We start from the raw sequence: 72,089 nt of genomic DNA on the forward strand, positions 1-72,089 counted from the left end.
GAGAGAGACAGAGAGAAAGGTCTTCCTTTTGCCATTGGTTCACCCTCCAATGGCCACCTCGGCCGGCGTGCTGTGACTGGCGCATTGCGCTGATCTGAAGCCAGGGGCCAGGTGCTTCTGGTCTCCCATGCGGGTGCAGGGCCCAAGGACTTGGGCCATCCTCCACTGCACTCCTGGGCCATAGCAGAGAGCTGGCCTGGAAGAGGGGCAACCAGGACAGAATCCGGTGCTCCGACCGGGACTAGAACCCGGGGTCCCGGTGCCGCAGGCCGAGGATTAGCTATTGAGCTGCGGCGCTGGAGGCCAGCATCATCTTAATTCCAAAACCTGAAAAAGATACAACAGAGACAGAAAACTATAGACCAATATCCATGATGAATACATATGCAAAAACCCTAGCTAATTGAGCCCAACAGCACATCAGAAAGATCATACACCCATACCAAGTGGGATTTATCCCAGGTATGCAGGGATGGTTCAACATATACAAATAAATACATGTGATACATCACATTAACAAACAAGAACCTAAACCACATGATTCTCTCAATAGATGCAGAGAAAGCATTTGATAAAATATAACATCCTTTCATGATAAAATACTTCACCAAATTGAGTGTAGAAGGAATCATGATAAAAATCTTAAACAAATTGTTTAAAAGAAGAACATACCTGAACATTATCAAGGCAATATAAAACAAACCCACAGCCAGTATCAGCGAAATCGACATTTTGGGAATTGACTATTGTTTGTAGCCCTTATCTATATCCTCAGGAACAATGGTTTTTCTTTTCTTTTTTTTTTAATGATTTTATTTATTTATTTGAGAGGTGAAGTTACAGACAGAGGGAGAGACAGAGAGAAAGGTCTTCTGTCTTCTGGTTTACTCCCCAAATGGCCTCAATGGCCAGAGCTGCACCAATCTGAAGCCAGGAGCCAGGAGCTTCTTCTGGTCTCCCACATGGTTGCAAGAGCCCAAAGACTTGGGCCATATTTTACTGCTTTTCCATGCCATAGCAGAGAGCTGGATTGGAAGAGGAGTAGCTGGGACGAGAACCAGCACCCATATGGGATGCCAGTACCGCAGGCGGAGGATTAACCTATTGTGTCACAACACCAGCCCCTTGTTTTTCTATTTGCTATTCAAAATGTGAATTTCACTTATATACATTATACTTTTTTGTAATCTGTATATTAGTTACCACAGTTAGGGAAAACATATGATATTTGTATTTTTTGGACTGCTTTATTTCGCTAAGCATAATGGTCTCCATTTGCATCCATTTTATCGTAAAACACAGGATTTCATTCTGTTTTATGACTGAGTAGTATTGCATAATATATATATATATATATATATATGTCACAATTTATTTATTCAGTCATCAGTTCATGGACTTCTGGATTGAGTCTATATCTCAGCTACTTTGAATTGAGCTGCATTAAACACGGGAGTATAGATAACTCTTTCATATGCTGGTTCATTTTCCTTTGGGTAAATTCCTAGGAGTGGAATGACTGGGTCATATGGTAGGTCTATATTCAGATTTCTGAGATATCTCCATACTGTTTTCCACAGTGGCTGCACCTGTTTATATTCCTACCAACAGTGGATTAGGGTACCTTTTTTCCCCACATCATTGCCAGCATTTATTGTTTGTTGATTTCTGTATGAAAGCCATTCTGATTTGGTTGAGGTGTAGCCTCATTGTGGTTTTGAGTTCCATTTCCCTGATGGCTACTGGTTTTGAGCATTTCTTTCATGAGTCTGTTGGCTATTTAAATTTTCTCTTTTGAAAAATGTCTGTCCAAGTCCTATTCCCACTTTTTAAAAATTTTATTTAAGGTATACAAATTTTATGTATTTCCCATATAGATTCAGAGACATAGTGAGACTTCCAATCCTACCCTCACACCTGCCTTTCTATGCTCCAACCCTTCTTCCTCCCTCAAAATTCCCATTTTTAATTTTCACCAAGATCTATTTTCAGTTAACTTTATACTCATAAGATTAACCCTACACTAAGTTAATCATTCAAGAAATAGTATGCAAAGAAAACTTGGTTATTTGTTTTGTTGTGGCTGAATTTCTTGAACTCTTTTTAAAAAGATTTTATTTATTTGAGAGAGAGAGAGTTACAGACAGAGAGGGGGAGACAAAGAGAAGGTCTTCTTTCTATTGATTCACTCCACAAATGGCTGCAAAAGCTGGCACTTTGCCAATCTTAAGCCAGGAGCTTCTTCCAGGTCTACCATGTGGGTGCAGGGGCCCAAGCACTTACAGCATCTTGTACTGCTTTCCTAGACCATAGAATAGAGCTAGATCAGGAAAGAAGTAGCTGGGACTAGAACCAGCAGTCTTATGGGGTCCTGGTGCATAGGTGGAAGCTTAGCCTACTACGCCATAGTACTAGTCCCATTTCTTGAGCTCTTTATAGATTGTAGATATTAATCATTTATCAGCTGCATAGTTTGCAAATATTTTCTCCCATTCTGTCCTTGCCTCTTTACTTTTTGAGTTTTTCCTTTGTAGTGCAGAAACTTCTTAGCTTGATGTAATCTCATTTGTCAATTTTGCCTTTATTGCCTATTTTTCTGGGGTCTTTTCCAAGGAGTATTTTTCTATACAAAACAAATTAAAATTTTTTTGTTTCCTTAAACAATTAGAGGCTGTGTAAAGTAGGGATTAATAGAGAGACTTCTAGATTTAGATTTTCCAGTTGCTCCTTCACTAGTCTAACTTACCTTACTAACCATTTTTTTATTAAATTTTATTTAATGAATATAAATTTCCAAAGTATAGCTTATGGGTTACAATGGCTTCCCCCCTCCCATAACTTCCCTCCCGCCCGCAACCCTCCCCTTTCCCACTCCCTTTCCCCTTCCATTCATGTAAAGATTCATTTTCAATTCTCTTTATATACAGAAGATCAGTTTAGTATATATTAGGTAAAGATTTCAACATTTTGCCCATATAGCAACATAAAGTGAAAAAACTACCATTGGATTACTAATTATAGCATTAAATAGCAATGTACAGCACATTAAAGACAGAGATCCTACATAATTTTTTTTCAAATTAATTAATTTTCTATGCCATTTCCTTTTTAACACCAGGTTGTTTTTTTTTTTTCATTTCCAATTCTCTTTATATACAGAAGATCACTTCAGTATATAATTAGTAAAGACCTCATCAGTTTGTGCCCACACAGAAACGCAAAGTATAAAAATACTGTTTCAGTACTAGTTATAGCATCACTTCGCTTTAGACGACACATTAGGGACAGATCCCACATGGGGTGTAAGTACACAGTGACTCCTGTTGCTGATTTAACAATTTGACACTCCTGTTCATGGCGTCAGTAATCTCCCTAGGCTCTAGTCATGAGTTGCCAGAGCTATGGAAGCCTTTAGAGTTCGCTGACTTTGATCTTATTCCGATAGGGTCATAGTCAAAGTGGAAGTTCTCTCCTCCCTTCAGAGAAGGGTACCTCCTTCTTTGATGGCCCCGTTCTTTCCACTGGGATCTCACTCACAGAGATCATTCATTTAGATCTTTTTTTTTTTCCATGATATCTTGGCTTTCCATGCCTGCTATACTCTCATGGGCTCTTCTGCCAGATCCGAATGAGGGCTAACCATTTTTACAGTGTTATACGTATTAAATGAATATACACTTATAAAGAAATTGAAATATTTTACACATATTAGGCATTATATATGTAAATAGTATTTTTCAAAATTTAATGGCATTTTACATTTCTACACCATCTTTGAAAAGTTTTTATCATAACTCCTCCAAGATCTTATTAAACCCTCAGACAAGTCCAATAATTCCAATTTATGAAGATACTTAATCTCACTTTCTATTCTTCTCCATGAATACTACCTGGTGTTCTGTCATTTAAACTAGAGACCCCACAATGACCTAAAATGCAATTTAAACTCAATTTAGAGATTTTGTTAAATTAGATAAAAAATATTCATGCTATGTAACACCAAAAATCTTCAATGAAATATTTAAACTGTCATTTTCAGTGAGATTATGACCTTGCAAAACATTTGCTATTTATTAAATATATTCTTTGGATTGTAATTATTTCAACTCTACCCTTAATCAAGAACAGCACTGATGAATTAAGAAATATAAATAATGTTTTCCAAAGATAGGAGAGGAAATATCTTCTATCTTTATTTTTTAGTCTATAAAACTGTGATATCAAATATTGACAACTGAGAAGAATGTTATAATCCAATATCATTTATCAAGAGACATGAAAATTATGAATAAAAAATAAGTTATTAGATCCAGCACTAGATAAGAAGCAATCACCTGTGTTTAGGAAGAATGCTTTATTCCCAGAATGTAAACTGATTTCATATTGTATAAAAATATGTAATTTCTGTAGGGATAGATACCTGGAGTAAACACACAGTCATTTCATTAGATGCAAAAAGCACTTGATAAGACTAACATCCATTCATGATGAAAGCTCTTAAAAATTAGAAATGTATAGGGTATTCATTAATATTATAAAGCGGTTCATTAAACAACACAAATCCTAAATTCTTTTTTTAAAAGATTTATTTATTTGAAAGGCAGGTTTACAGAGAGGCAGAGGCAGAGGCAGAGGCAGAGAGAGAGAGAGAGAGGTTCTTCCACCCACTGGCTCACTCTTCAAATGGTCATGATAGCTGGAGCTGTGCTGATCCAAAGCCAGGAGCCAGGATGTTCTTCCAGGCCTCCCACGTGGGCACATGGGCACAAGGACTTGGACCATCTTCTACTGCTTCTCAGGCCATAGAAGAGAGTTAGACTGAAAGCAGAGCAACTGGAACTCGAACCAGCACCCATATGGGGTGCTGGCACTGCAAGCAATGGCTTTACCTGCTACACCACAATACCAGCCCCAACATCCTAAATTATTATCAGGTACAAAATAAAGACTTCTACTACATCTGCCCCCACTTAATTCTAGGTCAAACATTAAGGTTAAAAAAAGGTATAAGAGTTAGAAAGGTAGGTACCAAACTATCAATTTTGCGCAGAATGCCCTTAATGTAAGTGTACTATTTTATGGATATTGAGAAATATACAATTCATCTAAAACAACATCAAGACATTTCCAGAATAACTGAAAGTCTGCTGTGCCTTTTTCGGGTTAATTTCATCACCTCTCCACTATCAGTAATAACTTTTTCTGATTTCTATCACTATCGATGAGATTGCATATTCTGAAATTTTACATAAATAAAATAATGTCTTGTGTATTATTTTGGTTCAATTTATTTTAATTAACATAATATTTTAGAGATCCATCCATGTTACATGTCAGTTATGCATTCTTTTTTAATGCTGAAGCTTTTTCTAGAAATACACCACCATTTGTTTACTCAATTTTCTGTTGCATCAACAATGCAGTGGTCAGATCACCACCAGCATTGTCAGTGGTGGTACAAAAGATATCACAAAGTTTACTCATAACAGTTGTGTAAAGGTCCCAAACCAAGAGAGGCCAGGTAGTGACCTGCCTCTTAACTATCCCAGTACAGGGTGTTTCAGTTATTGCAATGACTAGCAAGGTCAGCATGCATCCAAGAACTTTTGACCTTCAGAGGAATGTGGAGATGGTTAATAGAACAAAGAATCCCTTGAAGAAATAGATACACAGACAACAACGGAAATTCTTAAATTATGTAATCAAAAGAAGACTAGAATGTATGAACGAGTACCTGAAGACATCCACTCTTAATTTTAAAATATCACCATCCTTTGCCAATTTTAAGGCCAGAACTAGGTTATTAATTTTTTTATTATTAAACTTTTATTTAATGAATATAAATTTCCAAAGTACAGCTTATGGGTTACAATGGCTTCCCCCCTCCCAAAACTTCCCTCCCACCCACAACCCTCCCCTTTCCCGCTCCCTCTCCCCTTCCAATCACATCAAGATTCATTTTCAATTCTCTTTATATACAGAAGATCAGTTTAGTATATATTAGGTATTAAGTTATTAATTTTTAATTTTTATTCTTAACAGAACAGATTTCGTGTATTTCATAGGTACATTTCTGTGAAGATAACCATCCTCCCCTCCCACTTTCTCCCTCCCTCAATCCCCTTCCTTCCTTCCTTTATTTCTTTAAATTTCTCAAAAAACATAATTTCAATTTGCCTTATAATCACAGGCTTAATATATCGCTAGCCATAATATTCAACACGTAAAAACAAGGAAGACCATGGGTTCCATAGGGGTATACACAAGGGCTAAACAATAGTTATGAGGTATCTGTCTCATTCTTATACATTTTTGTATTTTATATTAACTACTACATATCAGAGAAAATGTAACCAATTTATTAAAGATTGGGTGGTCCCTAGGAAAAAGGGCCTTGTAACACCATGGCGAGTTTATAATAAGGTGATCCCCATTTTTCCCAATATAATTATATTTATTTCTGTTTTTCTTCCACACAATGAACTTCATAAGGTACCTGAAAATATGTTACAGTTTAGGAATCTCTCCCTTGGCTCCACCAACAATTATATTTTCAAAACTCCCATGAGTCTAGGAAGACTCACTGCCTTCCATACATGTTTTCCCCATTTTCTCTGTAGTCATATATGGACATGGTACCTTATAAATAGCTCAGAGTCTCTCACCCAGTCCTTCTTAGCAAATATGCAAATCAATCTGACAATACCTTTGATCTTCATTTGCAACTCTTTTTATAACTATATGTCTATCTATGAAGTATGTTGTGCAGTTTCATTAAATGTCTAATGCTAGTGTATTAGCTTTGTTAAGCTAGTTTATTAATCCTATCAAAATACCTCAAATATGATGAGATATTGTCATATCTCATATCTGTCATATGTGAACCAGAATTATTTCTTCTTAGGAATTGTACCATTATATATCATTGGTATGTATATCTTAACTTCTCCCTTTATCTATGCAAACTAATTTATAATGATCTCATAGATATTAAACATTAAAGGACTGTATAGGCTATCAAAATTCTGCCAGGAAAAAGCAGCAAGAGATGATAGGTCAGGCTTCTAGAGGTTAGCAATATTTCACCACTGTTCAGAAATGGATCTTGCAACAAAAGTGAATGCTGAAAGTTACTGTGTACTACCATTTAAGTGGCAATTCAGCTCCTGAGAACATGGGCTTGCAATATATTAGCTGTAATGTTATAATAAACGAATGAAGTGAAGACCAAGGATATTAATCAATATCTGTACATTTCCTTTCCTTTTTTTGAAAGAAAACTTTTATTTAATAAATATAAATTTTGAAAGTACAACATTGGATTATAGCAGTTTTCTCCCCATGACCTCCCTCCAACCCACAAACCATCCCGTCTTTTCCTCCCATTCCCATCCCATTCTTCATTAAGATTCATTTTAATTATCTTTATATACATAAGATCAACTTAGTATATACGAAGTAAAGATTTCAACAAACTGCACCCACACAGACACACAAAGTAAAGGGTACTGTTTGAATACTAGTTTTACCGTTAATTCACATAGTACAACACATTAAGGACAGAGATCTTACATGGGGAATAAGTGTCCAGTGACTCCTGCTGTTGATTTAACAAAACAATTGTCACACTTACTTATGATGTCAGTAATCTCCCTAGGCTCTAGTCATGAGCTGCCAAGGCTACGGAAGCCTCTTGAGTTCATACACTCCGACCTTATTTAGAGAAAGCCATAATCAAAGTGGAAGTTCTCTCCTGCCTTCAGAGAAAGGTACCTCCTTCTTTGATGGCCCATTTTTCCAGTGGGATCTCATTCACAGAGATCTCTCATTTAGGTCATTTTTGCCACAGTATCTTGGCTTTCCATGCCTGAGAAACTCTCGTGGGCTTTTTAGCTGGATCTGAATGTCTTAAGGGCTGATTCTGAGGCCAGAGTGCTGTTTAGGAAATCTGCCATTCTATGAGTCTGCTGTGTATCCTGATTCCCATGTTGGGTCATTCTATCCTTTTTAATTCTATCAATTGTTATTAGTGGACACTGATCTTATTTATGTGATCCCTTTAACACTTAATCCTATCTTTATGATCAATTATGAACTTAAACTGATCACTTTAACTAGTAAGATGGCATGGGTATATGCCAACTTAATGGGATTTTGAGTCCCATGGCATGTTTCTAGCTCTATCATTAGGGGTAGGTCCGAATGAGTGTGTGCCTAACTTGTACATTTCCTTTTCATATTATTACTAGAAGCAGTGTGAAACCCTGCATATCTCATTAGGTGTCTGAGTTTTTCCATTCAAGCTTTTCCTATTTCACCAACCTGTTTGTTCTCAATCATTGAAATAGTATTTTCTAGTGTTTAATTCATAAAATTCTGATACTTATTAATTAATTAAAATTTACATTGTGTTTAAAACATATGCAATTGCAGTTTTAATTCTGTACCTACACAGCTGGTAAGATTTGGCTCCCTTCATGCACTGGAATTACAGTAGTAATGGCTGTTTCCAAGTCGGTCTATGATTTGATGCATGAACCATCTCTTTTATTTAAAATTTTAAAAAAATGAATTGCACTTAAGATTTTATTTAAGAGAGAGAAAGAGAGAGAGAGAGAGAAAGAGAGAGAGAGAAACAGCCACATTCATTGGTTAACTCTCCAAATGATCCGAATGGCTGGGGCTTGCCAGGCTGAAGATGGGAGCTGGGGACACAATCCAGGCATCCCGTGTGTTTAACAGAGACCTAATTAGTTGAGTCATCACTTGTTGCCTACTAGGGTGTATATTAACGGGATGCCAGATTTGAAGCAGAGTCACCGAGGCTTGAACCTATATCATCTATTATGGGATATGGCTTTCTGACTTACACTTTTATTTCTTTTTTTTTCATTTATTAAAAATAGAGAGAAATGGAGAGAAATACAGAGGGATATCTTTCATTTGCTGATTCATTTCCCCAAATACTTGGGAGTGCTCAGCTTGGGCAAATGATACCATAGCAAGCAGAACTAGATTTTATGGAAAGGTAGGGAAGGAGTTGTTCTGCTTTGTGGATTGAGCACCACTCTTGTGAATCTATAATATCTGTATGAGGATACTTCAAAATCTTTATGGAAAACTGGAATTAAAAGATAAATTTATTTTGATACAAGAATTTTTGTCACCATATCATTTTGGTTTCATAAAAATCATGTAAGTTTCAGAATGATCTTGTAAATCCTATATTACAATTGGAATATAGTGAATTTAAGACAAATTTCTATGTGTATACAGCTAGTGAATATGCAATCTCAACATTCTTGTTCTATAAAGGGCCAAGCTCATCCCATGATTCTTCTTTATTATAAACAATGCATGGCTGTGTGAGATCCCAGGACACTTGGAGATAAAGAAAGCTCTGCAAGGGAGGAAGATGTGAAAAGAGGGATGGGTGGAGTAACTGAAATCATAACATCATTAATTCATGTACTATAGTAAGAACAAAAACTTGAAGATTTTCTAGACTGAATGCAAGTTTTACTTGTGTGCCTTTGTTAGCCATATAACCACAGAAAAGCCAATCATAGAGCTAAACTCCCACGAACAAGTCTTATAATGAGTGTGTCACATTTTGTGGTCTGAAAATCAAGTGGCTATAGCATAGAAAGAAAGTAAAAACAGAATAATACATGGGATGCAGAGACCCTGCCCACTTCAGAAGACAGGCTAAGTACTGTTTTAACAATTGAAGAATTTGTTTGGGTTTAACTAACATTGAAATCAAGATTATTCAAATAGAATATCTTGATGTGAGTACTACACATATCACTGTTACAAATGTGAGGATCAAATGATATTTATATCAGGTTATGATGGTTACTGGAGATTTGAATAATCACAGAAATGGGGGCCTGCATTATGCAGCTGGTAAGTCACAGCTCGCAATGCAGGCATCTCATATTGAGCCATCTGTTCAGTCCTGGCTGCTCCACTTCTGATCCAGCTCCCTGCTAATGCACCTGGAAAAGCGAGGGAAGGTGGTTCAAGTCTTTAGTTGCCTGCCACCCATGTGGGAGCTCTGGATGGCATTCCAGGCTCCTGGCTTGGCCTGGCCCAGCCCAGCCCTGGCCACTAGAACCAAGTCATCTGGGGAGCGAACCAGCAGTTGAAAGGCTCTTTCTCTGTCTCTCCCTGTATCTCTTTACTCTGCATTTCAGATGAAAAAGTGAATCTTTAAAAATAGGAGCAAAAACAAATCACAAAAATGAGTGCAAACTACAACAGGCAAATTTTGAACATCAGAAATGAAGGCATGGTGGCAAAACTGAGTATTTTGAAGATGTGTTTATCTATTTGAAAAGCAGAGATAGAAAGAAGGAGGGCGAGAGAGATCTTCCCTCCACTGGTTCACTCCTCAAATGGCTGCAACAGCTGGGACTTGGTCAGTCCAAAAACAGCAGCCAGGAGCTTTTTCCAGGTTTTCTAGATGGATGCAGAGGCAAATTATTTGGGCCATCTTCTGCTGCTTTCCCAGGCACACTTGCTGGATCAGAAGTGCAGCAGCTGGGACTTGAACTGGCATCCACATGGGATGCTGGCACTGCAGGTGGAAGATTTTAATTGATGCTGCCCACCAAGTATACTTTCTGTCTTTAGAAGTTAGAGTGTCTATGAATAACTTAATGATAAAAGTCCCTCATTATTTATGAATAGAGACTCTGATCAAGGTGTTTGTATTTGATCACACTCTGCACCCTTTGCTCAATGAAGCAGGATTTAGGACGGATGACATATAATAGTCAATGTGGAACTGTGGGGCAAGAGCTGGTGGCTTAACAGATCTTTATTCTTGAGTATGTGCTTGAAGTTAAGGGTAAAATCCATGGCCCAAACTCAAGTTGGAAGTATTGACAGGGAGAGGAAGCAAAAGATTTTATCAGAATATCAAAGATTTTTGACAAAAAAAATAAACACTTCACTGAGACTGATTGATGGATGGTTCCAATAACAAACCTCTTGCAACAAAGTTCCATTAAGTTTTGCATAAACTTTAGAATTATTTTACTAATCTTTGATTTCCTATTTCTCCAGCACTCAGCCTAATCTTTCATATATTAATTTCAACATTAAATATTAGATTTTTAAAACTATTCCATTTTATGTGATTGAGCTTGCATTTGCATAGTTTTACATACATTCTAATATTGCCTGAATTACTTGCATAGTTTCTAATTTTCATATAATTATTTTCTCTTTTTTCTGGACTAAAATGGCAATAACTCCTAAATGCATTATGGTTTCTATTTAAATTCATAGTATCCAGGAAAAGGTATATGAAAACAATGTATATAATGAATTTATGAAAATAATGTATCTTGAGATACATTATCAACACTGACAGACAAACAACTCCTATGCATAGCTCACAAATTCCTTGGCTTTCCCAGTCAGAAGTTCTTTCTCTCTCTTATGGACAGTGATACACTTTTAAATACACATCACTTGGCAACTGATTGCTTTTTCACTTACCCTTATTCCCTGTAACATATATTTGCTTTATTTTGTTAATATCTATTTTGTTTTGTCTTATTTGCTATGTAACTTTCCACATTCTTGTTTTATCATAGGTTACAAATAATAAAGGATTTGAAAGGTCATTTGGCATGGCAGTTAAAATGCCACTTGTGATGCTTGCAACCCTTTTCTAACTTCTTAAGTATGAGTCCTGGTTCTGCTTTGTCTCTGTCTCTCTGCCTTCAAATAAATAAAAATTGTAAAAAGTAACAAAATAATCATGATTCATCCTATCTTGTATCTGTCCTGACACTAAACAACTATTGTTATTTGATTTATCAAATAAAATGTATTTATTAAATTTATTATTTCTGCTCTAACTTTTCCTAAAACAAGAAAATTCAAGACAAGTATTCAGTGCCATGTCTGGTAAGATCTATAAGTCAGAAACTACAAATTAACAATTTTCCATTATTATCTTCTAAATGGTGGGTTTCAAATTCACGTGCCTACAGAGGCAAGGTGGATACAGGTGTATGTCAATCATGAAGCTTTTAATAATTTCCAGGACAATAAATGCCATCATAAAGTAAAGATGGTAGAAAAATGAGCCACTTGATGCTGTACTAGACATGTGTAAGAAACTGGACAAAATGTTCTTTCAAAACTGAAGGATAGCTCATTTGTGGCCTCATTTAGGTCAGCCTATTAATCTCACCAAATGTCAGTTCTACAGCAGCAGCCACATGAAAGAGCCTTCACAGATATTCACACAGACCCAGAAGTCCAGAGGGCTGCGTTATCATTAGATGTTTTTTGGTCCATTAAACAATATTGTGACTTCGGGGGAGTATCAAGGGGAAAAGTAATAGCAGGAAGACAGTAACCAGGGCCTAATTGGATAGTTATCATGACAGATGAAATCCTCCTCCAGGTACAAAACACAAAGACTTGGCTGAATCAATCAGCAACAAAGGCAGAGGAACAGAGCACAAATTCTCTCCTCACAGCTAGCATATGACAGTAAGACCCTTCGGGAGACTGTATTGGCATAAGGCAAATTCAAGGAAAATGTAGAACATTTGGAAAACCTTGTTGCTGTTCATAGCTCCAAGGAACCATCCTGTCCTCCAAAAAAGGCTTAAGATGTATTCTAGCTGATGTTAAATATAATAAGAAAGGTAAAACACTGGTATTTATTTATATTCTTCTTTATGCCTTTCTCTATTTCCCTATAAGCATGTGAAAATACTGATAATGTAAAACATAGGTTTTATCTTTTATGTTGCATAACATGCAAACAAAAAATTATTCTTTTCAGGTTTTTAGGAAACAATCCTCCATTGATTTCTTGTGGTTCTGTAGAGTTTGTGACGGTTCTTTGTCCTAGACATTTTTTTTTAAAGATTTATTTATTATTTGAAAGGCAGAGTTACAGAGATACAAAGGCAGAGGCTGAGAAAGAGATCTTCCATCTGCTGGTTTACTCCCCAAATAGATGCAATGGCTAGAGCTGGGCTGATCCAAAGCCAGCAGCCAGGAGCTTCTTCTGAGTCTCCCACGTGGGTACAGGGACCCAAGCACTTGGACCATCTTCCACTGCTTTCCCAGGCCATAGCAGAGAGATGGATTGGAAGTGGGGCAGCTGGGACTCCAAATGGTACTCATGTGGGATGCTGGCACTGCAGGCAGCTTTACCTCCTACACTGTTGCACTGGCCCCTGGCCTAGACCTTTTAAAGGAAGTTTGTACAATGTAGTTTGTACAGCCTTAGGTATTAGAGATAGTGTGCTATCCTAGGGAAATTTCATAACAGCTTTGGAAAATTCAGTACTGATATGGAAAATGAGCATATTAATTTCCAATCTAGGTTCTTGTCTCCAATCCAGGTTTTTGTCTGCTAAGCAGAGACTAGTAATTTGTGCAAATAGGAACAGTATTTATTTATCTGTTATGGAATGAGCATGCATTCACATGCAAGTGTGGGCCACCCCACACAGTGGAATACCCATGATGAGTGGGCCAGAGTGTTGTCCTTGAATGAGAGGGAGAATGAGAAAAATACTTCTAAACATGGTCTGTGGTAAAAAGAGAGAGACAGAGAGACAGAGGAGAGACAGAAAGAGAGCGAGAGCGAGAGAGAGAAAACAAGAGTGGTATGTCCGAGTGTGGTCTGTGATAGAATGGGAGCTCTCCTCTGCTTTCCATCTATTTTATGAGGTAGGAAGTGGTACCCTAATCCGAGATCCAAACAGCATGCGGCTTTAGCATGTGCCCTCCTCCTGAATGCCACAAGTATATCCTGGAAATGTGGGCATTTCAAGAGGACAGTTAAAGAGACAAACATTGCTCTGCAGGAGTGCAAGAATTCCATGAAGCTGGCACTGTGGCTTAGTGGGTAAAACTGCCTTCTGCAGTGCTGGCATCCCATATAGGCACCGGTTTGAGTCCTGGCTACTCCTCTTCTTATCCACCTCTCTGCTATGGCCTGGGAAAGCAGTAGATGATGGCTCAAGTGCTTGGGCCCCTGTATCTGCATGGGAGACCTGGAAGAAACTCCTGGATCCTGGCTTCAGATCAGCTCAGTTCTGGTTGTTGCAATCATTTGGGGAGTGAACCAGCAGATGAAAGACTCTCTCTGCCTCTGCCTCTCTGTAACTCTGCATTTCAAATAAATAAATTAATTAAAAAATAATTCCAGCTCACTTAAACTTTCAAAGCCTATTTATACTATATTAGTACCACCCTCTGTAATAACGTTGGGCATGCTTACTGTCCATCATTAGTAATTTGGATTCGCTAAGATCTGTATTCCTCTTCTGTAGCACAATACATTGTGAATGCAGAAGTCACCCGACATCCTTCTTTTTGGGATCAAGGAGTCAATGTAAAAATGTTGATAATTAGGTTTCTGTCATTACTATAAGAAATTATTATTTGCACAGATGTTTCATGCCCTCTATGAATACCTATAAAATTGTAAATCTGACTTTTCACAGTTTTGATAAAGTGTAATGTAAAGCCTAATAACTCTTTAGTGCCTCAATTTACTGAAATTTATGTATTTATTTGAAAGTCAGGGAGAAGGAGGGGGATGGAAAGAAAGAGTGGAGAGAGAGAGAGGAAGAGGCAGAGATGAGACAGAGAGAGGGGGAGGAGAAGAGGAGTGAGGGAGTGGGAGAGAGTTTGGAAAGGAAGAGGGAGAAGGAGAGGGAAAGAGATATATGTATGTTTTCTACTCACTGATTTGCTCCCCAAATGCCAGCAACAGCTGGGGCAGGGTTAGTCTAAAGCCAGAAGCCAGAAACTCCATCTGGGTCTCCCAAGTATTTAAGCCATCAGCTGTTGCCTTTTGGGTATATTAGCAGGAAGCTGGTTGGGAAGGAGTGGTGGGACTCAATCCCAGGCACTCTAATATGGGATGTGGGCATCCTGAATAGTGAGTAACCCACCACATCACAATGCCCTGCTCCCAAAACCTTATTTCAATGAGTTGACAGAAAACACACACTCATGGGGCATAGCTTTGTACATTACTCTTTGGCTAAAGTATATGGCTTCCTTTTTTAAAAATTGTAGTCTCCTCATATCCGTCTTATGAATGGGATGGATGGGTCATATGGCATATCTATTTTCAGATTTCTGAGGAATCTTCTTACTGTCTTCTATAATTGTAACAGTTTACATTCCCACCAACAATGTATTAAGGTGCCCTTTTCCCTACATCCTCACTAGCATTTGCAATTTTTTAGATTTTTCAGATTTGGGAACATATGCATATATATCATGAGATAGCTTGTCATAAGAACCAAGTCTAAGCAGGAAATTCTTTTATGTTTCATGTATAATCTATACACATAGCCTGAGAGGATTTTATGCATTATTTTTAGTAATTTTGCTCATAAAACAAAGTTTCATGGCCTAGAATTCTCCACTTGAGATTTTGGCTCAGTGCTCAAATGTTTCAGGTTATGGAGCATTTCAAATTTTGGATTTTTTTTTTAAAGATTTTTAAAAGATTTATTTATTTTAAAGGCAAATTTAGAGGTAGAAGGAGAAAGAAATAAAATTGGGAGAGGGAGAGGAAGGGAAAGAGAGACAGAGATAGATCTATCATCTGCAGGTTCATTACCCAGTGGCCACAAGGCCAGAGCTGGGCTGATCCAAAGCCAGGAGCCAGGAGCTTCCTCTGGGTCCCCCACATGGGTGGCAGAAGCACAGTGACTTGGGCCATCTTCTGCTGCTTTCCCAAGCACGTTAATGGGGAGCTGGATAGGAAGTAGAGCAGCTGAGCCTTGAACAGGCACCCATATGGGATTCTGGCACTTTAGACAGCAGCTTAACCTACTATGCCACAGCTCTGGCCCCAAATTTTGAATTTTTTGATTGGAGATCCTCAATATGTGTATATTAACAGCATGTTTCTGTGGATTGTGTGACTGGAAGATTTTTATGTCTTTAACTTTTAATTGTCTGAACATTTTACAATGACTATATATGGCATTTGTAATAAAAAAAAGAAAAGTGAGGAAAAGCTCTTCATTCCTAACCTCTTAGCTGGCCACAATCCTGTACTTATACGATATTCACCAGGTTGATAAGAATTCTTAAATGTATCTGTATTTGCAAACTGTTTCCTTTCCCATCTGTTCTAAGAAGACTCCTCTCATCTTTCACGCATTTCTAGTAGTGTAGTCCTGGCCTCAGTGCTCTGATTGATTTTTCTCTTCTTTTTATATGTGTTTCCATAATAAGTAATAAGAGAAGAATAATGACATTTTAAAAATGATAAAATAAGACTTGGAGTAAGAAGTCTTTGAAGCACCAGGTTAGGTAACATATATTCCAGTATGAAATGCTGTAAATCATATATTGCTATTGATTGATTTTTAAGAGACTTTTAGATCTTCAGAAGCTTTGCTTGAAGTAATTCATTTTGGGCAACATGGTCAAAATGGTTTGAAGGAAGATACACGTAATAGCCTAGTAAAAATGAAACACATCTGTGCTCGTGGTGGGCAACTTTAAAATGGCCCACGATGATTTTACCTTGGGATATTCTGCCTCTTATATAACTTCTCTCCTTGACTGTGGTCTGGACCCAGCAATTTGCTTCTAACAAATAGAAAATGACAGAAGTGATGGGCTGTCTGTTCTGAGATTATGTTACAAAGATTGTTTGTGCATGTGTCCCTTCTGTCTTCCATTTGCTTTGGGAAAGCATGCCGCCACATTGTGAACTTGAAAGCTGATATTCGCAAGACTGAGCGTTGAGACAACTGCAACCCTCAACCCTCGGCAGAAACTCTTTTGCAGACGATGATGGACTGAGCCAGAGATCAGGTGAGCTGTGTCAAGATCCTGGACTCACAGAAGACATGAGTTGATAAATGTTTTAAGCTACCAAATTTTGGCTAATTGGTTACACAGCACAAGATAGCTATAATGGTTCTTTTTAAAAAAACTACCCTTTGAAAGGAATGAATAAATTACAGTCAGCCTCTCTTATTAATCATATTCCTCATCCATAGATTCAGCCAACCCTGGATCAGAAATATTTTAGGAAAAAAATTCTATCTATACTAATCTTGTACAGACTATTTTTCTGGTCATTATTCCATAAAATTGTATAGAAACTCTGTATATAACATTTACATTGTGTTACGTAATATAAGTAATCTAGAGGTGATTTAAAGTATATGAGAGAATATACATATGTTCATACACAAATACAATGTCATTTTATATAGAGGACTTGAGCATCTATGGATTTTTATTTATTTATATTTTTTGACAGGCAGAGTGGACAGTGAGAGAGAGAGAGAGACAGAGAGAAAGGTCTTCCTTTGCCGTTGGTTCACCCTCTAATGGCCGCCGCGGTAGCACGCTGCGGCTGGCGCACCGCGCTGTTCCGATGGCAGGAGCCAGTGCTTCTCCTGGTCTCCCATGGGGTGCAGAGCCCAAACACTTGGGCCATCCTCCACTGCACTCCCTGGCCACAGCAGAGAGCTGGCCTGGAAGAGGGGCAACCGGGACAGGATCGGTGCCCCGACCGGGACTAGAACCCGGTGTGCCGGCGCCGCAAGGCGGAGGATTAGCCTGTTGAGCCACGGCGCCGGCCACATCTATGGATTTTAATACCTACAGGGAGTCCTGGACCCAATCCTCCATAGATACCAGAAGATGAATATAGGTTTCATACTTATTATAGCATGCAACTAAGCAAATTATTCAATATTTTATGTTGGTATTTAATATTTGTCATAAAAATTTGTAGTTACATTTTGCATGTTTATCATTTTATTGACTGTGATAATAAGATCTTAATTGTACATAATAATTTTGATAATGACTATGAGTGCATCCTCTGAAACCAAACTGCCTAGGTCAAATCCCAGTGACTTTTGTTAGATTTCTTCTCTGTAAAATTGAGAGAATAATAATGTTTACTTTATAGTTTTGTTACAAGGATTAAATAAGATGAAATGGATGAAGTGTTTGGAATAGATTATAGTACAAGGTAAAAATTCCAACACATATTAACTTTCCAGATAAACTATTTTCACCATTCTTTTATTGTTGGATGTTTTAGTTGCATCCAATTTATGCTACCTCCTGACCTATGTCACTTCATGCTTGCTTCTAGATTCCCTCTTAAGTTTTATCAGCTGTTTTGGTTGGAACAATGTCCCAGTGCTGGTCACTTCTCTGAATGGCAGAGTAGAACTCAAGAAAGAACTGATTTCAAATTCAGTTCTTCCCCTGTCAGCTGTACAACCTGGGTTAAATCACTTTCCTCTTCAGCATCTCATTTTCCTGGTCTATAAAGTGGAGCTGATACAAAGGAGCACTGTAAAGTTCATGGAAAATTGAAATAATATTTGTTTATTTTGTGCAAAAGCATTTTAAATCCATGCATCCTTTTTGCTTATAACACGTATTTGCAGGAACTTTTTGAATACCCCTTATAGTATCATATTTTAGAGTCATTGAAAGCATTTACAAAAACAATGTAAATCAAGTATCTGCGAATGGCCAGTGCTTAATAAATGAGAGATTCTTTTAAAATGTGGCCAAAACTTTGGAAGATAAGACTCCTTCCCAGTGCCTTCTGTAGGCACTGTATTCTGTGTTCTCCAGAAGGATAACAAATAGGCTTTATTTATATAAAAGTGGTTAATCACTCCCTCAAGTCACTTAAGTATGAAAAATGATAGTTTGCATATTAAAAATAAACAGCCCTCCGGGGTTGGCAAGGTTACCATTTGTAAAGTCTGTTTTCTAGTTCATGAAAGTGCATATAGAATCTTGGTGCATGCTTTTGGAAATACAGTCCAACAAAAACTTGGACTCGTAGTGATGGCATTTAGTGTTTTTCAAATTGTTTGAAGAAGGATACTCAGAGAAAGCTAAATCTCAGAGGTCTTACAAGAAGTTTTTTTTTTTTCCTAGTCCAAATTAGTTTAACAAAAAGTGATGTTGTGTCTGAAATCTTTTGGCAACAGCTGCATTTCAGAGAATAGTTCCCTCTTCCTAAGTTTGCGCATTCAACACTAAAACATGGCATTTTTTTTTTTTTTGCTATTTGAAGCTGAAAAACATTCCAAAACTATATTAGTAAATGAATATTTAAGATAGCAAAATAAATGTTTATCACAAAATATGCAGTTTAAAGAAAGTACTAAACACTGTTTATGAAAGAAGATCAAGTGTTTTATTTAGTTTGCTCTGGTTGACAGTACCTTCACTTTAGTGGACAACAGTGGTTCTTTTTCTTCTAATATTTATTTTATTTAATTGAAAGGCAGAGTTACAGAGAGGCAGAGTCAGAGAGGAGGGTGGGGAGGGAGGGAGAGAGAGAGATGTCTTTCATCCACTGGTTCACTCCTCGAATGGCCGCAATGGCTGGAGCTGAGCTGATTCGAAGCCAGGAGCCAGGAGCCTCTTACGAGTCTCCCACGTGGGTGCAAGGGCCTAAGGACTTGGACCATCTTCCACTGCTTTCCCAGGCCATAGAAGAGAGCTGGATTGGAAGTGGAGCAGCCAGGACTCCAACCAGTGCCCATAAGGGATGCCAGCACTGCAGGCAGCGGCTTGACTCACTACACCACAGTGTCAGCACCACCAGTGGCTCTTAAACTTGAGGGAGCTTCAGGATTTCCTGGAGGTCTTGTCTAGACAGATGGCTGACCATCTCACTTTCAGTATTTCTGATGCAGTAGGTTTTCAGTGGGGTCCTTGAATCTGTGTTTCTGGCAAGTTCCCAGGTGATACTGATACTGCTGATCTGGGTACTACACTTGGACAGCCATGGCTAGAGACAAAACCTGAGAACAGTTTCCCGCTGGACAGTGGGAACGGCAGCCTGTCCCCCAGGAAGACGTTAGCAGAGGCGTCTGGACAGCCTTCACAGAAGATCTGTTTGGGGCTCATCTGTGTGCGTGATTTTGTAAGATGCTCAGTATTTCCTTCCTGAAGAAATAATTCAAATAACTGAATAACAGCTTCTTCTTCTTCTTCTTCTTCTTCTTCTTCTTTTTTTTTTCTTAAAATACTCTTCAAAAGTAAAACAAGAAGGACCCATAATAAACTACATGGCACATTACAAGTTTTCTCAAGGTCACGTCTTGGTGAAAAAGAAATATTGATTCCCCTTTTTTGCAGTTTATGTGTACGCAGAAAATAAAATGATGTAGAGGGGAATCATTTGTTGCTTCTGATTTTGGATTGTGCTAAATCTATGAACTGAGTTTTTAAAATCCTGACCTGGAATGTGTTGCTTCAAGGTATCTCTCATCTTTCTGTACAGTCCTCCTGCTCTCTAACCCACTGACCTTGTGGGGCAGTCTCAGCTGCCCTGGATGCTGGTTTTGTGGTTTTCAGAGCAAAGTTTTCTAGATTCTTTCTCATTTTAAAAATCAATATCGGTAGTCAGGCTGCAGGCATCTGTTAGAGAGACTTCTCATTGTGATTTACACAAAATATTCTCTTTTCCTGATAATCACAGCAATTTATCCTTTGTATTTGAGAGAAGCTGGATGTCAGAAATGCCCTAAATAATCTTTTATCCTTTCAAGAAATAGAAGAATAAAACTAAGTGAAGCCACCTGATTACTACTATCCTCCACTCTACCTGCAATGGTAAAGGTTGAGTTCAATCCTCCTGAACTGACAAGGAGAATTATATTTATCCTAATTTGAACTCTCAGCCACAAAGTCACATGGTAACTGCCAAATTCTGTCACCTTATTGTTTAAATATATGGAGTATGCTAGGAACATTTTGCTAAATCAGTTGTCTGTTTTTCAGCTTTCTGTCTACCATGAAATAAAAATGACATGATCTCCTAAAAGAATGATTGCAGTCAGAAATATATTTCTGAGAAAAGCCAATAAAACCACCAAGATGTACACAGCCACTGCTCTGTGCTTATTTTGTTTCACTTATTCTTTGAGAAATTTCCTGAGAACCTTCTGGTATATCGGTTTGTCTCACACTAAACTATCCATTAGGCGCAGATTTTTCATTGTTTTCACTGAAACATAGACAAAAAGGGCAACAAATTAATTTAAAATGACATTGCCTAACATATATCAGAAAATAACTCATTTTTCAGCATAGGGCCTTGACAAGGCTTATCTTTTTTTTTCATTTATTAAACTTTTATTTAATGAATATAAATTTCCAAAGTACAGCTTATGGGTTACAATGGCTTCCCCCCTCCCAAAACTTCCCTCCCACCCGCAACCCTCCCCTTTCCCACTCTCTCTCCCCTTCCAAGGCTTATCTTAAGCTCATTCTACCTCATGTTTTTTTTTTTTTTTTCAGTTTTAGAAAGCAAACTATACCCGTTGTCACAGTGAGATAAATGTTCATATGCTCTCTTAGCTAAGTTACTGATTTGGTTTGTTAAATTGATAGTACTTGGAACCCATAGGACAAAAGGGTTTTGATTAGCTACTCATGGCTAACTCCAGTACTCACCTTGTTCATCACCATGATTCTTCATTGTATTTATTTCCTTCTTGAGAGGTAGAAAAGCAGAGATCATGCTGTTGAAGGCAGTTAGGTCTGAGAAATTGAGTGAAGTAAATGAGTAATAACAAATCCTCCAGGAATGCGATGGACTGCTATTTTATTTAATGGGTACATGTTACATATAGTAGAAGTTGCCAACATTAATGAATATTAGTCGTATTAGTTTGCTAGAGCTGCCATAATAAAGTACCAACAGATTGGGTGATGTGACCAACAGAAATATATTTGTCTCACCACTCTGGAAGTTGGAAATTTAAGATCAAGGTGTTGGCAGGATGGTTCCTTCTCAGGATTGTTAGGGAAGAAGCTGTTCCTCTCTTCTTCGCTGTGGGTAGCCCTCCTCTCTGTCTTCTACTGCCTTCACTGAATCCCTGTCTGTGTCCAGCTGTCCTCTAGTTAATGAACTCAGTCATTTGGGATTACAGTCCACCCTGATGACTTCATTTTTAACTTAATTACTCTAGTTCATAATCAGCTTTGCAACCTGTTTCAAGATCCTGCCTCCACTAATGGCCATTTTTGAGGTACTAAGAATTAGGGCTTCAACATATGAGGTTTTAGGTAGACACAATTCAGCTCATTACATATGCAGTCATGTAAAATCTACCACCACAATCCATTAGAGTGACTCCATCATCCTAGGTTTTTCTTGTGCCCTTCTGCAACAGATGGTTTCCCAGGATTCCCATCCCAAGCAAACACTGATCCTCCTATCAATACAGTTTTGTCTTTGTAGAATTTGTATTAATTGAATGATATGTCATGTAGTCTTTTGAGTTAACTTCTTTCACTTTGCTTAACATTTTTTGAGTTTCATTCATGATGTTACATGTAGTAATTTTTTTTCATTTATGTAGTTACGTGGCATTCTATATTGTGATTGTACCACAATGTGTCCACTCACCAATTGATGGGCTTTCGGGTTGCATCAAGACTTTGGCTATTGTGACTAGGACTGCTGTAAACTCTTGCATAGAAGTCTTGACTTGGACTACGTTTTGTTTTCATGTCTCCTGACTAAATGGCTGAGAGTGGAATCACTAGATCATATGATAGGTTTGTGTTTAATCTTGTAAGACACTAACATCTTACCTTCAAAAGTTTTTACATGTCATGTTAACAGTTTACAAGCCCACAAGAAATGTCTGAGAGACTATGTTTCTCTGGATCCTGTTTAATATTTCGTGTTATTTATTCTTTTTATTTTAGCCATTCTGACAGGTGTGTAGCAATATTTCATTGTGGTTTTTAACTTGCTTTTTCCTAATGGCCAAAATATTATTAGTTTAATGTACCTATTTTCCATTTGCATATACTCTGGTATATGCAAATTAGATTTTCCCTGTTGAATTTTAAGAGTTCTATTCATATTCAAATTATAAATTCTTTAGCAGATATGTGGTTTGCAATTGATTTTTAGTGTCTAGTTTTTCTTTTCATTCTCTTCACAGAAATTTCTTAAGCAAAACTTCAATTTTGAGTATAATTTATGTATTGTTCTGTTTATGGATCATGCTCTTGGTGTAAAGACAAGAACTCATTATATAGCATTAAAGCTGGATGAGTTCCTCTCTAACTTTTCCCTTAAAAGTCATACAATTTTATATTTTGCATCAAAGTTCATCATCTACTTTGTGTTGGTATTTATATAAAATTGTGTAATTATTTGGAGGCTCATTTAAATTGTTTTAAATTGATGCATAATAACTTTGCATATTTATTGGGTATAGTGTGATATTTTGATCCATATACAATGTAAGATAATAAAATTTGTTGATTTTGTTTTGTTTTGTTTTTTTTTTTTTGTTTTTTTTTTTTTTGGACAGGCAGAGTGGACAGTGAGAGAGAGAGAGAGAAAGGTCTTCCTTTTGCCGTTGGTTCACCATCCAATGGCCGCCGCGGTAGGCGCGCTGCGACCGGCGCACCACGCTGATCCGATGGCAGGAGCCAGGTGCTTATCCTGGTCTCCCATGGAGTGCAGGGCCCAAGCACTTGGGCCATCCTCCACTGCACTCCCTGGCCACAGCAGAGAGCTGGCCTGGAAGAGGGGCAACCGGGACAGGATCGGTGCCCCGACCGGGACTAGAACCCGGTGTGCCAGCGCCGCAAGGCGGAGGATTAGCCTGTTGAGCCGCGGCGCCGGAAGATAATAAAATTTGGATATTAGCATTACCCATCACCTCAAATATTTTCTATTTCCTTGTGTTGGGAACATTCAAAATCCTCTCCTACAAATATTTTGAAATATTTGGTAAGTTATTGGAAACTATAGTCATGCTCCTATGCTATAGAACACTAGAACTTATTCCTCTTCTCTGACTATAATTTTGTTCCTGTTAACCAGCTTCCTTTCTAACATTTTTTTGTCTATTGATGTCTATTTGTCTCTTTTTTGTCTATTGATGTCCATTATAACACTGTCCTGGATATTATGCTTTAAAATTATTCCTTGACAATAGGTCACTTTTTTTCTTTTTTCCTATGTTGTTTTTGTTGCTCTAAACCCTGGGGCTTTCAAAATAAACTTTAGAATATTCAACTTTCTTTTACCAACAATATTTTATAATAACATATATCCTGCATGCAGAAGTAAGTGTAAAAGTTAAAGGATGGTGAAAAACTCAAGTCATCTTCTTTAGTAGCTGGAACATAACCAGTATGCTTCACGTTGTATGTATGCTGTTTTCGATTATACTTCCCCACATTATTATCTTATAGTTCAAGTATTTGTTTGCTTTTCTTTATATTCTTACTATTTTATAGTGCCCTAAACTATATAATATGTTTGTTCTACATTTAGCTTGAGAGATTCATTGTTGTTCAAATGCATAAATCTTCTTTACTGATTCTTTTTTAAAATAGTTTATTTACTTATTTATTTATTTAAATGACCGAGAGGGATAAAGTCAGGGGAGAGAAAGAGAAAGAGAGAGAGGGAGAGAGAGAGAGAGAGAGAGAGAGAGAGAGAGAGAGAGAGAGAGATTCTAGCCACTGGTTCGCTCTCCAAATGCTTGCAACAGCTTGGAGTGGGCCAAGCAGAACCAGGAGTCAGGAAATGCATCCAGGTTTCCCTACATAAGGACCCAAGTACTTGAGCTTTCTCCCATGATGTGCATTAGCAGGAAAATGGATTGAAGCAGAGGCAGGACATGATTCTCAGCACTAATATATGGGATGTGGATGTCCCAAAAAGAGGCTTAATGCATTGCTCAACAACATGAGGCAATGATTACTTTTTAATGATTTTGCAATCTGTAAAATGGTCCATTAAACAAAGATCCTATTTGTAGTAATAAACAAAGACCACTAACTGAGAATAAAGAGAGGCTATTTGTTTAGAGCTCATTGTAACAAGAGAGTCAGCAAATGTCTCATATATGGCAGTGTTAAAGGCAGACAAGGAAGTAAGGAAGTTTATAAAGTAAAAAAAAAAGCAGAAAAAAAGTCTTCTTTGTGCTCTGATTATAAATTTTAGGCATGGAGTATTTGGAGACAGTTAGCTGTAACTGTTATATTGGCTACATTCTTTGGTTAGTACTGAAATGGGAGCAGAAACAACAACAAAAAAATGTATAGTTAAGTGGATAGTCATTTACCAAGTTCTGACTGTCCTGGGGTCATTACTGCATAGGTTGTCATTTGGGCTGATTGTTGCAGGGGTTCTAGTTCAGAGTTCTGTTGTTTTGTGTGGTCTCACTATTGTGGGCCACAGGGCTCCATGCTAGGCTTATTGCAGGTTCTTCCCTTCATGTGTGAAAGAATTCAAAGGTGGAGGCAAGAGGATGTATAGGAGAGCAGAATTTATTCAGAGCAAAACAAAAGTGCTCAGAAGTCAAGTAGTGCATGAACAAACAGCCAAAACCACAAAAAACCCCAAAGAAGAACCCCCAACAGTGAAAAAACCCTCCAGGAAAAAGCCCCCTGGACAAGGGTTGGATATTTTATACCCTACAGAGACATAGGTGGTGATGTCTAGGGTGGAGCCCAAATGAATATTCAAAAGCAGTGGAACTTCAGCTTCACCAATTTCTGTGTTCTTTTTAGGAAGTATCAGACCTGTCATGGAGTCTGATGCACAATGGGAGTGGGTGTGTCCCCTATGGGAATTTTATTAATGACACATAATGACCTAAAAATCATGCTGTGTTGGGGGAGACACATTCTGCAGCTATGTTGGATATTTCCAGCTAATGTTGATTGCAGCGTTGTGGAACTTGCTGTTCTCACTGCTGGCAAAGGAAAGAGGGCTAGCTGGTTCCTGGGAGATGGGCAGGCATTGTGCACAGAAAGGGAAGCTTTCAATCACTGACCCCAGCAGGTGGTTGAAGAGCTGCACAGCAGGAATTTTCCTGGAGTTGTCAGCACCAGTTTCTGTCTCCTAGCTACCTACACCCTCACATGAACATTGTTGGTCTGTATATTTGATGTCTAATACAATACATTAAACTATTCTTCCTTTGAAGTATATTCAAGTATTTTTTCATGTTTTTGGTATTATAAATGATTATTTCAAATTCATGAAATAAATAGCTAAATCAACAGTTATACCTTTTCAGTGATGTTTTTAACATCTTCAAAATTGTCATTCTAGTTTGTGACTGTGAAGCTTCATTTCAGATTGCTCTTTTTTAAACATTGATTAAGATCAAGCTGTACTTATTTTAGTGACTTAATTAAAATCTAATGAGATAATTTATAATGAGCAGTAGAGCATGTAAGGCATCCATAAAGCTGATGAATGATTAAGTTGGTGAGGCTGTTTTTCATGAACTGCTTCTGTGACATATCCCAGCACAGGAAAGTTCTGGCAGTCAGGAATTATTCATAACCCAGTTGGAAACAACATGAGTACTTTTAAAGTACAAAGTGAAATACCTGAAGTAAGAGGCAAAGGAACAAAAAAAATACTTTAAACACAATCAGGGAACAAGTACTAGAGGAAATGAAAGAAAAGATACAGTGAAGAGAAAAAAGGGCCTTAAAATAAAAGAAGAAAACCCAAGTAGAAGGAAGTGAAATAACTGGAAATAGTGAAGATTTGTTTAAAGAATTACATTACTCAGCAACCATTTTGAGTGTCTACTTCTGAAGCATTTTATGCTCTGGGAGATATTAAGAAATCAGATCAGAGATTCTCATCTTGGATGAACTGTATCACATTCTGGATCATATAGGAAATATTGTGGTTCAAATAAACAGAAAACAACTCAAGTGAATGTTAAAAGTCTAAAAATTTATTCAACTTGTATGATTGCTGACTACAGAGGAAAAGCAAGCTTCAGGATGGTATGGCAACTGTGGTTCTGCAACATCTACAAGCTGGGAACTGGTTTTGCTTTCTCTCCACTCCACTCTTCATGGTATGAGATTCATTGTAAGGATGTCTTTCCTACAGAACCAGCTTCTATTAACATCAGCTGCTCCCATAACTATATATTTCCTCCTTAACTGTTGATCAGAGACTTGATTTGCATCATAGGGACCAGCTTTGGTTTATATGGCCTTTGGTAAACCAACTATTATAGCAAAAAGGATGAGAATATGTTTCTTATCTGGACTAGTCAGGGCTCAGATCTGAAGTATATGAGTCAGGACAATGCCAGCCAAATAGAGCTGTAACACAAGGAGGAGCAATGAACTCTTGGAGGGAAATCTATGTGATACAAAGGAGAGAATGAGAGGCTTGATTCTGGGGCTGGGTGAGCAACTGAGAAATGTCCATTACACTATCCTGACAGTAGTCACATAGTCAAATAATGACAATACAACAGAGAATGCAGCAAATGCTATAAAATCAGAGGAGTATTAAAGGGCTCACATTTAAATAAAACCAGTTTGCTCAAATTGAATTGAAGAGAGCTGTCATGTACTTTGTGTTATTTGCTTAGTGTTTTACCATTTTTCAAACAATTTTCAAAATAGTAAAAGTGTAACTCTCATGCAGATCCAAAAGCTAACACATGTTAACTACCTTATTTAACTCAGAAATGGAGTTAATGAGGTGTTCAAACCCGTTCAAAGAAGTCTGAAAAGAGAAACTTACTTAGAAGAAAGGGATGTTGAGGTGACTGTGTGAAGGAAGGTAATCTAGGTAGGGCAGTCAGTTGAAGCTCTACTCAACAGGAGAGAATTGGTATGTCTCTAGACAAGCATTATTTTCTATTGTCCTCAGTTATTAACAATGTATAAGAGCTATAAAAGAGCTCCCATAAAGTCGAGGTCAAATAAAACAAATATGCACCACAGACAACACTAGTTTTCCACTGAAGCACAATTTTCCTTTTGTTACATTGTAGCTACAACTATAACTGGCCTATCCAGGTTAAATAACTGCACAAAAAATCTTAGCTTTCCTGAATGATCGTGAAGTACACCCAATGTACCCTTTTTTCTGCTGTGGATGTAAATTTTAATGTAAATCTTTATTATAGCTTGAGGACTTTTATTTTTTCACATTGAAAACATTTATTTAAAATAACCTAAGGGCTTCATCTTTAAATGTCAGTTTCTATACTTTTGCTGACTTCTTCCATCCCAGGGCTTTTAGGAAATAATTTAGCAGTATAATTTCTATGCATTTTATTAGTTTATGCACTCTAGGTCTCACTGAAGAAGAAAAGGCATGCAACTTAGGGGAGGAGTTGATAGGTTCCAAATATAAAAAAGTTAGCAAAATAGCAAGGCTACTTCCTGGTTTGATCAATTTTCACGGTATAAAGTTCTCAAAATTTTATAATGTACTCCATAAAATTGTACAAGTACTACATATTAACAAAACTTTTTAAGGGCAAGTATTTGGCATCGTGGTTAAGTACTAAATGGGGAGCTTACATCCTATATTGGAGTGCCTAAGTTCAAGTCCTGATTTGCCTCCTGATTCCATCTTCCTGTAAGTGCACCTTTGAAGGTAACAAGTGATGATACTAGTAGTTGGATCCCTGCTACCCACATGGAAGACCCAGATTGAGTTCCTAGTCCTTGGCTTTAGCCTAGCCCAGTGCTGACTATTGTGAGATTTCGAGAGTGAACCAATAGAAGGAATAGCTCTGTTTCTATTTCTGCATATCTATCTATCTATCTATCTATCTATTTATCATCGATCGATCGATCGATGGATCGATGTATCATCTTTCTTTTTTTTTTTCTTTCTGCCTTTCAAAATAAATAAAATGTTAGGGGCTGGCACTGTGGCTCACTTAATCCTCCACCTGAGGGGCTGGCATCCCATATGGACACCTGTGATAGTCCCGGCTGCTCCTCTTCCAGTCCAGCTCTCTGCTGTGGCCTGGGAAGGCAGTGGAGAATGGCCCAAGTGCTTGGGCTCCTGCACCCGCATGGGAGACCAGGAGGAGGCACCTGGTTCCTGGCTTTGGATCGGCACAGTGCTGGCCATAGCGGCCATTTGGAGGTGAACCAATGGAGGGAAGACCTTTCTCTCTGTCTCTCTCTCTCACTGTCTATAACTCTACCTGTCAAATAAAAATAAATAAATAAATAAAATTTTAAAATTTATTGAAAAATGTTTAAGAATAAAATAATACAGAAAGTATCTGGGACATTTATAAGGCAACAAGACAACACAGTAGCCATAATTAAATCTACACTGCCGTTACTAACAAAATTATCAGATTATTATTCTTGAAATTTAAAACAGGAGCCATCCCATTACAGAGTGTCTTGGTTCATGTGCCAGATTCATGTCCCAGCTCTGCTTCTGATTCCAGTCTCCAATTAATGCACACTCTGGAAGGCAGCTGGTTATGTCTACCATACTTGAGTACATGCCACCCAATAGGCGACTTTGACTGAGTTTCCTATTCCTGCCTTTAGTCTGCCACAGACCCAGTTGTTGCAGGCATTTGAGGAGAGAACTACTAGATGGGACCTCTGGCTGGTTGGCCGGCTCTCCATCTCTCAAGTTATGACAAAACATTAAAATGGAAAATAACAAGTTTAAAGATTTAAGGAAACCCCTATAAACTTAGTGCTCAATTAATGAAACTATTTAACCTATAGATCACATTTCTACAGATTCTATCAGGCTTGTCCATAGCTAAGAAATAAAACCATTTAATTACACAAAGCAAAATAGAGTGTGTAGTTCAGAAATGGTAGCTAATGGCACTGCAGGAGGAAAGTTATTAAGGATCCTGCAGAACTTTTGTCTATGTGGAGCCTTTTGGGAGAAAAACTATCTCCCATTTCTGCTGCCTCTGTAGCATCTATCTGTATTTACTCTGTTAATAATGATTCCCAGACTGTTTGCCCCTGCACAGAGAGATTCTACCAGAGTGGCTTTGCCTTTTTTTGCTGACACCTGCAGTGTCCAGAGAAGACAGAGATTAGAAGGTGTTGTGTTTATTAAGAAAAGGGAAACAAAATAGAATCTTTTAATTAAACTACAAAATTAGGAAGTTTAAATTGTCCTTTCCCAAAGAGAACACTGCCCAGTAAAATTTGTCTTGCTGAAGAAAGAAGTACGATTGCATTTTTTTCTATTTTTTTTTTAATCAAGGCACAAAACCCTGATATACCCAAAGGAATTCAAATTGAAAGCGCAGCCTAAGGGCCTGAATGCCTGTTTGAGTCTAGACCCAGAAACTTAGTCAACCTTAACAGAAACCACAGAGAAAGAGGAATCTGAACAGACACTCCAGTCACAATTTTTTCTCCTTTCTATGACAGATTTTTTTTCTTATGAATGTCAATGTTTCCTTTTAAATTAAATTTGAGTGTTCTCCAAATTACAGTTTCAAGTGGAATCCCTGCTATACTTTGTCCTTCCAAACCCCCAAGGGGCTGGAGAAATGGAGAGAGGACTAATGGCTGGTGAAAAATTATGTGGAATATTCTCTTCAATGCATTTCTGTCAATTTGTCAAACAGGTTGCAAAACAGTCATAATATACACTTTTACACTGATGCAGTTGATGCTCCAAACTTCTTCCTTATAGATGCTTCTACACAACAACTCCAATTATTCTTCACAGACTCTGGAGAACTGAGAAGCTCAGAAAGTCTTTTCATCTCCTTAGTTGGAAACAGCTCTTACTTTGACATTAGCAGAGTTTCTCATTAAGTTTTCACAGAGAAAAGTGCTTATGAATTTGTTATTCCACTAAGATTACATTTGAAGGTACATCAAAAGCAAGATAAAATAAGTGAAAAAGGATGATTAAATATATTATGTTTCTTGATTCAAAATCTATAATCTTTTTACAATTTATTTGAATAACTGTCCTTGTAATATTCTTTATATGTTTTCATCAACATTTTCATATTTACAGTTTGAACTTACAAAGGAGATACAATGCCCTTTAAAGAATGAGTGAGCATAAACAGACACTGATTGTCTTAAAAAAAATGATCTCATTTGTGCCATCATTAGTTGAAGTTTTCTTAATTATGATCAGATTTTGCTTTTTCTAGGAGGGAGAAAAAATCCATTATGATATGCCAATAAACTAAGTACTTGAAAAGTCTCCAGAAAATTAGCTAAAACAAAATGTTTTAAAAATATTTTCAAGAAAAATTTACATTTAATTTTTGGCAGCTTGGATTGAGAATCAAGTGGAAAGTATACTTGGATTATTCTTTCTATTCCTTTAGTAAAGACTTTCCTACATAATTTATCTATTAAGAATTAGGTCTAATATTCCGTTATATAAACCATGAATCTCCCTGGAAAAGTCCCCTCTGAAACAGAAATAGTCTTCTAACACACATTATTGCTAGATCCACCCTCATGTCTTTCTTTCTCTCTCCCTCCTTCCTTGTCTTTATCCTAAATTGTATAGCTACAGTTAAAATAATTTTCTGTTAAAAAGTTTTATATATATAAAACATGCCAACCACCCATATATATTATATAATTTATATAATCAGGAATTCATATATATATATATATATATAAATCAGGGATTTGGAAATATCTAGAATTTGCCTCTGTGGCTAGCACTGTGGCATAGTATGTTTAATCCACAGCCTGCAGCGCTGGTGTCCCACATGGGCACTGGCTCATGTCCCTGCTACTCCACTTCCCAATCCAGCTCCTTGCTAATACGCATGGGAAAGCAGCAGAAAATGGCCCAACCTCCTGGCTTCCAGCTTTGGGGTGGTCCAAACCTGACCATTTGGGGAATGAATAAGCAAATGGAAGACTTCTCTGTCTCTGCCTCTCCTTCTCCCTCTCTGTAACTCTTTCAAATAGTTAATTTTTTAAGGGAATTTGCCTCTTAGAGTAGCATCATTCTTGTTTTGTTTTGGTATTTAGTATATTTGGGGAATAGGATCATTTGATTAATCAAATATTCTGGTTTGTAGAAACTGAACACACACTAAAAATGAAACCTGTTGAGGAAGATATTGTGGTGCAGCAGGTTAAACTGCCACTTAGGATGCCTATATCCCTTGTTGGAATGCCAGTTTGCTTAAGCTTTCTGCTAATGCTCCAGAGAAGGCAGTAGGTGATGCTCCAAGTGCTTGGATCCCTCCACCCACAGGGGAAACCTTGGTGGAAGTCCAGGCTTCTGACTTAAACTTGGTCCATTCATGACTGTTTTGACTATTTAGGGAATGAACCAATGGGTGGAAGATATTTCTCTCTCTCTCTCTCTCTCTCTCTCTCTCCTTCCTCCATGTTATCTGCTTTTCAAATGAATAAATAAATAAATATTTGGAAATGGTAGAACCCATTAATAGCAAAGCTTACCCTTATCAAATGGTTTGACTTCTCCAAAATCACTTTTCTCAATCCCTAAACTCATAAACTTGCACTTAGCATTGGTTTTTCTTTTATTTTTGTTTCCATTCTTTTGGTATGTCCTACTTATATGCCATGTTAATCTTTCTTCCTAGGCTCAATGCCACAATTGCTTTTTACCTGAAATAATTCATCTGTGGTAGATTCTCTGCTTCTTCCTCTCTAGTCTTCGGTTTTGATACCTTCTACCTGTCGAATAAACTAAAACCAAAATCTCAGACGCTGCTCTTTTAACTGTTTAAGCAATTGCCCTCACTGTTCTTATCATCTGGTTTAGGACAGAGGTACCCTCAGCACATCTCATGGTTTTGTGCTAGGCTGAATATCACTTTTCATGTGTCATGATGAGGCAATGCGAATAACTAGATCCAAAGAGGCTATTGGACAGAAATGGAATCCATAAGGTGTGAGCTTTGTGAATCAAAGGGCATGTGCTGGGCGTACCTCAGGGAAGTGAGAGGTGATGGCAGTGATCTCAGCTACTGTATAGTATTCTATAGAGTACATGTCCCATAATTTCTTTATCCAGTCTACTGTTGATGGGCATTTGGGTTGATTCCAGGTCTTAGCTATTGTGAATTGAGCTGCAATAAACATTAAGGTGCAGACCGCTTTTTTAATTGCCAATTTAATTTCCTTTGGGTAAATTCCAAGGAGTGGGATGGCTGTGTTGTATGGTAAGGTTATATTCAGGCTTCTGAGGAATCGCCAGATTGACTTCCATAGTGGTTTTACCAGTTTGCATTCCCACCAACAGTGGGTTAGTGTCCCATTTTCCCCACATCCTCACCAGCAACTGTTGTTGGTAGATTTCTGTATGTGAGCCATTCTAACCTGGGTGAGGTGAAACCTCATTGTGGTTTTGATTTGCATTTCCCTGATGGCTAGTGATCCTGAACATTTTTCATGTGTCTGTTGGCCATTTGGATTTCCTTTTTTGAAAAATGTCTATTGAGGTCCTTGGCCCATCTCTTAAGTGAGTTGTTTGTTTTGATGTTGTGGAGTTTCTGATCTCTTTGTAGATTCTGCTTATTAACCATTTATCTGTTGGATAGTTTGCAAATATTTTTTTTTCCCATTCTGTCGGTTGCCTATTCACTTTCCTGACTGTTTCTTTTGCAGTACAGAAACTTCTTAATTTGATGCAATCCCAATTGCTAATTTTGGCTTTGACTGCCTGTGACTCCGTGGTCTTTCAAAGAAGTCTTTGCCGGTACCTATAACTTGCAGGGTTTTTCCAATGTTCTCTAATAACTTGATGATGACGGGTTGTAGATTTAAGTCTTTAATTCACGTTGAGTGGATTTTTGTGTAAGGTGAAAGGTAGGGGTCTTTCTTCATGCTTTTGCACAGGGAAATCCAGTTTTCCCAGCACCATTTGTTGAATAGGCTGTCCTTTCTCCAGGGATTGGTTTTGGATCCTTGATCAAATATAAGTTTGCTGTAAATGTTTGGGTTGATTTCTGGTGTTTCTATTCTGTTCCATTGGTCTATCCATCTGTTTCTGTACCAGTACCATGCTGTTTTGCTAACTACTGCCCTGTAGTATGTCCTGAAATCTGGTTTTGTGATACCTTCAGCTTTGTTTTGGTTGTATAAGATTGCTTTAGCTATTTGAGGTCTCCTGTGTCTCCATATGAATTTCAGCATCATTTTTTCCAGATCTGAAAAGAATGTCTGGTATTTGATTGGTATCACATTGAACCTATAAATTGCTTTTGGGAGAATGGACATTTTGATGATATTGATTCTTCCAATCCATGAGCATGGAAGATTTTTCCATTTTTTGGTATCTTCCTCTATTTCTTTCTATAAGATTTTGTAATTCTCATCATAGAGATCTTTAATGTCCTTGGTTAAGTTTAGTCCAAGGTATTTGATTGTTTTTGTGGCTATTGTGAATGGGATTGATCTTAGAAGTTCTTTCTGAGCCATGGCATTGCCTGTGTATACAAAGGCTGTTGATTTTTGTGCATTGATTTTGTATCCTGCTACTTTGCCAAAATTTTCTATGAGTTCCAATAGTCTCTTAGTAGAGTTCTTTGGGTCCCCTAACTAAATAATCATATCGTCTGCAAAGAGGGATAACTTGACTTTTTCCTTCCTAATTTGTATCCCATTCTAATAGAGATGAGGTGGGTTTGATTTGTATTTCTCTGTTAGCTAGTGCTACTGGGCATTTTTCATACTTACATTGTCCATTTGGATGTCTTCTTTTAATTTTTTTTAATTTATAAAAGGAAGCAAACTTCATGCATTTGCATTTCATATATACAGTTTTTTAAAATTTTTTAATTTTTTTGACAGGCAGAGTGGATAGTGAGAGAGAGAGACAGAGAGAAAGGTCTTCCTTTGCCTTTGGTTCACCCTCCAACGGCCGCCGCGGCTGGCGCGCTGCGGCTGGCGCACTGCGCTGATCCGATGGCAGGAGCCAGGTGCTTCTCCTGGTCTCCCATGGGGTGCAGGGCCCAAGTACTTGGGCCATCCTCCACTGCACTCCCTGGCCACAGCAGAGAGCTGGCCTGGAAGAGGGGCAACCAGGACAGAATCCGGTGCCCCGACCAGGACTAGAACCCAGTGTGCCAGTGCTGCTAGGCGGAGGATTGAGCCACGGCGCCGGCCATATATACAATTTTAAGAGCAAAATGATACATCTCACACTACCCTACCTCCCTCCCTCACTCCCACACTCAGTCTTTCTCTTCTTGTTTTTTTTTTTTAATTTTTACAATGACATTCTTTCAACTCTCTTTATAATCACAAGCTTAACCCTCCACCAAATACAGAATTTGACAAGTAGTAAGTAGAAAAGCTACTGTTCCACAGGAGTATATTCAAGGGCCATAAATGATAGTCAAATCTCAAAATGTCAGTTTTACTCATATACATTACTGTTTTTTTACTTTGTATATTAGTTACTGTAAATCAGGGAAAATGATATTTATCTTTTTGGGATTGGCTTATTTCACTAAGAATAATGGTCTCCAGTTGCAGCATTTTCGTTGTGAAAGAAAGCATCCCATTCTTTTTTTATTTTATTTTATTTTATTTTTTTAGTGGGAGGTAAAATAGCAAGGTTTATTAGGAAGGAACATCTGTAAGGACAGATGGGCACCTCTCCAGACAGAGCCTGAGAGACTGGGGGTGGGGAGGAAGGAGGGAGGTTACAGGTTACATGTTGAGTGGAGAGATTACACCTGACCAGGCCAGGTGGGCGGCTCAGCAAAGATGCAAAGAGCTGAGAGCGCAGTCCAGTTGAGGCATTCTTTTTTTAAAAAATTTAAAGATTTTATTTATTTGAGTTATAGACAGAGAGAGTAAGAAACAGAGACGTCTTCCACCCACTGATTGAGTTCCCTTATGGCTGCAACGTTTGGAGCTGAGCTGATCTGATGCCAGGAGCTTTTGGGTATCCCATGCAAGTGCAGGAGTCCAAGCATTTGGGCAATCTTCCACCGCTTTCCCAGGCCATAGAAAAGAGCTGGACTGGAAGAGGAGAAGCAAGGACTAGAACCTGGCACCCATATGGGATGCCAGCACCGCAAGTAGAGGCTTAGCTCACTACACTACAGTGCTGGTCCCTGGATTTCATTCTTTTTTTAAGACTGAGTAGTATTCCATCAAGTATATATACTGCAGTTACTCTACACAACCATCACTTGATGGACATCTGGGTTGGTCCAATGTCATAGCTATTGTGAGTTGAGATACTATAAATGTGAGTACAGATAACTCTTTCACATACTGATTTAATTTCTTTTGAGTAAATTCCCAGGAGTGGGGTGATTGAAGTTTAATGGGTCCATATGGTAGTTTTATTTTCAGATTTCTAAGTAATCTTACTCTCATTCATAATGGCTATACATGTTTACAGTCCCACCAATAGTGCCTTAGGGTACTTTTCCCCCCATATCCTCACTGGTATTTTTTTTTTATTTTTGTATGATAACCATTCTAACTGGAATGAAGTGAAACCTCATTGTGATTTTGATTTGCATTTCTTTGATGGCTAGTGATCCTGTGCAATTTTCATGTGTCTATAGCCATTTGTATTTCATTCTTTGAAAAATACTTGTTCATTTATTTAGCACTTTTATTAACTGAATTATTTGTTTTTGTTGCTGTTGAGTTTCATAAACTCTTTATATATTCTGGATATTAATCCTTTATCAGATATAAAGTTTGGAAATTCATTCTCCCATTCTGTCAGTTGTCTATTTGTTGAGTGTTTCCTTTGATGTGCCTGTGCTTCTTAGCTTGATGTAATCCTATTTGCATATTTTTTTTCTTTATTACCTATGATGCTGGTTCTTATCCAAGGAGTCTTTGCCTATGCCAATATTTTCTCATCATTCCCCTATGTTTTCCTCCAGTAATTTGGTAGTTTCAGGACTTAGATTTATAACTCTGATTGACTGTATGTTGATTTTTGGATAATGTTTCAAGTAGGGATCTTGTTTCATGCTTCTGCATGTAGAGATCCAATTTTCCCAACACCATTTGTTGAAGAGACTGTCTTTTCTCCAGGGAGTGAGTTTTAACTTGTTTGTCAAAGATTAGTTTGTTGTGTATGCATGGGTTAGTTCCTGGGGTCTGTAGTCTGCTGCATTTGTTGTTGTATCTATTCTTGGGGTAGTACCAAGCTATTCTGATGACAGGCAGAGTCTGCACCCCTAATAAGCAGGAAGCAGCTACAGAAGATGTTGACTCGACGCCCATCAACATCCCTTTAAGATTAAGGTCTGGAGTCTCTGAGGGGGGAATGAAGTAGGCAGACATACAGGCTAAAATTGATTAGATTTGTGAGCTGGAAGACCATGCCTTTACCATGCCCCTGATACCACGCCTTCTTCACACCCTACCTGATACCTTCACCATGCCCCTGTGTGACCTCATCTCCCTACCTGGCCACACCTGGGTGCCAAACAGCCAATCAGATTAATTAACCACTCCCCTTTGTAAGTGGGTTAAAAGCCTAGGACATGATGTGTCCAGCCCCCTTCTCTTCTTCCCTGGCCTCTTGCCAGGAGGGCTTGGCTGTAGCCCAGCACCTCCAGGGTACATGGCCTTTGGGCCATGTGCTCTTGGCTTCTTGGCCTAGATGCTCATCCATGTGGCTGGTTCCTGGTGCTCGGTATGAACGCCTATTTCACCTCTCTCTTTTAATAAAGCTCTCACTCTCCTATGCATCTTTCTCACTAAATAAAAGCTTAAAACATACCATGCTGCCTCATTAATCTGTGCCGGTATTTAGAATTCTTCTGTAAATAATATCAAGAACCCTCTTGGGCTTACTAATATTGGGGATTTATTAGTAAGCACATGGAGAAATCATATGGCACCCCAAATTCTGGTAGCACATGTGACACCCCAGATAGCACTTCTGGAGAACTTTAAAGGGCCACATTTCAGTGTAAATTTTAGGGGGTCATGTCCGATTTCACTACCAGGAACCAGATTAAGTGATTCTTATCTATTCATTCCCTTTCTATGGTTAACAACTATTTCACACCTTATTCTCATTCCTCTTGCTTCCTTCCTCTCAAAGGATTGATCTGATTTTCTATATTCCCAATGTAACGGAATCATAGAAAGAACATCCACAGTCTCTCACAGTCATATCTCACCTGCCATCCATCTGCATATACAGATGTTCTTTTTTCCAATTTAATTAATTAAATAATTGAATTTGTGTTGCCCAGAGCTGACCCTATGTAAATTTTCCTACCGTCATTAGCCATTTTTGAGGACCTAGTTTTCTAAGGTTTTCAACCTTGGAAAGTCAGGCACCACACCCTTCCCTATTTTCATCACTGTGTTCTTTACTGCCTTGGAGTTGTATGTTACATTCCATCAGTGAGCTTGCTTCAGCATGGCTGTGGACAATACAATAATTAACAGTTTTTGGAGCTGGCACTATGGTGCAGTGGGTTAAAGCCCTGGCTTGAAGCACGGGCATCCCATATAGGCACCGGTTCTAGTCCCGGCTGCTCCTCTTTCGATCTAGCTCTCTGATATGGCCTTGGAAAGCAGTAAAAGATGGTTCAAGTTCTTGGGCCCCTGAACCCAAATGGGAGACTTGGAGGAAGCTCCTGGATCCTGGCTTCAGATCGGCGCATCTCTGGCCGTTGCAGGCATCTATGGTTTACAGAGCAATTGCATGCATAGCTTTTAAAACAGATTTTCACCTACGGAAAATACACTAAGTCTTCTTCCTTGGCTATGTACTTCCTCTTATCTGGCTGAATTCTTCCTAAGGAGCCTCCTCAAGTCTTCCTATAAAATATTATTGTCGAGCCTCCTTTGACCATCGATTCAGCAATTCAGATATAGAAGAATCAAACTTGCACTCTCAAAATTTTATTTCACCCTGCTTTACAGTGAAAATAAAAATAATTTTTGTGAGGGGCTGATGCTGTGACATAGCTGGTAAACCTGCTGCCTGTGGTGCTGGCATCCCATATGGGTACCAGTGAGTCCCGGCTGCTCTGCTTCCCATCCAGCTCTCTGCTATGGCCTGGGAAAGCAGAAGATGGCCCAAGTGCTTAGGCCCCTGCACCCTTGTGGAAGACCTGGAAGAAGCTCCTGGCTCCTAGTTTCGGATGGGCACAGCTCCGGCCATTGTGGCCAATTAGGGAGTGAACCAGAGGATGGAAGATCTCTCTCTCTCTCTCTCTCTGTCTCTGTCTCTCTCTCTCTCTCTCTGCCTCTCCTCTCTCTGTAACTCTGACTTTCAAATAAGTAAATCTTTAATAAAAATATTTTTGTAACTTTTCTACTTTAAATAAAATGTTTGCTGCTGCAGTGCTGTCATCTGAGTTTTCTGTCGACAGCACACCTTAATGCCACTCTTCCCTCTACCTCAAAGACAGAACCATGTTGATGCTTTGTTATTGTTTTCTTAATAAGATAGCACCTGCACCAAGGGAAAGTAGAAATAAAGCAATTAACTATGAGTCCAGAAAAGGGAAAGACAATTTGTAGCCCTCCACCCATCTTCTCATATGAGCTGACTCTTTATTCTAGACATCTCATGTTGCCACCTCTCTTCCAGTATTTCTCTTAGGTATGAGGTATATTTATACACTGAGCCTACTGAATCATAGTGCTCCCACCTATAGAAAATGTGAAGAGAATACTGATCTTGTCGCCATATTTCAAGCCACTTTCCTCTCTGCCTGTTCCTTTCTGTTTCTACTTCTAATGACTATATTCAGCTTAGGACTTCTTGAAAGTGTGTGTTTTTTGTTTTTTGTTTTTTTTTTTTTCTAATTGGCTCTCCAGAGGCTGCTGAAGGAATTCAGGAGTAGAAAGAGTTTTCTTGTCTGCCAGATGTTACCATTTAGTGACTTATGCATTGGGTAAAATTGCCTGACTATGGTAGCATGCAGGACCAAATGCTGACTTTCCTAACCTGTTAAGGAAACTTCTATTTTAAAGGCGAGTAGTCAAAGGAGCAGTGGGGAAGTAAAGAAGATAATTTTGAGCAATAACAAAATTTTCTTTTACAGTCTTGATGGGAATATTTGCATATGTACCATCTCCTTTACAGTTCATTTAATTAAAATAAGTTACACTCCTCCTTTTTCTACATCCAGAAAGCAATTGCTTGCAATTCCTAAAATATCTTCTTCTCTGTAGATATTCCTGATACAAAGCTGGATCGTCATTTTCTAAGTCATCACTGTTTGGGGGTTAAAAGTGGACTCATTACCTGATCCTTAACTTATGTCATTAAGTGGAATTATCAATCTCCTAAACAGTTTCTCTATGTAGTGTATTTACTGTTTTTATCTCTAATGCTGATATTACAGACAGGGGAAAATGTATTTTACCTTGCTTTTCCAATGGTGATGAAAGGATTATACTAAACATTTAGATTTTTTAATCAAGAACATACATCCAAAAGATAATATCTTCAGATGCAAAAAGGATGTCCTGATGCTTTCTGTCTCCTCATTTGGCAGCCAAAATTGAACACACAAATATAGTGTTTTGGGTTTATTTTGTGTTTATAGGGTTTTTAATATTTTTTAAGTTTACTGGATATCACCTTATCAACTTTACACAAACATATTGGGAAAAAAATTTAAAAGTTAATTTTAACCTTAGGAGTTTTCTATTTTACTCTGAGCTTTCATTTATCTTCTTTAGTAAACTTAGAGTAGAAATGGCAGAAAAGGAAAGATTTTAAACATGCATGTTTAATGATAGAGAATTCTTTCCCTGCAAGTTCAGTTGGGTTGCATTATACATCTTATCATAGCATGTTGAAGCTGTTGAAAGATCATTATCACGTTGGCATGGCATTTCTTTGGAGTTATTATTTTTGTAGTTATTATTTTGGTGTCAATGTTTCCAGAGAGAAAAACTTTCTTTTATTTATTTATTTTTGAATGCTTTGCCTTTTCTGTGCTTCTTGGTTCCTATTTTGGTTTCCTTGTTTTCTTGTATTCATTTCTTTCATTTGGTTAAAAGGCTCAACTCTATTGTTTGCCCATAGGCAAAAGAAAATAGATTGTCCTATTGCCTGTTGCTTCATCAGACTCTTGTACCTAACATTTAAGGAATAAATAATACCAATTCTATATAAACACTTCAGAAAATAGATAGAAAGGACCTATTATCAATTCACTTAGTGATAGAGTATTATTCAGATACCAAAATCAGACAAATATATTACAAGAAAAGAAAACAAGACTGATATCAATCATGAATATAGATACAATACTTACACAAATTTAATAAATTGAATCCAAAATATAGACAAATTGAATTACATCAAGCTAAGATGCTGCTGCACAGCACAGGAAACTCAAAAAAGTAAAGAGGCAACTGACTGAGATAAAATATTTGTAAACTATTATCTGATAAAGGATTAACATCAAGGATATATAAGGAGTTCGAGAAACTCAACAATTAAGCAGGCAACCCAGTTAAGAAATGGGCTAGACATATGAACAGACAGTTTTCAAAGTATGAAATACAAATGGCCAACAGACCCATTGAAATGCTCAGAGTTATCAGCCATCAGAGGGAATGCAAATCAAAACCAAATTGAGATTTTACCTCACCCCAATTAGAACAGCTATCATCCAAAAATCCCACAATATAACAAATGCTGGTGAGAATGTGGAGACAAAGTATCCGAATACTGTGTTGGTGGAAATATAAACTAGTACAATCATTATGAAAGACAGCATGGAGTTTGCTCAGAAATCTGAGAATATATCTACCATATGACCCATCCATCCTACTCCTGAGAATTTACCAAAAGGAATTGAAATCAGCATATGAAAGAGTTATCTGTACTCTCAAGTTTATAGTAACTCAACTCACAATACCTAAGATATGGAATTAACCCAAATGAATATCAACTGGTGACTGAATAAAGAAAATATGGTATATATACACTATGAAGTACTATTCAGCCATAAAAATGAATGAAATCCTATCTTTTCAACAAAAGGATGCAATTGAAGACCATTCTGCTTAACAAAATAAGCCAGTCCCCAAAACACAAGTATCATGTTTTCTTTGATATGTGGTAGCTAATATATACAGCTCAAAAAAGGAATTGTGTGTGAGTGAAATTGACATCTTAATATTTGATTATTGTTATAGTGCTTGTCTATACTGATGGGGAACAATGTCTTTACTTTCCACTTGCTGAATTCTTTCTTTAGTGGAGGATTAAGCTTGTTATTGTAAACTAAATTGAAAGATTGTTATTACAAAAATTAAAACTAAGAAGGGAAGGAGAAGCGATGGTGAGGGTGAGGGAGGGAGTTTTGGATGTATTGTTGTGTTCTTAAAACTGTACATATTAAATTCATGATGCTTGTTCTCTTAATATAAATACATGAATTTATAAAAAAAGAAATTGAATCCAGGAACGTATAATGCATGACCAGATTTTACTCAGGAACACAAAATTGTTTTAGCATTTGAATTAGTATGTTAATTTACCATATTAATACATTAAAAAAATCTAAAAGGAGAATATGATCTCATTAGATACAAAAATGGTATTAATTTAAATATTAATTTTAAAAAAACAAACAAATAAACACGGATCCAAACAACTCAGGAAATATTGATAAAAGGGAACTTCCTCAGCATGATATGGAAAAAAATGCTAGTAATTGTACTTCATCAAAAATAGAATTAGAATGAAGAGGGGCTGAGGTTGTGATACAGTGGGTTAAGTTACTTCTTGTGACACTGGATCCTATATGAGTGCAGGTTTGTGGCCAGGATGCTGTTCCACTTCTGATCCAGGTCCTTACTAATGTGTCTGGGGAACAGTAAAGGGTGGTCAAGGTAGTTGTGCCTCTGCCACCCACGTGGGGGACAAAGATGGAATTAAAGGCTCCTGTCATTAGCCAGGCCCAGCATTGACCATTGTGGACATTTAGGGGATGAACCAATGGAAAGAAGATCTCTTTTTCTCTCTGTGTCCATTTATCTTTGTAACTGTGACTTTCAAATAAATAAATGAATAAATTTTTTTAAAAAGATTAAGAGAAAACATTGACAAATTATTTACAGCACGAAATGTTTTTATTGGACTTTAGAAAGAAGTCTCAGAAACTTTTTATTTTGGTAGTTTGTTTTTTCATGTTAATGTAATATTAACAAAGAAAACAGATTCACTGAAGTTTGGAAATTGTAAGAATATAATGATATTCCTTCCCTTCCTCCCTCCTTTCTCCCTTCCTCCCTCCCCTTCCCTTCTTCCCTCTTTTGTGTCCCTTCCCTCCCTCCCTCCCTCCCTTCCTTCTTTTTTTTTTTTTTTTAGTTTCCGAGATACATATTTTTAATTAATGAGAAGACAATTCAATTAAAAATGGGCAAATGATATGAAAGATACTTCATCTATTAAAATATATAAATGGTAAATTGTCATAAAAAGATTGTTAGCATTGTTAGATAATAAGGAAATACACATTAAAACTTGAATGAGATATCACTAGACATCTATTAAAGTGGCTAAAATTTAAAGTGACTGATCAGATATAATTTAGGTATGGAAGTGGAGTGATTAGAACTCTCATGTGATATAATGAAAATATTTTAGAAAATAGTATGACAATTTCTTAAAAACTGACATATAATCACTATGTGATTCGACCAAATCACTCCTAGGTATTTGGCTGAGATAAAGAAAAACATATATCCATTTAAAGACCTGCACATGAAAATTCACAAAAGCTTTATTTACTTAGTCAAAATCACCATACATGGGCTGGTGTTGTGGTGCAGCAGATTAAGTAATTCCTTGCAATACCTGTATCCCATATCAAAGTACCTGTTTGAGTCCTATAGATTCTGCTTTTGATACAACTTCCTGGTAATGCCTGGGAAAGCAGCAGATGATAGCCTAATATTTGGGTCCCTGCCACATATGTGGGAGATCTGGATGGAGTTCCTGGCTCCTGGTTTCAGACTGGCTCACACTTGGCTGTTGTGGGCTTTTGGTAGAGCCAACTGGTAGACCAAAAACCTTTCTACCTCTCCCTCTCTAAAATCTTTAAAAAGATTTATTTATTTATTTGAAAGTCAGAGTTATACACAGAGAGAAGGAGAGACAGACAGAGAGAGAGAGAGAGAGAGAGAGAGAGAGAGAGAGGTCTTCCATCCACTGGTTCACTCCTAATTGGCTGCAATGACCAGTGCTGTGCCGATCTGAAACAAGGAGCCAGGAGCATCTTCCGGGTCTCCCATGCAGGTGCAGGGGTCCAAGGACTTAGGCTGTCTTCTACTGCTTTCCCAGGGAATAGCAGAGAGCTGGATGGGAAGTGGAGCAGCTGGGTCTCAAACCGATGCACTGCAGGCAGCAGTTTTACTGGCTATGCCACAAGGTGGCTTCTACATTATCTTTTAATTCTACTTTTCCAGGAAGGTTTTGAAGTCCCTATTTACATATGTCAAAACTTACCAGGTTGCAAGCCTTCAAAGTGTGAAGTTGTACTGTTTACCACTCATACTGCAATAGAAATAATAGCATCCATCATCCTTGATAGCACTGACATCTAAGATCTGATATTTATTCCCTCTTCCTCCCCTGAGCAGGAGGTGTCACTCATCATGCTGAGCTACTTTGGGCTGGGGATGAGATGAGGCAGCAGCTCTTTCTCTCCTGCCTTCTTCAGTGAGTCTCTGCTTATTATTACACTAATCCTAGGGACTATGGACTCTCACCTGGCTTCCTTGGTTCTAGTGAAGGTGACTTGTTGCATGAAAACCTCTTCAGGGGCCAGCACTGTGGTGTAGTAGATTAGGCATCCACCTGCAATGTCGGCATCCCATATGGGTACTGATTTGAGTCCTGGCTGCTCTACTTCCTCTCCAGCTCCCTGCTGGTGGCCTGGGAAAGCAGTACAAGATGACCCAAATTCTTGGGCCCTAGAACCACGTAGGGTATCCGGAAGAAGCTCTTGGGTTTGGATCGACCCAGCTCCAGTTGTTGTGGCCATTTGAGGAGTAAACTGGCAGATAGAATACCTCTCTCTCTCTCCCTTTCCTTGTCTGTAGCTCTGCTTCTGAAGTAGATAAATAAATCTTAAAAAATGAAAATACTCTCATGGGCTCTTCCAATTATTGTAGCATGGAAAGCCAAGATACCATGGAAAAGAAAAAAAAAAAAAGAAGAAGACCTAAATGAAAGATCTCTGTTAGTGAGATCCCAGTGGAAAGAACGGGGCCATCAAAGAAGGAGGTACCTTTCTCTGAAGGGAGGAGAGAACTTCCACTTTGACTATGACCCTATCGGAATAAGATCAAAGTCAGCAAACTCTAAAGGCTTCCATAGCCCTGGCAACTCATGACTAGAGCCTAGGGAGATTACTGATGCCATGAACAGGAGTGTCAAATTGTTAAGTCAGCAACAGGAGTCACTGTGTACTTGCATCCCATGTGGGATCTGTCCTTAATGTGTTGTCTAATGTGCAGTGATGCTATAACTAGTACTGAAACAGTATTTTTACACTTTGAGTTTCTGTGTGGGTACAAACTGATGAGATCTTTACTAATTATATACTGAATAGATCTTCTGTATATAAAGATAATTGGAAATGAAAAAAAAAACCTGGTGTTAAATTGGAAATTGCATAGAAAATTAATTAATTTTTTAAAAAAATATTATGTAGGATCTCTGTCTTTAATGTGCTGTACACTGTTATTTAATGCTATAACTAGTACTCCAACAGTATTTTTTTTTTGACAGGCAGAGTGGACAGTAGAGGGAGACAGAGAGAAAGGTCTTCCTTTTTGCCATTGGTTCACCCTCCAATGGCCGCTGAGGTAGGCGCGCTGCGGCCGGCACACCGCGCTGATCTGATGGCAGGAGCCAGTGCTTCTCCTGGTCTCCCATGGGGTGCAGGGCCCAAGAACTTGGGTCATCCTCCACTGCACTCCCTGGCCACAGCAGAGAGTTGGCCTGGAAGAGGGGCAACCGGGACAGGATCGGTGCCCCGACCGGGACTAGAACCCGGTGTGCCGGTGCCACAAGGCGGAGGATTAGCCTGTTAAGCCACGGCGCCGGCCCAGTATTTTTTTCATTTTGTGTTACTATATGGGGGCAAACTGTTGAAATCTTTACCTAATATATACTAAACTGATCTTCTGTATATAAAGAGAATTGAAAATGAATCTTGATGTGAATGGAAGGGGAGAGGGAGCGGGAAAGGGGAGGGTTGTGGGTGGGAGGGAAGTTATGGGAGGGGGGAAGCCATTGTAACCCATAAGCTGTACTTTGGAAATTTGTATTCATTAAATAAAAGTTTAAAAAAAAAGATTAAAAAAATGAACATAAAACCTGCCCAAGGTGGTGTCTTACTCAAATCCTATCTTACTCTGCCTGCAAACTATACTTACCTTCATGATAATGATTTCAGAAAGAATAACGTTTATTCATCTTTCATAACAAATTATGATGAAACATGATCATGCAATTTGCAAGTAGAGAGAATTTTGCTTCTTACCTGGCACCAACTTATATGAATGTATAAATTTAATATTGGAATCTTTTGTGTACCAATTATACCTGGGTAAAGCTTTAAATAAAATAACCATTTATTTAAAGATAAGAATAATTTTTGTTTTTTTATCTTAGAAAAGCACAAATGAAAAATCTGTTTAATGAAAAGTGTTTATAAAGTTTTTGTAGTTGCTTCTTAATTTTGTTTTTAGGTTATAATATTTTCCTTACAACTTAAGTTGCAAAGATAGAAGTTGATATTTAAATGTTTAGGTTTTCATTGTTTTATGAAAAATTTTTCAAATTAAAACTTTTAACATATTTCTCTAATAAAAATCCATATTTAGAAGGAAAAGAAGTTAGAAACGTATTGAAAACACAATGATGTAACATAGGATAAAATCAAATTTAATTTACCTAATCAAAAATATAACAAAGTTAAAACTAACATAATGTGTACCATTGTATCCCCATAGTTTATCAGATTTATTATGGTGTGCATTTGCTTGGGATTTTCACAAATTGATTCTATTTGTTGACAATTACCTGATGATTTCATCAATGTCCTTCAATTTCTAATGTTAGAAAATAGAATATTTTAGTTAACAGTTTAGTTACAGAATTTATGAAATGTATTTTTTTAATGTTAAAAGGCTAGCTGGTTCCTGCTAAATCTTGTTAATTTCTAGCCAGTTTGAAAATAAAATTATCTCTTAAAGTTATTATTTTATTTTTTGACAGGCAGAGTTAGACAGTGAGTGAGAGAGACAGAGAAAAGGTCTTCCTTCCGTTGGTTCACCCCCAAAAATGGCCGCTACGGCTGGTGTGCTGTGCCAATCTGAAACCAGGAGCCAAGTACTTCCTCCTGGCAGGTGCAGGGCCAAGCACTTGGGCCATCCTCCACTGCCTTCCCAGGCCACAGTAGAGGGATGGACTGGAAGAAGAGCAACGGACAGAATCTGGCGCCCCAACCGGGACCAGAACCTGGGGTGCTGGCACCGCAGGCAGAAGCTTAGCCAAGTGAACCGTGGCGCTGGCCTAAAATTATTATTTTCACATAACAATTGATGCTTATTAAGTGAACAAATTAGTTTATCATCTGTTTTATAAGGCTGACTTTGGAAAAATTATATTTAACTGATAACTGTTAATTTTTAGTTTTTTGCATTTTATTGAATTATCATTTGTTTAGATCTTAGAATATTAGAAGAAACCAACAGGTTCATCTTAGAAATAATGCATTCTAAGATAATAAATGACTCCATGGATATCAGATTAAAGATTACATAATTTCAGAAGTACTTTGTTTCACTGCTGGCAATTCATCATGGAAGGTGATTGCCAATGCAGTAGAACGTTTGTGGAGAATGAAAAAAAGAAGAATGATTCATGTTTTTATGGGGAAATATAAAGAAAAAAATCAAACTATTATAGAAAGTTCCCCAAAAGCAATGATCTGAAGGTACATATTTTTAAAAATCTGGAATTTTAAATGTCACATGTTTATATTTGGAGTTATGTTATATGATTTTAAATGATAATGTCAAATCAACAAAGCTAGTCTTCTGTTACTCATTTGTTTATTCATTTATTCATATGCTTGTTCATCAAATACTAAGTGCCTACTACATGCCAGCCTCTATGTTGGTGAAAGAAGGATGATTAAAACAGGTGCTTACAGACAGGTTAAAGGCAACCTACACCCTCAGATTTGTCCGCTTTCTGAGTAACAAAAAGCAGTGGATGTCTTGAATGGTGAATGTTTCAGACAAACAAAGGCCAATTCTGATATATTCTGAGTTTAAAATAACTTGACTGTGTTTGTCTTAGGAAATAAATAGCTCATCTCTGGCACACCTCATGCCCAAAATGTAACAGATACAGAATACTGAGTGAAGAGATGGCCAACGATCCTAGGGCAGGATTTGTACTCAATGGGTAGAAAAGGACAGAGAGCCTGCATTATGTATACATATTTATTTATTTTTTTGGTTACTGTTTTCCTCTACCTAAACTAGCACATAGCAATCATATAAGAAAATATTACTAACAAAAAGCCATGGTCCAAATGCAATAATATCATGTATGAAATTGTGTAAACTGAGAGATCAACTGATAATTTAAAAATCAGGTTTTTTTTGTATGTTATCTGTTCAGATAATAATAAAATATGTGATGAATATTTGACTGCTTACATTGTAATATGTGCTTCTGTGGCCTTTAACTTTTTTCAATCATTTTGTTATTTTTTAGTTACGAATTTATTCAAAAGCCTGGGTGGTGGAGAGAGAGAGACAGAGAGAGAGAGACAGAGAGAGAGACCCATCATCCACTGGTTCACCCCCGAAATATCTGCAAAGGTCAGAGCTGGTCCATATTGAAAGCAGGACACCAGACTCCATCCTGGTATCCCAGGCAGGTGGTAGGGATCCCAGTACTTGAGCCATCATCTGCTGCTACCCAGGGTGCACAGCTGGAACAGGAACCAGGTATTCCAGTATAGGATGCAAATTTCTCAGTTGGCATCACAACAGCTGCACCAAATGCCTAACACAACTCATAGTTCTGTGGTCTTTTTTTTTAAAAAAAAGATTTATTTATTTATTTGAAAGAGTTACAGAGAGAGAGAAAGGGAGGCAGAGAGAGACAGAGAGAGTGAGAGGTCTTCCATCCACTGGTTCACTCCCCAGTTGGCTGCAATGGCCAGAGTTGCACAGATCCGAAGCCAGGTGCCAGGAGCTTCTTCTGGGTCTCCCATGTGGGTGCAGGGGCCCAAGGACTTGGGCCATCTTCCACTGCTTCCCCAGGCCACAACGGAGCTCTGGATGGGAAGTGAAGCAGCCGGGTCTCGAACCTGTGCCCATATGGGATGCTGGCACTGCAGGCAGTGTCTTTACCTGCTATGCCACAGTGTGGGCCCCTCTGCGGTCTTTTGATCCACCAGGAAACTCATCTTTCTTTTTGGAGGTGGTATTATTTTCTCATGGTACTCAGGTATATTGTTTCTGAGGAAGAGCACAGACTATGTCTTGGTGCTCAGTAATACATTCATCTCCTTCTATGCCTACCCCACAATTACAAAGCTGGAAACTTGGGGGCTATATTTTGGAGAGTCCCTTTTCAATTGAGTTGTGTTTCTATTCAGACATTCACACAAAATCTGAAGTATGGACATGAAAGCCACAGCAACGGCAGGAAAATGCATAGCCTTTGTCAAGAATGACATTCTGGCATTCTTCAGACAGTTTCCTACAAATCACCAACTTGCAAGCTGACATGAAAATAGAGATGTTAGCAATAAATAATTACCTTAAACTTTTTCACCAAAGCAGCATTATTAGCTATATCCGGAGTATTCGAAGGTTAGCAAAAATCTAAGGGCTGAATGTTTTTCCCAATTATTTGGAAGCACCTGGTTCTCATTAAATCTTCCTGTTGAAACATGTAGAAAGGGCTTGTGATTACTAATTCACTGATGACAGCAGCAGAAATGTGTTCTGTGGCAGAAGCATCAAAGACCATTGACATCTGTGATATCTAGGACTTGATTTGCTTTTTGTATTCATTCTGTCAATTGTTTATATCTTTCTAAAATTGTGTTTTACTAAAGATAGAGCCCCAGAATTCTAGCTGAAATAATACAACCAAGATACAGATAATCCATTCCATAAATATCATCTGTAATTATCAAATTCCATACACCAGACTATAGTGAGAATTATAGTAACTGAGAAGAAATAAAATAGATTGACTTCCTAAATTTCCTAAATTCTGACTTGTTAAAATTCTATCACTTGAGGGCCGGCTTTGTGGTGCAACGCTTTCAGCTACCATCTGTGACGCTGGCATCCCATGGGGCGATGGCTCGAATCCTTGTTGCCCCACTTCCAATCCAGATCACTTGTAATGCTTCTGAGAAGGTAGCAAAAGTATACTCCTACCACCTATGTGGGAGACCCAGTTGGAGTTTCAGGTTCCTTTCTTTGACCTGGCCCAGCCCTGGCTCTTATGGCCATTTGGGGAGCAAACCAGCAGATGGAAGTTCTCTATCTTTGTCTCTCCCTCTCTCTCTGCAACTCTGTCTTTCAAATGAATAAAATAAATCTAAAAGAAATTATATCTCTTGAATTAAGGTTTCTTATCTTCTATGTCTCTGTTTAAGAGACATTGTTTCCCAAACACTGAAGTCATAATGTTGGTATTACCTATTATTTTAGAGAATTAGAAAATGTAAAATTTACTCTTCTTAAATTAGTTGGGTATATGGGACTATTTTAAAGCATTATTGATAAGACTGATGCTTTGTGATAGTAAGAATTCTAGTAAGTGGTTTATTGTAAAACATATTTATCCAAAATAACTGTGCATTACTAAGTGAAAGACTACAATAATATAATATAACTTTAAAATATTTCTTTTTCTAATCACATAATAGTTATCAATAAATGATTTATTTTATTCAGAGTCTATTTGTTAAAAATGACAAGAAATTGTTATCAAATATGTTTTTTAAATTTTATAATCAAATGGAAATGCCTTTTTTATGTTCTGAGGCACATATAGGTAAATCTAAAAAAAAAGCTTTCATTTGAGAAAGGGACTATAACTAATTGATTATTTTCTACCATATACTTGAGAATATTTTAAGTTTCCACAAACTTTAAACTTTCTTTTTTTCTGAAAGAGACTTTTCTATGTATCCAGACAGAATATTTCTTGTCCTACTTGAGAGTGAGTCAGACAATGAATCATTAAAGTCTTTCTTGCTCTCACAGATTTTCCCTTTCTTTACATTTGATTTAATCTTTTATTATGATAAATATCATTTTGGTAATTTCTGTGACTTTTCTCGGGCATCCCATTTATATCTCCTTAATTTAAATTTTTATCTTATTTATTTCACCTAAAATACAATCTATTTGGGGTATAGGTATCATTAAAGAATAAACTACAAGCTTTATAATCAAAATCAGTGAGTTGTTCTTGCAGGACAACTTTTAACTTGGTGTAGAAAAAAGTATATATAGGAATCGACATCACTGTGATACAGTCCTGGTTGCTCATCAAAGCTTTGGTGTGTGTGTGTGTGTGTGTTAGAGAGAGAAAGAGATCATGGGGAAACTGCTTAACCTCTCTTAGCTTCAAGTTCTTATTTGAAAAATGGACATGATAAGATCTATTGTTCTAAAAGTTAAATGAAAACACAGAGCAAACCTTAAATTATTAGATGTCATAAAGGTTAATTGTAAGGAGAAAGCACTATTGAAGTAGTGATATTTCCCATTAAAATTGCATGTTTAATGTGCACAATTTGATGAATTTGGACATAAACACATGCTAACACCACAATTAAAGTAATAAACATATCCATCACCTCCAAAATTTCTTACATTTTTATTTATAATAAAATAATTTATAACTAAATTTTGTTATAAGAAAAATTAACATGAGATCTACCTCTCAACACATTTTTGAGGGAAAAATTGTATACTGTTGACTCTAAGCACAATGTTGTACAACACATCTCCAGAACTTATTTATCTTCATAGCCGAAACTTATCATACATTGAGTAACAACTTCACATTTCCCCCTCCACAGCTCCTGGCCACCACCGTTCTATTTTCTGCTTCTGTAAGTTTACATTTTAGATACCTCACGGAAGTGGAATTATGCAGATTTTCCCTATGTGACTGGTTCACTGGTTCACTTAGCATGCTGTTTTCCATCTATGTTGTTGCAAATGGCAGATTGGATATTTAGTACATTTCTTTTTAAAATGAATAACAAGTGCAGAATCCAAGACTCTTAGAAACAGGAAAATTCACTGGGATCTCACTCACAGAGATCTTTCATTTAGGTCTTCTTCTTTTTTTCTTTTCCATGGTATCTTGGCTTTCCATGCCTACAATACTCTCATGGGCTCTTCAGCCAGATCCAAATGCCTTAAGGGCTGATTCTGAGGCCAGAGTGTTGTTTAGGGCATCTGCCATTCTATGAGTCTGCTGTGTATCCCACTTCCCATGTTGGATCTTTCTCTCCCTTTTTGATTCTATCAGTTAGTATTAGCAGACACTTGTCTTGTTTGTGTGATCCCTTTGATTCTTAGACCTATCGGAGCCATCGAATGTGAACTGAAATTGATCACTTGGACTAGTGAGATGGCATTGGTACATGCCACCTTGATAGGATTGTATTGGAATCCCCTGGCACATTTCTAACTCCATCATTTGGGGCAAGTCTGATTGTGCATGTCCCAAATTGTACATCTCCTCCCTCTCTTTTTCCACTCTTAAATTTAACAGGGATCACTTTTCAGTTAAAATTTAAACACCTAAGAATAATTGTGTGTTAATTACAGAGTTCAACCACTAGTACTAGAACAACAACAACAACAACAAATACTAAAAAGGATAAAGTATTACATTGTACATCTAAAATCAGGACAAGAGCTGATCAGGTCATTGTTTCTTATAGTGTCCATTTCACTTCAACAGGTTTCCCCTTTGGTGCTCAGTTGTCGCCGATCAGGGAAAACAAATGATATTTTTCTCTTTGGGACTGGCTTAATTCACTCAACATGATGTTTTCCAGATTCCTCCATCTTGTTGCAAATGACTGGGTTTCATTGTTCCTTACTGCTGTATAGTATAGAAATTCAATGAGCCATTATTTCTCCACTGATTAGCTCCTAAGAGAAAATGAGCTAATTAAAGAAAAACTTCGTTTCAGATTTAACTTTTATGATAATATTTGTTTCTCATAAATAAGGGTTTCTGGGTTTGCGAGAAACAGATACAGGAGAAACACGATGCCAATCTTCTGAAAAACTCAGAAATCATTGGTTGAATGAAATAAGTTCACTGACTGAGGGGTGCGAGGTTAATGGTGGTGTGGTTCCTATGATGTAAATGTTACTCATATGGGTTATTTATTCAGATCTAATTAGATTTCTATGAGATTCTGTGAAACAGTCATGTCATGATCATGTCAAGTCATGATTAACATCTGATTTATCCTCATTTTTATTCTGAGAGAGAATGCCTGGTCCAGGCAAATGTCTCACCCTGGGAATAAATGATAGGGAAAAGTTGGTATCACTTTTATTCCTCCCTTGTTACAACATACTCTAATGAGTCCACTTTTATCCATCTTTTAAGTGAATGGCATTTATATGCACTCATTTAAGTTGAAAGAGGCTGAAATGGGAGAGTGATATTATTGCCGTTAGAAGCCATTTTATGTAACATGCATCCACTTAGTTTGTTACAAGCCATATATCTGAAACAGGAACTCTGAGTCCTTTTTTCCATTCTCAGTCTTCAATATGTTAACTCTTATTTTGTACTTCAAAAGGACATTTGTGTTGCCTTCTCTCCTAAGCTGTCACCAAGATATCCACAAACAAAAATCAAAATACAAATAATGAAACTATTTTTAAGGAGTGGAAAAAGAATAATCATGTTTATCTGTGGAACCAAAAAATTCTCTTCCCAAGATTGTTCCATTTTTCATACACATTGATTCTTAAAAAATAATTTGACAAGTTAGAAGTATTTGACTGACATAAACCTCTTTTTCTCTGCTTAAACTGTGAGATAAAATGAACACAAAAATCCTCCAAATCCACTTGTCCCTCTTACACAATAGGAAGAAATTACATTATAGTAAAAGTATACTTTATTGTTTAATTATTCCCAAACTGTGCACTGTAAATGTTGGAGCAAGATAACAAACCAAATTACGTTTTGTATAAGTGCACATGCTCAAGAGCCAATGCATTTGATATTGGAGGCTAATTGGAATATGAGAGTGAGTAGGAAAACTATGTACTTTAAAGGAATGTCTTTTATTCTACTGTCAGGTTTCATTAGATTATTTGAAATCTCAATCCCACTCTGGTATTTTTGTCCTTGTTCTGTTCTGAATGAGATGTAGTTAGGACTCCAAATCAGTGAATTCTCAACGCTCAGTACTAAAATCATTGGCATCAGTGGGTCTTTTTGATGTTGCTATATGGGCAAAAAGTTGAAATCTTTACCTAATATATACTAAACTGATCTTCTGTATACAAAGAGAATTGAAAATGAATCTTTACATGAATGGAAGGGGAAAGGGGAGGGTGGCGGGCGGGAGGGAAGTTATGGGAGGGGGGAAGCCATTGTAACCCATAAGCTATACTTTGGAAATCTAGTTTTTTCACTTGATGTTGCTATATGGGCAAAAAGTTGAAATCTTTACCTAATATATACTAAACTGATCTTCTGTATACAAAGAGAATTGAAAATGAATCTTTACATGAATGGAAGGGGAAAGGGGAGGGTGGCGGGCGGGAGGGAAGTTATGGGAGGGGGGAAGCCATTGTAACCCATAAGCTATACTTTGGAAATCTATATTCATTAAATAAAAGTTTAATAAAAAAAAAAAAAAAAAAAAAAAAAAAAAAAAAAAAAAGAAATGCAATTCTAAGGTCTCATCCTAGCCCCTAAATCAGAGACTCTGGCGGCAGGCTCAGGAATCTAAATCTATGTTTTATCCAACCTTTTAAGGGATTCTGATGTATATTGATGTGTGAGAACCAGTGCTATGGACACTAGCACAATTGTTATGAACCAGTAGAAGAAAATGCTTCCAGGCAGGACACAAAGAAATAAATGTATATGTTTGCATAATTAATAAAAAGTTTTCCCTTTGAATTTAAATACTCCTGAAGCAATTTTGAAAGATTATTTCTAAATGTCACATACTTTGGCCAACTTTTTAAATTTCCCAATTAGTGGAAAATCTATGGCATATGAATTCATTCAGGTACAACTAGCTCATCCATATTTAATCTATCTGACTCTAATGGTCACATCTGCTTTTTCTCCCTTTTGAATTTGTTAATCCTTATGACTTTCTTAATTTTGTTAATTCGTTTGCTTTTTTTTAAACCAGTGTAGCCTAATTGCTGTCCACAAGGTAAATCTCCTTCCAGTTAAGAAGCAAGGAGCAATTTCTCTAGGTAAAATAATAATTTTAACCTCCTATATGCCTAGGTATCTCTAATCCTTGTACTGTTGCAGTATGAGAAGTTCACTTGCATTTTTATTTCCAGTTCATTAAAGCTGTTTGTTTAATTTTTATTTTTATTTTTTCTTGTTCAGGTCAGTCAATTTCATACTCCTCAATTATTCAATAGCAAATAGAGCATACGTTACCAATGACTACAAGGCAACTAAGTTATTATCATTAATATCAGTGTCAACAGGTAGCATGTACGGAGTGGCTTCTATATTCCTTGTACTTTAATATTATGGATGAATATCTTTAACTTTACAACATCTTTTTACTGGTGGCCAGCATTGTGGTATAATGGATTAAGAGGCAGCCTGTGGTGCCAGCATTCCATATAGGCGCCGATTCAAATCCTAGCTTCTCTATTTCTGATCCAGTTCTCTGCAAATGGCCTGGGAAAGCAGCAGAAAACAGCTATGGTGCTTGGACCCTTGCATCCATGTAGGAACCTGGGATGAAGCTCTTGGCTCCTGGCTTCGGCCTTGCCCAGCTCCTGCCATTTGGGGAGTGAACCAGGCATACTGAAGATCTCATTCTCTTTCTGTCTCTCCCTCTCTTTCTCTCTTTCTCTCTCTAACTCTGCCTTTCAAATAAATTATTTTTTTTTAAAAAGAAAGTCACCAGCAATTTGGAAAAAAATACTTTTTATGAGAAACAACTGTATGTACTATTGACATACTCCTGAGTCCATGTTTGAGTTAGTATTTCAATGCCCCACCAAGAATGGCCAAACTACACCAGAACATAGACTACTTACTGATTTCCTACTTGAAATAGCCCTTTTTATTTTTTAAAAAATAGATTTATTTATTAATTGAAAGGCAGAGGTACAGGCAGAGAGAGATCTTCCATCTAACTGGTTCACTCCCCAAATGGTACAACAGCGAGACCTGGGTCAATCCAAAGCCAGGAGCAAGGAGTTTCTTCCAGGTCTCCCACATGGGTGCAGAGGCACAAGGACTTGGGCCATCTTCCACTGCTTTCCCTGGCACATTAGCAGGGAGCTGGATTAGAAGTGGAGCAGCCAAGACTCAAACTGGCACTCATATGAGATGCCAGCACAGCAAGCTGCAGCTTTACCTGCTACACCGCAGTGCCAGACCCCTTGAAATAACTTTTAAAAATATACAATTTACCTTATTTTGAGTTTTCTTGTGTATATAAAATATATTTGTAAGTTTTTTGTCTCATTTACTACAAGAGCACAATGTAATAACAGCTTACTACTAAAAACATTGCCTAAGGCAAAAAAGTCACCTATTTCATATATACAGATTTTTTTAAAAAGATTTATTTATTTATTTGAAAGTCAGAGTTACACAGAGAGAGAAGGAGAGGCAGAGAGAGAGAGAGAGAGAGTGAGTGAGGTCTTCCATCCGCTGGTTTACTCCTCAATTGGCTGCAATGGCCGGACCTGTGCCGATCTGAAGCCATGGGCCAAGAGCCTCCTCCTGGTCTCCCACATGGCTGCAGGGACCCAAGGACTTAGGCCATCTTCTAGTGATTTCCCAGGCCATAGCAGAGAGCTGGATCATAAGTGGAGCAGCCAGGACTTGAACTGGTGCCCATGTGGGATGCTAGCAGTGTAGGCGGTGGCTTTACCCACTACACCACAGGGTCAGCCCCACATATACAGTTTTAAGAACATAATGACAGTTCCTACCCTACCACCCCTCACTTCCTCATTCCTACCCTCCCTCTCCTTCCTTCCTTATTTTTCTTTTAATTTTTTGCCGTAACATACTTTATTTTTAAATACATTTTTTACTTTTAAAAATTTATATAAAGGGAAAATTTTTCATTTATTTCATATACAGTTTTAAGAGCATAATGATACTTTCCATCCTACCAATTTACTTTATTTAATCCTCAACTAAATAGAAGATTCACGTAATAGTAAACAGAATAATGACTGTTCATCAGGAGTATAGACAAGGCATAACTTTTGAATGATTTTAAGAATCACATGGATTCTACCTTATTATTTTGAACCATTCCTCCTTCTTAACCCAAAACATACCAACCAGGTGTGATGATTTACCTAATTCCATGAACTTTGGTTCCTGCAAAGTTTAACTGTTTTTTTTTTTTAATTTTATTTAAGCTATACAAGTTCATGTATTTCATATGTATAGATTTAAGAACATAGTGACACTTCCCCCCTCCCTCCCAGGCATATTCCAACCCTTCCTCCTCCTCCCTCTCATATTCCCACTCTTATTTTTTATAAAGATCTATTTTCAGTTTACTTAATGATTGTATAGTTAAACCCACACTAAGTAAAAGAATTCAACAAACATTATAAAGAGTGAAAAAACAACAAAACAAAATACTGTTCCTCCACGGAAGAGACAAGGGCAAGAGGATGAACAATCCAGTTAAGAAATGGGTAAAGGTCCTGAACAGACATTTTTTAAGAGAGGAAATTCAAACGTTCGACAGGTGCTTGAGCAAATGTTCAGGATCATTAGCCATTAGGGAAATATAAATCAAAACCATGGTGAGGTTTTGCTTCACCTCAGTTAGAATGGCTCTCATTCAGAAATCAATAAACAACAAATGCTGGTAAGGATGTGGGAAACAAGGTGTTGCTATGGATTCATTCTGAGAGGAGGAGCACGGTGGGGGCAAGAGGCACGGAGTCACCTCACAGACCCCGGGAGTCGGGTGAAAATGGGCCCAAAGTGAGCAGCCTGCAGACTCGTTTATTTCAGATGCTACAGCAGCTTATATAGCTGAGGTAGCCAATCCAGTCAAGGGGTGGTTTATTCCCTACCCAATCACAGCCCGTTGCCAGGTAGGCTGCATTGCCAGGTGGTTTCCCAGGGGGTTTCCGAAGCCATTCCTGAGTAACTGACGCTTGCTTGCCAGTGGCCATCTTGGTATGGCCTTCTCATTCCACTACAACAAGGTACCCTAATCTACTGTTGGTGGGAATGCAAACTGGTTCAGCCACTGTGGAAGACAGTATGGAGATACCTCATAAATCTGAATATAGATCTACCATATGACCCAGTCATCCCACTCCTGGTAATTTACCTAAACCAAAAGAAATAAGCATATGAAAGAGATATTTGTACTCCCAGGTTTATTGCAATTAGCCATCAATTTTTTGCACCAAAAATGTCTATTAATTTATTATTATGGTAAACAATGAAACATTATCAGAAGTTCTTATCTACCATGACATTGCAAGTTTTTAGGGAAAATTATTAGCCATCAATTGTACAGTCCTGATTTGGTTTCCTCTGACTTCCTTTTGTTTCCTGATCTCAAAAAATTCTTAAAAGTGCACCCATTTTTCTTCAGCTAATCATGTTAAAATGACTGCATTGATACGCCTACATTCCAAGACCCTCAATTCTCTGATGATGGACTAAATACTTGGTTTTATTACTTATGAAAGTTTCTTGAACTTGATATAAAACAGAGTATATTTTAATTTATCTTTTGATTCCATTGTTCACAAACTTTGATATGGAATGGGGACCTCATAACTGCTAGACTAAATGCCTCCTCCCTTTAAAATCTATTTATTAATTTATTTGTCAGAGAGATATTTCCTGATTGTGGTGATGGATAACATTATTAACATACTATAAACATTTGTCAAAACAGATGATATTTTGTACTTACATATTGAGAATATAGTTGTGTATAAATAATATTTTAAAAGTCCTGATTACAATTGTAATATATGAGTGTAGGGCACAGTGATATTCTATTCCTTATGTATATGACATTTTTGAGATGGACAAGTTGGATTTGTAATTTTCTGTCTGGATTCCTAAACATGAGGAAACCTCATAAAAGTACCAAGTTATATACAGTACATGAAACAAATTATCTCTGTTCTTGAAGTGCATAGGATCTATTCCAGATCAAGGAAGACTAAAGAGGTGGGTGTTTAACCCAGTGGCTAAGCTGCTGGTTGAGATATCTGTATGCCCTATGGAAGCATCTGAGTTTGAGTGTCAGTTCTGCTGCTATTTCCAGCTCGTTGCTAACATGAACCCTGGAAATTATCAGGTGATGGCCCAAGTAGTTGAGTTTCTATCACCCCTGTGACCTGAACTGAATTTGTGGCTTGCAGATTTCATGCAGCTGTTTGGGAAATGAACCAGTAGAGGGAGTCTCAGTCTCTCTCTCTCTCTCTCTCTCTCTCTCTCTATATATATATATACACACACACATATATATATCTTCCTCTATTAAAAATAAAATGCATAAATAAAAATAAGAAATAACACTAAACAGACACAAGTTCTACAGATAGAAAAATTCCATAACAAATAATCATTAGGATAATTGACAAAATAATAACATAGAGTTTAGATAAGGGTTAAATTTCTCAAATATTTTAATTATACTGTATTTTTTTATCTTTTTAATTTTTTGGTTAAGATTTATTTATATATTTGAAAGGTGTAATTACAGAGAGGGACAGGTGGAGGCAAAGACAAAAATCTTCCATCCACTGGTTCATTCCCCAGATGGCTACAATTGTCAGGGCTGGGCCAGGCTGAAGCCAGGAGTCAAGGGTTTCAACCGGGTCTCCCACATAGGAGACATGGCCAAAGCACTTGGGCCATCTACTGCTTATTCCCTGGTGCATTTGCAGGGAGCTGGATCAGAAGTGGAGCAGCTAGGACTAATTGGCACCCATATGGGATGCCGGTGCTTCAGGTGGTGGGTTAAAGCAGTACACTGAAAACCAGTTTCTATTTATTCTTGTTCTTAGGAAACACACAGTGAATTATGGTAACATAAATGAAAAATATGCCATGATAAGCAGTAATGTAGACAATGAAATATAGAGAGAGACTAAGAGTGAGAGTGAGATTTTTTTCTTTCTTTCTTTCTTTCTTTCTTTCTTTCTTTCTTTCTTTTTTTATTTATTTATTTATTTTTTTTTTACAGGCAGAGTGGATAGTGAGAGAGAGAGACAGAGAGGAAGGTCCTCCTTTTTGCCGTTGGTTCACCCTCCAATGGTCGCTGAGGACGGCACATCTCGCTGATCCGAAGCCAGGAGCCAGGTGCTTCTCCTGGTCTCCCATGTAGGTGCAGGGCCCAAGCACTTGGGCCATCCTCCACTGCACTCCCGGGCCATAGCAGAGAGCTGGCCTGGAAGAGGGGCAACTGGGATAGAATCCGGCGCCCCGACCGGGACTAGAACCCGGTGTGCCGGCGCCGAGAGTGAGATTTATAAAGAAAATGTGCAAATGGTTGAATTTGGTGAATCCAGGTACAAGGATGTGCTAGGCAAAATAATGGCTCTGCAAAGATGTTTGAGTCTTAATCTGCAGAAGATGTTAACATATTACATTACTAAGGAAAACAAAAGTTGCAGCTATGACACAGTTAAGGCTTTTGAGATGGAGAAGATTATCCTGAATTATTGTAGCAGGAGGGCCAGAGTCAAAGAGATAGGGACAGAAGCAAGCATCAGAGAAAGATTCCACCCTATAGGCTTTGAGAATGGAGGCCAGGGAATGGCTTGCTCCTTGGAGGAACACAGGCCTAGTGAGCATTTTAGACTTAAAAATTCTAGAAGTCTTAGCTGTTGTGATGTAATAAATTTGTGTTGTTTTAAGCCATGGAATTTATGGTAATTACAACAGGAATCTAATGCACACTTAATGAGAGCTCTTGGTGTCCTTTTCAACTTCACTCTACTTGATATCTTTAAAATAAAAACCCTTACAAGGAAAGAATAAAAAACTGAATAATTACATAGCAAGATTTGGGGAAGTTGAGAATCAGAACTATCCAAAAGCATGTCATTAGATCATGTTCACAAACAATGTCCCAGGAATCTGTCAAGGTTTTTGTTAATGCAAAACCTTAATTACTGCAGGGGTGGAACTCGATCATCCAGGAAGGGGCTCCAGTGTGCTGAGGAAGGGGAAAATGGATTAGAAAAAAGTTTTATTATTGTTATCCATTGCTATTTGCTGCTAGCTAGAGCTTTACCATTGTGAAATTATAGACAATTATAGTCTATAATTTACAAATTACAGACCAAAGATTGAATAAATTTATGACCCCCAAATTGCAAGTTATGTAATATGTGTTCAAACCTCAGGCCTCGATAATGGAAGGTTAGTTTTCTTATTTTCGAAAGCATATTCCTAAGGAGATTTCATTTTGACTCATAGACCCCTGTTTCCTAAAAGAATTCTGCAAATTAATTCCTCAAGGATATACTTTTAATTTTAATTTTAATTTTATTTTTTCAACTTTTATTTAATAAATATACATTTCCAAAGTACAACTTTTGAATTATAGTGGCTTCCCCCCCATAACCTCCCTCCTACCCACAACCCTCCCATCTCCCACTCCCTCTTCCATCCCATTCTTCATCAAGATTCATTTTCAATTATCTTTATATTCAGAAGATCAACTTATTATATACTTAACAAAGATTTCAATAGACTGCACCCACACAGACACACAAAGTATAGAGTACTGTTTGAGTAGTAATTTTGTCGTTAATTCGCATACTACAACACATTAAAAACAAAGGTTCTACATGGGGAGCAGGTGCACAGTGATTTCCGTTGTTGATTTAACAATTGACACTCTTATTTATCACATCAGTAATCACCTGAAGCTCTTGTCATGAGTTGCCAAGGCTATGGAAGCGTCTTGAGTTCGCCAACTCTGATCATATTTATACAAGGCCATGGTCAAAGTGGAAGTTCTCTCCTCCCTTCAGAGAAAGGTACCTCCTTCTTTGATGTCCCATTCTTTCCGCTGGGATCTCACTCAAAGTTCTTTCATTTAGGTCATTTTTTTTTTTTGCCACAGTGTCTTGGCTTTCCATGCCTGAGAAACTCTCACGGGCTTTTTAGCCAGATTGGGATGTCTTAAGTGCTGATTCTGAGGCCAGAGTGCTGTTTAGGGCATTTGCCATTCTCTGAATCTGCTGTGTATCCTGCTTCCCATATAGGATCATTCTCTCCTTTTGAATTCTATCAATTATTATTTGCAGACACTGGTTTTATTTATGTAATCCCTTTGACACTTAATCCTATCTTTTTGATCAATTATGAACTTAAACTGATCACTTACTTTAACAAGTAAGATGGCATTAGTACATGCCACCTTGATGGGATTGAACTGGAATCCCCTGACAAATATAATCTTACCCCTAATGGTAGAACTAGAAAGTTTATACTTTTTATGAAATTGACAATTTCAGGGAATAGTTTCTCCTCTATGCATTCATATGTCTATTTCTTACATTGCATCATAATATTTTATCTTCTTCTTTCTTTATTTTTGATCAAACTTGTTGTTGTAGGTGGAATTAAGACTTACTCCTTGAACTTTGTCCAGAACCCAAGTGCTTGAGAGGAGGGCCACAGGTCCTCTGAGATAGTAAATCTGCATGACATAGGAGATTAAGACACTCCTTACTTCTTCTTAGTCATGTCCTTCTCAAGTATTCCTAACTTGGCATTTTAGGAAGAGACTTGTCTGCCTCAAGAATACTTTATAACATGAAAAGCATAAAATTATGGTGAATCAAATCAAAAGCATAAATAAATATATTTTACTACTAGGGGTTTTGCTTTAGTGATTTCCATTATGGCTGTGAAAGGAATCATTTACCATTTTGCAACTACAAAACAATAATGATATTTTTATTTTAAAATTGTGTGTTATAATTATTTAGAATCCAGAACAATTTCAATGAATATCATGTATTATTTGTTGATTGTTTTGTAGAATTTCACATAGTCTCACAAATTGATGCTTTGCTTAGAGTACACAGATAAAAACGTCCTTGAGTGCAATAATTTGGCTTTGTTTTTTCTGTTTATAATCCTATGCCCTCTATGCAAATCACTTTGTGTCAGTTGAATACAGTGAGATATACCCTGGGTTGAGTCTTTCCTGTGTCTCATCATGTTGGGTACCAATGATAGCATTTATTTTTCTTCACTATAATTCATATTTTTGAGAAAACATTTTAAGAAAATTTCTCTCTGAATTCCTTCTATAATACTTTACATTGTCTTGTAGACATTATAGAGTCACCTTCCCCATCATATTTTACATTATCATGTAAGAAAGCGAGTGGGCTAACTCCATATCTTGGCTATTGTGAATTGAGCTGCAATGTACATGGGTTACAGATAACTGTTTCATGTGCTGATTTCATTTTTTTTTTTTGATAGGCAGAGTGGACAGTGAGAGAGAGAGACAGAGAGAAAGGTCTTCCTTTACAGTTGGTTCACCCTCCAATGGCTGCCGCGGCTGGTGCACTGTGGCCGGCACATCGTGCTGATCCGAAGCCAGAAGCCAGGTGCTTCTCCTGGTCTCCCATGCGGGTGCAGGGCCTAAGGACTTGGGCCATCGTCCACTGCACTCCCGGGCCACAGCAGAGAGCTGGACTGGAATAGGGGCAACCAGGACAGAATCTGGCACCCTGACCGGAACTAGAACCTGGTGTGCCATTGCCGCAGGCGGAGGATTAGCCTATTGAGCTGTGGTGCCAGCCTAATTAAATTTCATTTGGGTAAATTCCCTGTAGTGGGGTGGCTGTGTAATTTGGTAGGTCTATTTTCAGCATCAACCCGGATGTCCATCAAATGATGACAGGATAAAGAAAATGTGGTATGTATGCACTATGGAGTACTACTCAGCCATAAAAATGAATGAAATCCTGTCTTTTGCAACAAAATGGCTGCAACTGGAAACCATTAAGCTTAGCAAAATAAGACAGTCTCCAAAAGACAAATATCACATATTTTTCATGATCTTTGGCAACTAATGGAATACAAAAAAGGTAATGTATATTAGTGAAGTTGACATATTGAGAGTTGATTATTGTTTATAGCCATTAGTCTCTATGGTTGAGGAACAGTGTTTTTTTCTTCTTACTATTTATTGAATTCTTTACTTAATGGAGGGATAGGATACCATTATAAAATAAAGTATGTCATTATAAAAAATAAAGAATACTAAAGGGAAAAGGGGAGAGGGTGGGGAACTTGGGTGGGAGGAAGGCTAGGGTGAGAAGTATCACTATGCTTCTAAACCCACATAAGGGAAATACATGAAATTTGCTCACCTTATATAAATTAAAAAATGAAAAAAAAAAAGTGAGTGGGATGTTTGGAAAATGTCTCAATTTAATTACGCATTAAAAATGACCCACAGATGTAGCTAATAATGTCAGTCTGCAAATATTAGAAAATAAGCAAATCCTGAGTTTGAATAATGAAATACATTATTGTAAGCAGTACGTGGGGACACAACTAATACAATATCCATAGATTATAGTTAGCCTCTCTAGTTTCATTTTTTAATGAGGTCATATAATTCATAAAGACTTTGGGTGAATTGCATCTATAACCAATTTAGATGGAATGGTATATTTATTACAGCCATAAAGTATGTTGAATACTTTATGAAAATGTTTCTCTTCAGAGATGAAAGCCAACCTACTTCTAAGCTTTTTCCTTAAAATGATTCCAAATAAATAAACAATAATTTCCATCCCAAATGGAACAGTCATTGTTCCATGAACAGAGTAGTGATATGACAAAATACAAGTTTCTATTTTTAGAAGTTTAATATGCAAGAGCATGTTTTGAGGAACTTTCAGGTGTAAGTGACACTCTAGTCCAGAAGAAGTGTCATCAAGTGCAGGAAGAATTCCTGAGTGCCAGGAACTCTTGAGCAGACTCCTGGATTTGCTGCTGTCTTTTTTATTTTTAAGATTTTAATTAATTTATTTGAAAGGTAGAGTTACAGAGAGGGAAAGGCAGAGGTAGAGAGAGAGATGTCTTCCATCTGCTGGTTCACTCCTCAGATGACCCCAACGGCCAGAGTTGTACTGGTCCTATGCCAGGAGCTAGCAGCTTCTTCCATGTCTCCTATGCGGGTGCAGAGGTCCAAGAACTTGGGCCATCTTCTACTGCTTTCTCAGGCCATAGCAGAGAGCTGGATCAATTTGTGAGGCTATTAGTACTGTAGCAGCTCTCTAAATAGCCTCACAAATTGACCAAAGTGCTGTTGAATATTATCTGTAAACTCTGAGTTGTTCACAGGTTCAGCTTCAATTATTTCTTATCTGTTATTGACAGCAGGACACATAAGCCCTTTCAGATTCTTCAGCTCAGAGACTGTCAGAAATTTCTTGTCCCAACTTGCAGCTTCAAGTCCAGCTGGCCCCCTCCATTTGCTGATCTTAGCTTCCAGTCCCACACAATCGGCAGCCATGTGGATCCACTCAGACTTTTCAATGTTAATTGTGGACTTAGTGCTGCTTCTGGTGGCATGACTTGTCTCCATACAGGAGAGGGATTTTGTTTGCTGCTTTTCCTTAGCATTGTGTATGTTTTTCAGTCTATTAGTACTATTTCAGAGACAACTTCCTGCACTAGCTTGCCAGTGAGAGCCACTTCAAGAATGAATCAACCATGGCTTATCTGCTTAGTGTTGGGCTTTTCTCATTATTTTTGAAAATTATAATCTTTAAACTTGCGTGTAATGGCTTTGTGTGTATGTTTGCGTGCATGTTTATGTTAATACTTACAAGTATTTATAAATATATCCTTGGATAATTTATGCTGAAATGTATTTGTCTTGTCTTCAATAAGATCCATTAAGCAAAAAAGGAAAGCAAAAAAGTATAAGCAAAGCTATTTTTGTTTTCAAACTTATTCATTTATGTAACAACACTAGTAAGTTGCTGACATTCTATCTTTCATGCTTAAATAATCTTAGAGAAATGGTTTCCAATTTTTAATTTTAAATGTATAAGCTGTCATGCTCACTGATTTTTAAAATTGCATACTATAGCTCATCATTTATAAAATATTTACTAAGAAAAACTTCTACATATGTACTTAGCAATATATATGTTTACATGCACACAATGGATTCAAAAAACTCATGAAAATGAAATTATAAAGTAAGTTGGGTTTGGTGCAATAATTCTGAGATCAATGCATATAAGTTATCTTCAGAATTCATGAAAATGCAGAAATATCATTAAGAAACTACACACAGATTTCAAAAATTGCACCAAAATCAGCTCTTTTCATTCTATTGTTCTATGAACTTTTTGAAGTTCTCTAATGTGTTCATGAATTAAGAATTTAGTGGTTGTCAGGGAGACAACAAAGATATTTTCATTCTTCCTTTTTCAAATTAACCAATGAAGTAAGACAGAACAATTACATAATATTTTATTCAATAGTTTATTGAGACATTTGTTCACATATATCCTCACTGCTTTTGACTGTATTCCAAAGGAGAATAGATGCTCTTGTTGTGTCCATTTGACTCCTGATCCTTTTTCCTTCTGTGTCTTGCTAGGTTAATTTTTCTCAAAAAGATAGTTCCTATTTTTCTCAAAACTTCAAGTTTTTTCTACTTCATCTGATTATTCTTTCTGTAAACACAAGTTTCATTTTCATAATCCTCAATCAAAATCTTCTGCTCTATCTTGCACTAAATGAGCTATCTCTTTTTCATTACAAAATTCATGAAGGTCTATACTAATTTCAGAAACCTCTCTTCATCTATTTTAATCTGATTCCTAATGCCACCAGGTGCTTTCTTGTAGGTCATTTATAATTAAGTTAATTGAAAGGTGAAGCCTAATAATCTGAATGAATATTAATTCTGTTTGTTAGTAATTCATTTATTTTTCAAAGCAACCAAATCCAGAACATAGCATTCTGGGCACTGTTGATAAAAAGATAAAAGACACAATATTATTCAGAGATTCAAGGAATTTGTATTTTAGAAAAGACACTGAGTTTCTTGCATTCCTGGATTCTTTGCTATCTGACCCAGGGTATAGGAGGAGGGATACAGGTATCTCCTCAGCTACTTAGGCAGACACTATGTGGGCCTCACCTGGTCCCTGAGTCACCAGGCTCTGTGCAGTCTTGAGGATGCACACCTAGCCCATGAGACACTGGTGGAGCTGCACACCAAACACATTTTTTCTCACTAGGACCTAAGTCTTGCCCTGATAATGGGGCAAGTCCAGAGACTGTCCACAGGCATGGATCTAGGGTTGAAAACCACTAGGGTCTGCCCAGCTTTGGGTTTTATCAGCCCTGTATCGACTTCCAAGACACACGCCCTTAATCCCTTGATTTCTGCTCAAGGTTAGAAGATGGTGATAAAGACAACCCCCTGACCACCTGGATGGGCCCCAGTTTGGTTACACTGGTTCCCACAGTCCCTGGGCCTGACAAAGTCCCAGGGATACCCTTCAGGCCCACTAGAGCTTGAAAATGACACAGGTCATGTTGAGTGTGAGCCACCAAAGCACAGGTGTCTGCCTGATGCCAGGCAAATCTATTGTCTAGGTCTATGCGTATCATCTTGGAGGTAGAGGATTTTGGACTGCAGCAAGTGCCTGGTCTCAGTGAGTAGAACTGGCTTTGTGCTGCAGGATATGGTTCTAAGCTCCCTTTCCTCACATATCCTCATGGCTGGAGGAGGGGTTGCAGAGGCCACCTGGTTGTGGACACTTCAAGTATTCACTCCAAGGGTAAGGGCCTAGGGGTAGGAGCACTCAGCCAGACTGAATGTTTTTGCAATGGGCCTTGCAGTGGGATTCTGTTTCTGCTTCCTCTCTCAAGCTGGAGATATTTCTACACACCATGCTCCTTGGAGCTAAGAGAAGGGTAACATAGGCAACTTTTTCCTTCTTGCTTTCATCAGTGTGGCTTTTCTTCTGATTATGAGATGAATTACTGTGATCTCTCACCTGGCTTTCTTATCTCTTGTGCAGATGACTTGGTGTGTATATAGCTATTCACATCAGTGTCTCTGTGGAGAGCTCTTCCTACTCAGCCACTGTCTTTTCTCTGCCTCCACATTTTCTTTATTCAATTTGTACCAAGCAAGAGCTTCCTGCTTGAATAGAAATAATATAACACATTTTAGCAAAGAAGGGCTTTGTTGCAAAGTCCATTGGCAAGGAGATAAGACACTAGACTTAAGTTGGTCTCTCCAATCACATGGTAAGGGTGGATTTATGTCTTGGTTTGGGAAAGAAAGGAATTCAGGGGATGTGGACGTTTGAACTTGACTTAAGCTCATTGGTTGGCTGTAATCTGGAGCGACAATGCTGACTGGAGATATTTGGTTCCAGATTATTCTACAATTTTTTGTTCTGTGCTTACTTGGGCTATATCTGTTATAGAAGCAAAATGTTTTAATATCCTGTCATCTACAGAGCTGAACAAATTTGGGCAGGCTCTGCAGTTACACATTAATCAGTTGATGGACACTTAAATTGTTTCCATTTCTTGGCAACTGTCAAGAGGGTGGCAAAAAACATGGAAGTTCAGATATCTCTTTGACAGACTGATTGCATTTCCCTTGGATAAAGCCATTGTGGAAAATAGCATGGAGGATCCTCAAAAAAAAAAATAAATAAAATTAGAACTACCATAGGATCTATCAATCCCTCTTTTATTATGTTCTGATTTTAGGAGAGTTGAGTAGAATCAGAGACTCCATTATAGGCACAGATAGTAGAGTTAAAAAACAGTAAAGATGGTTAGTCATAACTATGGTGATATCAGTAGAGTAGAGATGTAGAAGTTGGCTTCCAGAGGATGAAAGATGAGAGTTCAGTATTTCTTTTGCATCACAAGAATCTCTGTAGTAATTGAAATGGTTTCAACTGTCATTTTACCTCTCCATGGTCCAAACAGATGTTTGAGTTTTCTTACTTTCTAGTGTCAGGTTATAACTGCCCAGCTAGTTACTTGGCAATGTTCAGTTCCTTATAACCTGAAAATACATAATGCTCTACAAAAAGTACTTTATTTAGGAATGAATTATTTAGATTGTATTTAGAAACAAGTAAAGAATGCTTGACTGCTGCATCACAATTTTGGACAACAGGCCAATGTTTTGTTATTAATGCATAATTATAGCTGTATTCTTTTTCTACTGTTTTCCCACCAGAAATGATTGTTCTTTTGCCAAGTAATGTGAACAGTGCTATGTGTTATAGCTTGAAATCCTGGGCATCGTTATGTATTCTAGTAATGTGAAAATGCCGCGGCTCACTAGGCTAATCCTCCGCCTGCGGTGCCGGCACACCGGGTTCTAGTCCTGGTCGGGGCACCGGATTCTGTCCCGGTTGCCCCTATTCCAGTCCAGCTCTCTGCTATGACGCGGGAAGGCAGTGGACGATGGCCCAGGTCCTTGGGCCCTGCACCCGCTTGGGAGACCAGGAGAAGCACCTGGCTCCTGGCTTCGGATCAGCGCAGTATGCAGGCTGCAGCGTGATGGCCACAGCGGCCATTGTGGGGGTGAACCAATGGAAAAAGGAAGACCTTTCTCTCTGTCTCTCTCTCTCTTACTGTCCACTCTGGCTGTCAAAAAAAATTAACCAATTATGCTATAAGGATTTTTATAATAAAAATTCTCTTACAACAGCTACAGTTTAAATGAAAACATCTGCTCAGATTTTAATGCATCTGTTATCTATTTAAATAAAACTATGGACATAAATATATGATTTTTTACTAGATGGGATTTGGTAATAGGAGATTAAACACTTTTGCAGAAACTTGTTTATGTGCATTTAAAATACCATGTTATTTCATGAATTAATTGGCAGAAACAAATTTATAGTATATAAATTTATTGTGGGGGGAGCTATGAGGCTGTAGCCATTATTTTTGCATACATTTCTCAAGCCACAAAAGCAATTAAATAGAATAAATATAAAAGGCAAATCTATCTGAATCATCTTTCTAAACTGATATTTCACTAGGTAGCAGAGAATGCAATTAGCAGAGAATGCAATTTTGGTATCTCCTATTATCTATCACAGAGCCTTGATCATGTGTCCAATAAGCATCGAGGTATTCCCTGAATTATTTTATACTAACTTCCAGCTGCCCCATATTCTGTGCTCCCATAGCTGCAATTAGGCTTTGTCAATATCCTGTAATGGAAAAATGTATTTCAATTTATTAATGCACACCTTGATAAATTTTTGCTTTCAATATCTAATGGCATCCTAGGAATTTTTTTTAATTTTTTTTTTTTTATTTTTTGATAGGCAGAGTGGACAGTGAGAGAGAGAGACAGAGAGAAAGATCTTCCTTTGCCGTTGGTTCACCCTCCAATGGCCGCCGCGGTTGGCGCGCTGCGGCCAGCGCACCGCGCTGATCCGATGGCAGGAGCCAGGTGCTTCTCCTGGTCTCCCATGGGGTGAAGGACCCAAGGACTTGGGCCATCCTCCACTGCACTCCCTGGCCATAGCAGAGAGCTGGCCTGGAAGAGGGGCAACTGGGACAGGATCGGTGCCCCGACCGGGACTAGAACCCTGTGTGCCGGCACCGCAAGGCGGAGGATTAGCCTAGTGAGCCGCGGCGCCGGCAACATCCTAGGAATTTAAGATTACCAGTTTGTATAGTGACACAAGGCATTCAAATTAAAATGGAAAAATACTTAACTATTCTTATATTTGATTTCATAGAGCCAATCCCATTTGTGATGTTGACAATTGGCCCAGAGAACTAACTTAGGTTAGCTTATATCATGTCACTGATTTAGATTTGTGAATTATATTGTACCAGCTCAGGTGGTAGCATATTATTGCTCCTGGACAAAACTGATGTTTTCACTACATTAGATGATATAAACTCATTTTCTAACCTTCACTATTTTGTATATTTCAAGGTATTTAGTAAATACAACTGTAACTCTCAAATGCAACTCCATTACATCATATGCCAAATTGATAAAAAGAACATGAAGCATGTATCATAAATTTTCTGATAATTCCATAAATTTATTGAAAAATTAGAATATGGAAAATTGAAAGTCGAGAAAAAGATGATAAGATTATTTTAAAATTCTTGAAGATTTGGATAATAATATTTTAATTTTCTAAGCCTTGGATATACTATCTAACTATGGCATTATTTTATCATTATGAAGTTCTTTGATTATTTTAGCAGTTTTATTTTTTGACCCATGAAGTTGACAGATCTTCATTTATTCAAAACAATGAGTCCCATATTAAGGTGATTTTCCAAGGAAAAGTTTCAATATAATTCAACAGCAGTAGTGCCGGTCAAATATGAGTAAGAGAAATACACACACTCAGTACATTTCAGAGACCGGGGTTCTAAACTACCATGTTTGGACTTTAGCCAGTTGTAGAAAACTTGAGGCTTGAACTAAAAATAAGTAAATAAATAAAATGGATAATCCAGTATTCATTGCCTTCTCTACTGAAACAAGGTAGAACTGGTGAAAAATAATTCTTTAGGACAATTAGTATATTTATCCTAATAATTTATACACTCTTAAATTTTATAAATTTCTCTTCAGAAATAAGATTCTGTACTTTCTGTCAATATTTATCAAACAATGTATTTCTTTTATTGAGACTGTATATTTATTGTACCTTTCAGAGGAAAATAAAAAAAATAAATTTCAAAGGATATGTTCTGTAGAATATCCACTTATAATCTGCTATCTCTATGTAAAGGAAATTATATTCAGCTTACATAAAACTGAATAACTACGTATAATTCTTTTACCCTGTTTTCTACAAATTTCCCTTGGAAATGAACATTTTCATTCTCACAGAATTCTGGCAAAACATTTCCAATAAATAAGCAAAGCATTTGTTTTGTCAGTTCATCAAGACAAGATAGATGTCCACATTACAAAGCAAAATATTTCAGCTATCAATAAAAGATAAATGGTAGTAAGATCATTATAAATGCAATGTGTCCC

Source organism: Lepus europaeus, chromosome 1 (genome assembly GCF_033115175.1).
Source record: "Lepus europaeus isolate LE1 chromosome 1, mLepTim1.pri, whole genome shotgun sequence".
In the NCBI taxonomy this organism is placed as follows: Eukaryota; Metazoa; Chordata; class Mammalia; order Lagomorpha; family Leporidae; genus Lepus; species Lepus europaeus.